Source organism: Mercenaria mercenaria, chromosome 16 (genome assembly GCF_021730395.1).
Source record: "Mercenaria mercenaria strain notata chromosome 16, MADL_Memer_1, whole genome shotgun sequence".
Taxonomy (NCBI): domain Eukaryota; kingdom Metazoa; phylum Mollusca; class Bivalvia; order Venerida; family Veneridae; genus Mercenaria; species Mercenaria mercenaria.
Genome location: NC_069376.1, coordinates 49,825,141 through 49,897,229, shown reverse-complemented (window position 1 = coordinate 49,897,229; position 72,089 = coordinate 49,825,141). Strand labels below are relative to the sequence as shown.

Genomic DNA, 72,089 nt, shown 5'->3' with positions numbered 1-72,089 from the left:
TGTTTATCCTGATGATATTTAGTGTGTATGCCTATGTGCTGTATGTCAAAACTTGATCATAATTTATCATTTTGAGCAATGGTACTCAGGTTAGCGATACAGGGCCATCATGGCCCTCTTGTTTAAATGATTCAAAATTGATACACAATGTACAAGTAGATCAGCTAAGCTGTATCATTTACTGTGAGTGTTATGCAGTGAGTGATATGGATTATATCTCACTGATAAAAAACACTATTTCATCAGTTAGTATAGAATAAATCAGGATATCAAGTTTGCACAAGTTGCTTTGTTCTTATGAAATTATATTAGCTAACCACCTGCAGATATGAATTTTTGCAGCATTGTTTCTTTCCCTGTGATGTAAAGATAACATGTAACACTGTATGGCATCAACAGGTCTGTTCTCCTGTTCCATACACTGTCCTAATAAATTCAATGCTGTTTCTCTGTGTGCAAGGTTAGGCTCTATTCCAGTGACCCAATCAAGTTTGTTTAGTGCTTGTTGTTGTTCCATTGGTCTCTGTAGGTTTCTATATATCTTGTATTGTAAAAAATAAAGGTATAGAAGACAGTCCACCACAGCACAGTCCATCCAGCCATCAAGTATACCTCTATGTAGCATGTCCTCTTGTGTTGATCTAAACATTTCATACTGAAGTTCATGTGGTACACAGTTTATTTCAGCAGGGAAAAACCTTACACAAAAGGCAGCTATGTACTTAACATCTGCTACATCATATTGACAGCAGAGTTGACCAAATCCTCTATTCATGTACAGCGGATTGAATCCGCGGCAGCCACATGCAGACTCAGTAACTTCAAAGTAATATTGTTCTTCTATATGAGAAAGAATTAAGGCAGCTATTTCCATATCTCCAGTACAATACATTATAGATGCTAGCTTTAGTTTGCTTGAAGCAAAATCTGAGATCAGTCCTGCTTCAATCCAGGCAAGTGCTTGAGGAGAAACTGTTCTGTTTATTTGAATGTTTTGTGAGGCTATCAGAGATCCAATAAAGGTACAATGTAGAGGAACTAGAAGTCTGCACGCTGTCTTTTCTAACATGTTACCATCTCTGTAATATCTTCTAAAACATAGCACTTGCTGTAATAGAATTTTAGATGTTATTTCTAAACTTTCATTTTTTGTACTACGAATAAGCTCATAGTGATTTCTTGAAATTTGTCTAGCTGTGGGTTGTAATAAAAAAATTGATATGTCCACAGTGTATTCATCTGGCTGTTGTATATGATGATGTACTTCATTTATCATATTAAGCTTAATCTGAAGTCTTTCACCAAGGTCATCAATCTGAATTCCAAAAAGAGAAATTCCATCACATGGTATCAAATTTGACATTCTTTCAAGTAACTGACGTTTGATTACAGTGGAAATTTTTCCTGCCATTAAATTATTTTCATGATCAAAGAAATGTGGACAGTTTCCTTCTAATATACATCTGTTCAATGTCTGTATACAGAAGCTTAAACAGTTTAATATATTACACTCTTTCCATATTTTTGAAGGTTTACTTGCTATACAGTAAAACAAAACAGTTTTACACATGAAACTTGAAATATAACTTTCATTGTCAAGATTTTCAACATTAATATATGTTTTAAGAATCATTTTCATTAAGATATAACATCTTATTTGAGTGATATTTAAATTGAACATCAGGCACCGTTCAGCTAATGAGGTAGAAATTCTCCATTCAAAGGCTGCATTTTCACCGGCTCTGCTGCCAACACCAACAACAAAACACTCTGAATATTTTGCATATCTTTTCATTTCTGCAGTTGGCCATATGTTTGTTTCTTGCTGGTGTAGCCAGGCTCTTAATGACTGGGGCAATATACAAGGATGTGCAAATACTAGGTCACCAGCAGGAAAACCTGGTCCTGCTTCTGATGCTATTGATGGTCCTTGTCTCCAATTTCCTTCATGCACACTATCATCAATTATTGCATTCGTGTACAATATCCGTCCACTTGTATCCTTGAGTAAGTATTTACCCATTTCATGTGTAACAGGAAGTGGAGCATCAGGGCTAAGTGCCTGTAGAAGACAATAGCCAGGTGGAGTTGTTTCATTCTGGATCATCAGGAAGTTCAGTTTACCTGGAGTCCATTCAGCCCAGTCCTGTATCACAATGGCTCTGTTTACACAGCAAAGTCTGTCAATATCTGATTGCAGTCCTATTGTTGTGGTGCCTTCTGATTGACTTCCTAAATGATATGTATTCCCTTGTCTATAACATGCATTGAGTGTCATTGTGTCCATGGTTTCTCTTAGTAAAATTGCCTTCCTCCTTTTCATCACCATATTTTCATTTACTTCAATGTCGTCCAGGACCTCAGAAAGTCTCATGGAAATATTGTGATAGTAATCTGGTGTATGAAACATCCTGAAATATAATTTTGAGCATGAACTATCACATGCTTCTTCATTTGTATCATTTTCTATTTCAATTTGATAGAAATTATTATGAAAATACGGAATAAAATAGAATCATGTAATAGCTTAAAATGACAACAGAATATTACACTTAGTACAATTACAAATTGCTTAAAACGAGCCCTCAAGACTGTTCCTTTTATATAGGGTCACAGAAAAATATTCATTGTCCAATTATAATAAATTTTTTAGAGTTATGGTAGGTCTCAAAATCATTTTAAAAGAGCAGTTTACCACATGATCTTTAACCCTTACCCTGCTAAATATCTAAAATGGACTGGTCCATCTTTCAATTTGGGCCATACCACTTATTATTCAAAGGGGTGTTCACTGAAAAATTACTGACTGAATAGCGAATAGTGCAGACCATGATAAGCCTGCACAGATGTGCAGGCTAATCTTGGTCTGCACTGGTCACAAAGGCAGAATAACTCCCCGCCAGCACTTAGTGGCTAAAGGTTAATACTCTTTCCCCATGTTTCTCAGACATTTTAAAATCATTTGGAAACAATGACCTGCACAACATAGTTTTCTTTATATGGAAAACACCTCATCTGAATTTGCTGGTCAAAGTAACTTGAACGACTCTACCAAAATTGTTATCTGTTTGAGTTGTGAAAGTCAGGAGATTAATCTACCATAGCCCTCTTATTAAATAAAAAAAAAAAACAAAAAAACAAAAAAAACAAAAAAAAAACAAGTTTGTACAGCGAAGAAAGGACTAATTGTTAAGAATAAATGTCTGAGCCACTAAATAAAAAATATATATGCTGATAAAATAAAAGAAGTTGAAATAACTAACCTGTTTCATTTACAGAAAACTGGAAGTTAAAAGTAGATTTTCCAAATAATTTAATTCCCCTTTTTGGTTTCAACTAATATTTAAAGGGAAATGACTGTCCTACATCATTGTGTATGATAGTCATTTGCATTAAGTCCCTTATAATTTATTATGGCCACTACGGGAGTTTCAAATATGTATGATTTTGCAATGCTTAGAGTTTTTAGCTGGACTTTATGAACTAATTAGATGCAGATAACATGACCCCTATTATTTTTTGAGGGTCACTCCATCAAAAGTCAAGGTCACAGGGGCCTGAACTTGGAAAACCATTTGCGATCAATAACTTGAGAACCTTGACCCAGAATGTTGAAACTTGATAGTTTGATTGGACATGCAGAGTAGATTACCCCTATTGGTTTTGGGGTCACTCCATTAAAGGTCAAGGTCACAGTGGCTAGAACATGACAATCCGTTTCTGGTCAATAACTTGAGAACCATTTGACCTAAAACCTTTATACTTTATAGGGTGATAGGACTTACAAAAGTAGATGAATCTACCCCTATTCTGTTGAGGGTCACTCCTCAAAGGTCAAGGTCACAGGGGCCATCTGATCAATAACTGGAGAATCGATTGACCTAGAACCTTCAAACTTCAAAGAGTGATAGGGCTTACAGAGTAAATGACTGCTATTAGTTTTGGGGATACTGAAACAAAGGTCAAGGTCACAAGGGCTTGAACATGGAAAACTGTTTCTGATCAGTAACTCGAGAACCACTTGACCCTGAATGTTAAAACTATATAGGCTGATTGAACAAGTAGAGTAGATGACCCCTAATGGTTTTTAGTCACATGATCAGAGGTCAAGGTCATAGGGACCTGAACATGGAACACCCTTTCCAATCAATAACTTGAGAACCTCTTGACTTAGAATGTTGAAACTTCAGAGGATGATTAGACATGCAGAGTAGATGACCCATATTGATTTTAGGATCACTTGATCAAAGGTCAAGGTCACAAGAGTCTGAACGTGGAAACGGTGTCTGATCAGTAACTTGAGAACCACTTGAGCCAGAATGTTGAAATTTCATAGGATGATTGGACATGCCAAGTAGCCTATCCCTATTGTAGCCAACCATCAGTGTCTCTTTGACTTTCGATCCTGTCCCCTATTGACCCCTTGCCTATTACAGCTATGCATAGGAGAGACATATGCTTTTCTATAAAAGCATCTTCTAGTTATTCTCTATAATTTTGTATATATATAGTATCCTCTATTCATTTATGGATATCACAAATTCATTGATAGATAGCCATAAAGAATTTATGGATATCAAAAATGCATTAACAAATATCACAAATTCATTTTGAACTCGTTATTTTGTATATCATGAAATGCATTTATAGATATCACAAAATGCTTTATTGATAACTATACCAGTCATTTGATGTCTTAAAATAAGTTCTATTTTATGATATCCATATATGGGTATCAAAAAGTGAATTCAAAATGTCATTAAAAGGAATTAAGGATGTCATTTATGAAATCGTTTTTTTATATCACAAAATTATCAAATGAAAAATTGTTATATCGTTCTGATTAGACAAACACCCAGAGTTAATGTTGGAGTGTTTTAATAAATTTTTCATTATTAAAGGTTTAAAAATAATTTTAGACAAATAACAATTTTTCATTTGATAAACTATATTTTTAATCAATCAAAAGGTACGAAAAGATCAAACAAGAAAAAGATGAAAATTTTGCTAAATATGTTCAAGAAAAATGGAAAAGATTTTTAGACGACGTACGTACTGTTTTGTATTTTGGGAAAAATCAGTTTTAGATTTAATTTATTTCGAAAAGATTTTAAATTCATTACATATCGATATAAAGTTCATAATGCAACAGAGCACAATTAAATTACCATTTCTAGATATAATGATAATTAAGAATGGAACTTCAATTATCACTGATATATGATTCAAAAGAACTAATTCCAAACAGTATCTAAATTTCAAATCATGCCATCCTAAACACACAAAAACAAACATTTCATTCAAATTCTTTGGCAAGGAGGATATGTACAATTGTTTCAGACAAAAATATACTTAAAGCATGTTTGAAAAAAAACAGTCCGTCGTTCTCATTGAAAGAAAATATCCATTACAAGTTATTGAAACAGAAATTATTAAAGCAATTCAAATTCCTAGAAGTACTTTATTAAGCGTACAAAATAATAAAAGTAAAAACATTATACCATATATTTCTACATATAATCCTAAAACCAGGGAGCTATTTGGGATACTAAAATTTAAAAGATGATGATACTTATAATGAAAAGAATCATAAACGACACAAAAATTATAAAATGAAAAAGACAACTTGCGAATTTAAAAAGTCTTTAATGAAAACAGAACTTCTCCATCAGTACAAAAATGCAATGACCCTAGATGTAGTTTATGTATTTGTATTATTGAAGAGTCATCTTTCAGGTTAAATAATAAAATATTTCATGTTAAAGGAAGTATGGACTGCACTGTTCAAAATGTACTATATGTACTGGTTTGTAATGGATGTAATGAATTTTATATTGGTCAAACAGGAGATAAACTCAGAAACAGAAGGACAGTACATGACCAACAAATAAGAGACCCATCAACAAGACACTTGCCTTTAAGTACTCATATCTGTGTTGGTGCACCGTAAAACCCAAATAAACAAGCAAATTCGATGAATTGGTATCCCCCGCCAAAAGGGTTTTTGGTGAGGAACGGCAAAAAAATATATCCGGCAAAAAGTTAAGGATGTTTCTAAGAAGCAAATAATTTCATTAGTCAAAATCAGTTTAACAGAAAACAAATGTTTAATTAAAGAGTACATAATAAATGTATGATACTTTGATCCCAGACTAAAGAATTTATTATGAATGGAATATTCTTACTGTAATAAGCTTAGCTTTTAAAATTAAATGCAGCTAATTGAAATGTGAGCTTGAAGTTTAGCTGGAATGAAATATTTGAGCGGTTTGGCACCAAATGTAGCTGTTTAACATGTACATCTGAACTTAAAAGAACAGATGTCCTTAATATATATATAGAACACAATCAAGTAAGATATCTTGAACATGGCTGGGGGCAAGGTTGGGTGAAGGGGTGGGGATGGGCAGAGGATGCGTGATCAGTGGTGGACATGACTGGGTGGAGGAGCGAGGTGGGGGAATGGTACAACTTGCATGTTGATAAATATTCATGGAAGGTTTGAAAAAAATCTAAAATAAGGAATGAAATTTTTTGTGGGGTGGGGGAGGGGGTTGGGAGGGGGAGGGGTGTGACCAAGGCAAGTGGGTGACAAGGTGTGGGTGGACAACTTCACATGTTTATAATAAATGTTCATGGAAAAGAATGAAAGAAATTTAATGAAATTCTACCAATTGGTAAGTTTGTTATGTACAAATATGTGGATTTTTATACAATTAAAGGGCAATAACTCTGAAGTTACAAAAGAAATCCGAACGAAATTGTGTGTGCACAACCACATTATGGTGCTCTAAATTCTGTTTAAGTTTTATAGTTCAAGGTCAAATATATCAAAAGTTATGATGCAGAAATTGCCATATTTATAGTACCCTAAGATATAGTTAACACTAGAAATTTCTAAGAGCCATAACTCTGGCGTTACTTGGGCAATCTGACTGAAACTTGACGGGCCCCATAACCTCATAGTGGTGGACATGTATATGATCGTTCAGATGCTTCAGTATTTAACCACTCGGGCTGACGCCCTCGTGGTTCAATTCCTACGCATCTGAACTCTGAACCGTGATAAATTAGACGATAAACCACTCGAAGGCCTTGATTATTTGTTAAATATAAGCTAACATAGAAGAAACTTAACTCTGTACCTATACAAACACACTTGACTGAAGCCTTATACACAGGTGAACGTTTTAGGGTCAAAGACCCTCTTGTTTCAAATGGGGACACTTGGCCCATTTAAGGGGCCGCTAGGGGCCTCCGTGGCCGAGTGGTTAAGGTTGCTGACTTCAAATCACTTGCCCCTCGTCGATGTGGGTTCGAGTCTAACTCGGGACGTTGAATTCTTCATGTGAGGACGCCATCCAGGAAGGTCGGTGGTTCTACCCAGGTGCCCGCTCGTGATGAAATAATGCTTGGAGGGGCACCTGGGATCTTCCTCCACTATCAAAGCTGAAAAGTCGCCATATGACCTATAATCAGTGTGACGGTTAAATCCAACAAAATAAAATAAATGAATAAATAGAGCTAAAAATTGAAATACTTTTAAACAACTTCTTATCATGATCCTCTTGATGAATCTTCATCAAACTTGGTCTGTAGCATCATTATTTGGTCCTCTCCAAACTTTGTTTACACAGGGGCACTTGGCCCCTTGTAGGGGCCGCTAGAGCTAAAAATATAAATTCTTTTAAAGGACTTCTTCTCATGAACCACTTGTTGGATCTTCATCAAACTTGGTATGTAACATCATTATATAGTGCTCTCCAAAATTTGTTCAAATGGGGGCACTTGGCCTTTTATAGGGGAAGCTAGAGCTAAAAACAGAAATACCTTTTAAACAATTTCTTATCATGAACCGCTTAATGGATCGTCATCAAACTTAGTCTGTAGCATCATTATAAGATTCTCTCCAAAGTTTGTTCAAATAGGGGCTAAAAATAGAAATATCTTTAAAAGTCTTACTCGTGAACCGCTATGTGGATCTGCATTAGACTTTATCTGTAGCATAATTATATGGTCCTCTCCCAGATTTGTTCAAATGAGGGCACATTGCCCCTTTTAGGGGCCGCTAGAGCTAAAAATAGAAAAAAACTAGCTAAACTGTAATTCATTATTTTTTATATTATTTTTTTTATTATTATTTTTAGCTCGACTATTCAAAGAAAAGTAGAGCTATTGGACTCGCCCGTGCGTCGGCGTGGTTTTGTTATGTTCCCGATTTGGTAAAGTTTTTGTATGTAAGCTGGTATCTCCGTAACCACAATGGATTGAACCTTCACACACTTATTCACTGTGATAAACTGACTTACATTGCACAGGTTCATAACTCTATTTTGCGTTTTTACAAAATCGTGCCCCTTTTTCGACTTAGAAATTTTTGATCAAGGTTTTGTATGTTAAGCTAGTATTTCAGTACCCACTTATGGGAATGGATTGAAACTTCACGCACTTGTTCACTGTCATCATCTGACATGCACTGTGCTGGTCCCATAACTCAACTTTCCAATTTTTTTTTCAAAATTATGCCCCTTTTTTGACTTAGCAGTTTTTTTGGTTAAATTCTTATATGTAAGCTGGTATCTCAGTACCCACTAATGGGAATGGATTGAAACTTCACACACTTGTCCACTGTCATGAGCTAATAAGCACTGTGCAGGTTCCATAACCCTGATTCCCAATTTTACAAAATAATGCCCCTTTTTCGACTTTTGTATTTATTCAATTGACAAGGCTGTTGAATAGTCGACCGTTGGTGTCCTCCGACAGATCTTTTTTTTATTCTTTTAAATTTAATACTTTGTCACAAGCAAGATCTAATTAGGTCAAGGTCTGCCTCAGGTGAGCGACTTAGGGGCATTTGGGCCTCTTGTTTGATACACTTGTGTAACATCATAAAATACAGGTTAAGTTCGCCTTTGACGTAGTTACGGCCCCTTTCGAACTTAAAATTTGCCAAACTTATGATTTCCAGACAATAACTCGAGAAAGGCTTGACAGATTTGAATAATATTTTGGTACACAGGTTTAACATCATAAAATACAGGTCAAGTTCGACTTTGGTACATAGTTATGACCCATTTCCAACTTAAAATTTGCCATACTTCTGACAATGCCGTATTGTGTATGTATTATTTGTCACACCGGTCACAGTTCTAGCTGAACTTGTTCAGAGCCCATGTCAGCTCAAACGCTTTGTTACATTACCTAGACTTTAACCTAATATTATCAAATGAGAGACCAGTCTAAGAATGCAAATATTTCATTGGCCAGTTTCAAAAATGTACTCTATTTCAACCAATCAGCTACCTGTATCCCAGTTCTGTTAAGTAACTTTGAACCTTCATCTACCTGCTAGACTGTGTTACAATAAAAACTCATTTCAACTTGTTTATATTGATACATGGGACTGTGAAATCAGTTAATTTCCTGGCACAAGATATCATTTTTCCTGCCAAACTGTTATTTCAAGCGGATAGGAATTTGTGGGTTTCAAATATTGAACATGAGATAAATAGGAATTTTACTTGTTCTTTGGGACACAATGTTATGGATTAACTGAACCACGCAATCTATGAAAATTAATAAGTACTTCCACGAATATTAATGATATCACTACGCCATGAATATTAATAACATCACGGAAAATACCGGTACCACAGCAGGAAAACGTAAACAAGATACAAGTAAAAAGTGACAATCAAACAGGTCTATAGTCATTGTTCTTCGTCAGAGGTATGATCTTGCTGTTTAAATGCTTATCCAATGTATCCACAAATGGAACAAAATGTTTTACTTGATAGCTGAGTAATAAATTTACTTATGAAGTTGTTTAAATGGGAAATGAGGTACATGTACTTAACATTTTGTGAGCGATCATACATATGATCAAGCTATTTGTTATTATTGAATGTTAGCGCAAGCAGCTTATAATTGATATGTACATTTAGTTCGGAGTCGACAAGCTCAGCTCAACCAGCTTGTAATTGATACGTACATTATTTTTTTTATTTGGGTTTTACGGCACACTAACACAGTATAGGTTATATGGCGCCAAACAGGATACGTACGTTAAGTTTGGATTTCACCGAGTTCCACACGCCTAGCTTTTAAATGATATGTACATATAGTTTGGTTTCTCTGAGTTTCACTTGACAAGCTCCGCCAGTCTGCTTACATTTGATATGTACAGGTCAGTTTGTTACCGTTAGCTCCACTTGACAATCTCGGCTCAACCTGCTTATTAAAAATCCAACGTATAATACGATGAAGCATCCGTCCGTGCGTCCAAGCAAACTGACGGACATTTGATAGGTACTGAGGATAACAGGTAATGGTAATACTGCTTATTGGGCACTTTCTGTCGCTTGTTGGGTACTTAGTAACAAAAGAAATGCCTAATTAATTTCTGTTCTTAGGAACGTTCCACGCCCGCTAAGTCAACATCGGGGACAATGGGGCACATATCTACGGATCGCGGGTTCGTGTGTTCGGAACCCGTGCGAGGCGCATGTTCTCCATGACGATTTGATTAACAACACGGTGTCAGAAGTCATTTCGACCTTTAACTTTGATTCATTTAAAGAAGATGAAAGTTACTTGCAGGTAAAATATAACTAGAAGTGACCACTGCAGACTGTTGACCACTATATACGTTTTCGAGAAAGGGCGTCGTTATCCTTTTTATGAATACAGTTTTGAAATAATTACTACATTGTCATTACAATATTTATCATTTTAAGAAAATTGATAATTTGACGGACCCTTGATATCGAACTTAAATTTCATCTTTCTTATTTCTGAACGAAACAATATGAATGTGTGAGCAGTCAATTTGTCATGGTTTCGATTAAGAATATAATGAGAAGTTTTCAAATTTTGTGCCAAGAGTAAAATCAATAAAAAATAAAAAAAAAACCGTTGCGGGAGGTAAGTTTATTTGGAAGCATAGGATTTTTTGTCTTGTTCATTCCCCTTCTTTTTAACGCAACGCTAACATAAAGGTAAATTTTATTTACCGTCGCTTTGTGAAACAATCAACATATGCTCTGTAAAGCTTTTGAGCGACCCTATTTTAAGAACAGTTTTAAAACTTAGTCTAATAAATTATACCTTACTCCAGCACTTTGCTGGTACTTGTTTAAAGCAGGCTGATGCATTCGTGATAAAGTGCATTGTAGGACCACATTCGTAACAGATCGCATTTGTAACAGGTGTTACAAATGCGATCGCATATGTAACAGGTGTTACAAATGAGATCGCATATGTAACAAAAATCAAGCACATATGTAACAATTGTTGTGACGAATGCGATCGATGCCGATTTTTGATGTGACTTCTGATCACATTTGTCACATGTCATTTTCAATCGGAAAAATGAACAATAAAAAGTGCATTTTTACATCTGAAACACATTTGTAACATGTTTTAGCTCCCTTGTACGAAGTGACAATGTAGGCTATTGTGATCATCCTTTGTACGTCGTCCGTCGTCCGACCGTCCGTCCGTTCACATTTTTCTTGCGAATATGACAGAGACAACATTTATCATTTGATTTTGACAAAACTTGCACAGAACTTAATATAGTTCTATATCTCGGTTCCTTTCGAAAACCAGCCAAATAACCATATTCGTCTAGGAGTTATGGCCTCTGGAATGGCAATAATTACTGACTTTAGCCTTGTGAACCCGATTAAGACCACATTTTTTGTTATTTTGACTCAACTTGCATACAACTTATATATCTATAAGATCTCGGTTCCCTTCAAAGACAACCGTATTGCACAATTTCCCTTCGAGTTACGGCCCCTGAATTGGTAAAAAATGCTGCTTGTCAACACAATAGAGACTACATTTATTATTTGATTTTTATTAAACTTGTAAAGGATCTCACTTCCTTTTACAACAGCCATATCGCGCCACTTATCTCAGAGTTATGGCTGAAATGGCAAAATTTGCTTATTTTAGTCTTGTGAACACGATAGAAGCCATATTTATTATTTTATTTTGACCAAACTTGTATAGAAGTTATATATCTATAACATTTCGGTTCCTTACGAAAACCAGCTATATAGCAACATTTGTGCTGGAGTTATGGCCCCTTAAATGACAAAATTTGCTGATTTTAGTATTGTGAACATGACAGAGATCACATTTATGATTTGATTTTGACCAAGCATGCATAGGAATTATATATCATTAAGATCTTGCTTTTTTCCTCGAAGAGTAGCCATATCACGATATTTGTCTTAAGAATTATGACCCCTAAAATGGCAAAAATCGCACATTTAATAACATGTATCGTGTAGTATTACTCATGTGAGCGATAGTGGGCCATGACGGCCCTCTTGTTGATTAGAGGGATATTTCCGGTTAGGTTAATATGTTATCTGGCAATTAAACTTGGCAAGAATACCGAACGGTTATCATGATTGGTCTATTCATAGTAGCATGGTACTTCATGTACATGTCACTTATAAATTTCCCATATCGGTTTTGGTTTGTAAGATTTCATTTTATTAAATGCATGAATACATGTATATGAATATGTATGATTAAAGGGGAAGATGCACACCACATGCAATCCCTGTTCAACTTTTATAATTGGCAATTTGCTGGTTGTATCGCTTCAACAACAAATAAAGTGCACTCGAAAATCAAGATCAAGGCAGTCTCAACTAACATAGAAAGTCTTGTTAAGTTGAACACTGGGTATATATACATCTATGTATACTTAAAAATAGTGACTAGCTTGACTATTCGAGGACTGCTCATGGCTATTGTTCTGATCCTGATGTCGTCGGTGTTCGCGGGTTCGCTGCAAGATAGGTTTTTCGTTTTCGTTTTGTTTATCTTTGTCAATTCGCATTGCTTTAAACATAAAAAAACTTAAACTGACGACAAATGAAATATGTCCAACTTAAAACCCTGACGTGAACTTTATTGGATTATATTTACTATTTGAGTTTTCTTGCCAGGCCTGGTGTCTGCATTCTTATGGAAACACTCTTATTTTGTATCTCTATAGGAGCGGCACGAGTAACTCCATCGGTGAGGCTGGTGCAGTGGATAGTTTTGCAAATTACGAAACCGGCGGAGCGGGTTGAATTCCTAGTCAGGGCCGGAATTTCCAGAGATATTGTGTCTCTAATCCACCCAGTTAATACTTTACGTGTATCGGTGCGTTTTACCAGACCCGTAAACGAACATATGAGTGTAAACTCGTATATGAGTATATGAGCCAGGGTATAATTTCAATTGAAATTAATGGGAAGAACTTACCATCGACTAGAGTGTCGAGGGACACACGTTCGAGACCGGGTGAAAACTATTCGTATCTGTTGCTATTTTCGCCACTCAGTGCTGTTTCAAGCTGGGACGTTGTCGGTTACTAACATAAAGATACAGTTGTACTGATTTTAATGTTACTGACATTTTTATCATCATTATCATCATAATAATGATAATCAGCATCATCTTGGACTGGTCCGTTCTAGGATCAATGGTAAGATTAACTGCCCGAAACTGTATTACCTAAATACTGTTGAAAACAGGCGCTCTGAATCCAACAAACAAAGATAATATTCATCGAAACCATTCTACAGGGTTCCAAAGTTTGAGACGTTTGCAGTAATAGGTGTAATATGATCACTACAGATTATCAATAAATGGTGGTTATTTGTACCAAAGTATTTGGAAATCTGACTAAAGCGGGTTATAATCCGGGCACAAACATATCTATTACAACAAAATAACAAAACAAATCTAACTTCAAAGCTGTGAACTTGATTTTGATATATAACTGTAGCAACAAGGATCACAACACACCCTAATCATTTGTACCAAATAATTTGAAAAACCGGACTATGAACTTATATATATAACTGCACGAACGCACAGACTCCGCTATTTCACGGCGGGATTATAATAAAAGAAGGCCTATTACATGTACCTCACGAACGGACTCAGCGGGTTGGGGGTAATTAGAAAATAAGGTGTATTTTCTTAAAATCTCATAGACATTAGTTCGCAGCACAAGGTCGGGCCCTCCTAGACTTAAGGCTAACGACTCCGTCCATGACAAGTTGTATATAGTTTGTCCCGTGACATAGCAGCTTCCTGTTTGTCAACCAGCTTGAAACAGCTCTGGATGACGAAAGATAGCTACAAATGTATGTCGCCACCGGGTTCGAATCAGTGACCTGAGAGCATGTGGGTCTACATTTCAGCTAGTCGAGGCAACAGTAGAAGTAGCTGAAGTTGTAATCATATTAAAGTGGTAGTGGCAGTGGATGCAGAAATGATTATAAAAATTGAGCCACGTTACGGGAAAATTGGCATTCAGACATTTTCGTGAATTTCCGGAAAGTCTATATTTAGGCTGACCTGTGCATTTATGCATCTGAATCAGGGTCAGAAAATTTCATATTCAGATAGAATAAGCCTTCTTTGAAATAATAGCGAACGGTGTGGGCCATGATCAGACTGCGCGGATGCGCAGGCTGATCTGGGCCCACACTGGTTGCAAAGCCTCGAAGATTCCCGAAGGCCCATTTTCTCATGATGCGGCTCAAATAATTTTATGACGTCATTGACCTCGACGACGACGACGCTAACTTGTGATGGTGCTTATGGCAGTCATTTAATGATGTTGCGATGACAACCAACTCATTGAACATTTGCAGTATAAAACTCAACATGATACATATGTGCTTCTCATGTCAACCCCCATGTTGGATAAACACATTCGTAACACATTTTACCTGTTACGAATGCGATCGCATACGTACGAAATCTGTTACAAATGCGATCTGTTACGAATGTGGTCCTACAGTGCATTGCCCATGGACACACTGCAATTGGGAGTATCCAGGAATCAAACCAGGGGCCTTCACCTTCGTAGGAAAGCGTCTTAGCCGTCCCGACAAATGCGTCAACGAAAATATTTCAAACCAGTCAAATTATTTAAAATTTATAACGACGAAACGTCCAGCCTGAAGGTGCGAGCAAAGTCAAACGTTTTGAACTCTAAACCTTCTGGTCAGATATTCAAATAAAACGATCAAACAGTTTAGTTATGAAAATAAGAGATTAGAGCGGCGTTTCAGTCGCTACGTTTTATTCCATGCCCAACCGGAACGTCATGACGTCAGTGACGTCGTCTCTTAGTAACCTCAGTCAGTGAATACTGTACTGTTACGTGCTAAACATTTTAGTTGTTGACGGTTGTATTTACTGTAATTTTAACAACAGGACAACAAATGGGCAATAATCAGTGTGTTCCACATGCTCAAGGTGAGCCTGTCAAGGACCTTTTACGTAGAAAATTTAGTTGTGTCAGCAGACAACGTAAGGTAGACGATTTGTTGAGGTTGGCGGTTCACGGCGACGAAAAACAATTCAAGAAAACTGCAGGTATGAACAATTTATCAAAGTTTAAGATAATCGTTGACAAACAAGTATTGAAGAGATATGTCTGATAAAGCACTCTCATTCAGATTTTTAATTTTTGTCACAGATGCAATTTTGTGACAAAGATTTCTCAAAAGTTGTTTTTTTAAAGACAAGTGTCTGATTTGAATGAATGTTTATCTAGACCTTAGAATTTTCATTATAAGGTTGACTTAAAATTTTCAAATTTGGGATAACTGAAGAAAACATACACTGTTTGCTACCAGAATGTTTATCTTCTGTAGTAAATTTAGCTTTATGAATCAGTTTTATCTTTTTGTTTAAAACATGTCAATGAATATTCCTAAAATTACAGATTTTGGAGAAAATTGGCAATTTTTGCCATATTTAGGTCATACAGAAATGTTTTAGTAGTGGGCACACTCAAGGGCCATGCTATCATAGGTTCAGCTTATTTCACATTTTTGTTGTCGTCGGCAGATGTACCCTTATTGAAATATTCAGATTTATTTATAAATTTTGTTTTAAACTGAAGGTTTCCCATACCCGTAATGTTAAATGTAATTTCATTTACATCAGATATTTTCTTAGACAATGAATAAATTTTAAAATATTGCATAAAGTTTGATAGAACAATACTTCTTGATGAAAGTAAAGTTGGAATTTCATCCGTTTAGGGACTTTAAGTTTTTAGGCCATTTTCGGCAGAAGTGAACCTAGCTTCGCCTTTCCTTTTGAAAGTTAGTATATAAATATACCTATTATTCACATGCAATGCACCTAAGTCACATTACTTTTAGAAATAGACTAAGATAGGTTTATTTTGAGTCGGCAAGACATGCACAAAAAATAATAGACTCATTCGCTAAACAAAAAAAAATATTTAAAGAAGCTATGATATAATAACTTTTTTGACAGAAATTGTTACATAGTTTTGAGATAAACATTGACATATATTTATGCAGTTAGATAAATAATTTATACATGTATGATGTACATACAAACAAAACAATAATTCAGCAAAAAATCTACTTTATTTACTAGAAAACCCTCGGCGTAGGTTTTTGCACTAATCAGTCTCCTATAGAATAGTAACAACTTTATTTAAAGATAATACACAATAATGATACACAAACTATTAACACAAACGCATAATTGTGATAAACACAACACATGCAAACAAAATAATATATCTATGTAATTAATATATCTATGTAATTAGATAAATAATCATATATAATGTACGTACAAACGAAACAATAACTCTGCGACACATTTTCTATTAATTTTCTAGAATGCTAATAATAACATTAGTTGTTTTTTTCAAGAGGATACCACGTAAGTAAATTAAGACCATTCTTAAGCATGTTTTCAATGTGGTCATGTGTAAGGAACAATAAACATCGGCATTAACATGAATAAAAATGCTTATTTAATTATTTTGAGAAAAGGATTGAAGATCAGTTTATGTGAGATACATTCTTGACAAACACTGTTTTAGATTTTGAACAAAAAAAAACAACTTAACAATGAAAAGTGCTCTACAAAGCACAGACGTACGTACGCACGAACGCACGCACGCACGCACACACGCACACACAAACGACAACTCAGAACAATTTTATCAGATATTTTCATCACGAATGTGAATGCAAACAATGGTTAGACAGTGTGATTGTATTTCGTACTCTAGCACATTGTTCCATATTCCTATGTTTGTCATACATTAATTGTATGTAACTTATACCCTGTTAATCATTATTTTCATACTTTTCTCATATATTAACTTTTTGAAACCTTGTTTTGTACCGTCATATTACAATGTTATATTCCATGTTCGGCAATGAACATATTGTATGTTTTTGCCTAAATAAACTATCTTGAATCTTGAATCTTGAAATCCTATGATATATTAGCATAAGCCATTCTTTAAACTTATTACCATATTGATTAAGTATAGCCAGAGCCAGAACTATTTACCAATATTGTATGATATATAGACATTCCTACTCCTTGTCCACATTTTCTTTTCATAATAATAGCAAGCTCCAATTTTCAAGTAAATTAAATATTAAATAACAAAAAGACGTGTTTAGTTTGTCGAAAACTATAAATTTGCAAGGTCATATAACACAATCGATAAAATAAGACGCTTAAAAAGAAAGAATGCAAGATGGTTTAGCGACGTCTTATATTTTGGATTTGCCTGTAGGTCAAATATTCTTTACGGAGAACCCATGGTCAGCATCTGAGAAATAAACAACCTCTTTCGTTCAGCAGACATGCTTTGGTTCTCTTTGTAGCACACTATGTTGCGCTTATGTCATAGAAATTATATATAACCTTTTATTATACCAGATTTATATGATTCCCTTTTCATGATCTAAACATGTTCAAAGGTGCTTTACATATAAAGTCACACACAAAATGCCCCAAACTCGTCCTCTACCTGTACAGACACAAGCGAGAGAAAGCCTTGGACCAGAGAGATAGAGAGAGAGAGAGAGAGAGAGAGAGAGAGAGAGATACTGGCATCACCTTTACGAACTTAGCCTAGATTCAATGAACAACCAAGTTCCTTAACGTGTCCAATGTGTAGCGCCGATACACACGAAGCATTTTTCCCTAGGAACAATCAGTCTTGGCCTCTTAGTTGGGTAGGGAACACTAAAGAGCATTTCACAAATTCCAATGACCTGGGTCGGGATTCGAACCCTGAACCTCTGGATTTACAGTCAAACATGTTACCACTCGACCGTCGGGTCATTATAAAGATAGAAATCTGCTCATTTCATCAGTTTTATGAATATTTTATATCGTATCTGATTAAATCATTATTCTTTTAATGATGATTCAAATATGTTGAACTGATAGCCATATAATTTGTAAAGATAATGAATTTATCTTTCGATAACCTTAATTAGAACGAAAGATTGCAACATAAAATAACTAATTCAGCATTATTTGATCAGTTTATTTATTTAGACATACATTAAACATGGGGGAAATGGCTGATTTTCAAATGTGCACATATAATATCCAAACATAACATATTGTTGCTGCAACTTAATAAGTGTTGTTACTTTGTCTGGTTACTTTTGGATCATGGTGTCCATTCAACAGTTGCTTTCATTTTACCACTATAGGTTACATTCTACCAATTCAATTTCTTCTTTATTTCATATTTACAATAAAATATTCAGACCTCATTTTCAGCATTTTAGAGCATTTCAATGATATGAAAACCATATATGGTCATTTAGTATGACATGTCTTCTTATCAAAAATAGAAAAATATTGACATGTTATGTTGTATATAAGAAACATAATCTGTTCTGAGAAACATCACCCTCTAAAAATGCCCTCATGAAAACAGCCGTTTAGCAATTACGCGTAGGTAGACATTTTTAGCAAAGAACAAAACTTATTCCAGGAAATTCACAATGAAAATGGTCTAGATCTTTTCTCAATACAATAAGCAATTAAACTAAGCCAAAAATATAACTGTCACCTCCTCATGTCACTCATTATACCAGATTTCATCCATAGCATGGAACTACATTTTGGACTACTTCACAAGTAACACTGAGTAGTCACTTCCGGTTTGGTGTAATCCGTCCTTATAAGCATCAACTATTAACATGGGTCGTTTGGAGTGTTGCGTTTTTCTTTAGCTCTCATGAATGAATTCAAACCGGGTCTGCTGTTTGTTGCATTCTAGGCTTTCAAATGGTCATCATATTGATTTTATTAGTTTAAACATGTTCCCAGCTATATCAGCATCATTGTTGGATAGGAAGGAAAGATAATATGCTTCTGGCATAATCAAAACAGGACATTGCTTTCGTTTCTTAAAGTATAACACATGCATAGGTTATCAAACTGTGAAAAAATAACTGCAATACAGTAAATAAAGCAAAATCTATAATGGTTCATTTGGGACAGGTTGAAAATTTAATTCATTCCCGTCGCCTATTAGTTGGCCCCGCATATCGCATAAAGGAAAGTGTAGATTTATATAACATCAGTATAAAGAACTTATATAAATAAGAAACTTGTAAGATTTCTCCCTGAAATTCAGAATGTAACATCCAAAAGAAAAATAGATATTGATTTTCAAATTCTTATAAAAACAGACTTGGTAACAAAGTTGAATTATGTTTCACAGTCTTTTATAATTCATTCCAGGCGCTGAGAGACTAACAGAGCGGGAACTTGATGAATTCTACGAAGGAACAGACGCTCTCACCAACGAGTTCGATGATGACGTTATAGAGATTGAAATGTACAACTACGGACATGAGACACCCTCGGAATACAGTGAGCTCGACAGTGATGAGTATGAAACCGACTACTCTGAACACAGTTACCGATTTACTCCAGTTACTCCAAAATTTACAGATCCAGTAATGCAAATGATGTATGAAGAGTATTGTCAGAGGAAATGGGATAAGGTTAAAACTTCTAAAACAATTTCTTTATTTAGTAATTTCTGTCACAAGCCGTAACAAGTATTGTTTCATTCATTTCTTAAACACAGCAAGTGCTATTTTCTACTTTCAAGGATAAACTCTCAGTTTTATTCCATTGTAAAAGTCTGAATAGCTAGAACACACAAGTAATGAATATCATTTTTCGGCGACGCCGTCTAAATTCGTTTTCGTTACCTATGCCACGTGACTTCAGTTTGCAAATCAAATTACTTGATAACGCATTATAGATAAATTTATCAAAATGGAAGATTTATGCAACACTATGCCTGATTGGACGAGAGTGTCAATTTCTTTCACTCTGTTGATTGTGCTACGCTGAGTGAAATGTAGACAAAGCGTTTATCCTAAACGACGCTGTTCACAGTTTTAAAGCTAACTTTGGCTCAGTATATTTAGCAAGAATATTGATATATCTCAAAATGATAAGTAAGTTTAATAAATATGATAAAAACCTGTTCAAATACCAACATATATCAAATTAAAGAAAGAGCTGAATACGGTCTGCGTATCACATGAATAAGGGTGTGATAAGAGTCTTTTATGTAGAGTAGTGCTTTTTAAAAGATTTTCCTTGTTACAATTGTCGTCTGTATATGAAAAGGTTTCTTGCTTTTGTGACTTATTCAGATTGCATATTAAAATGAGTACTTGTTTGCTTTGATATATTTGTTATAAATTATTTAACTGATTTATTATATATGAATATTTTTCTTTAGTATGGTATGCAAATATTGAACTCAGTTGAAATCTGTTTTATTATATATATGCTATATAATGATGAATCTCATTACACTGAAATGAAGGTACGCTGCATACAGTTTATCTATGTGATATGACTACGGTCAAACTTTGCTTATGAAAAAGAAATATTGAAATAATTGCAATTGTATGTTTTGCTTGACCTTCACTTTTTATAGGTGTGACGTCATTGTCCAAAGATTCATGAATAGCGAATATGCTATTTGTTAAAACGGGATCAGTTGGCCTATTTTAGAAATAAATAAAAATAATAAATAAATAAATCCTTTGATTTTTTCTCATGTATTCTAATCAAACTTGATTTGTAGCATCTTTATTAGGCCCGCAGCCAACTTTGTTCAGCTGGGGCATTTGACCCCATTTAGGGGCTGCTAGAGCTAAAACTAGAAATGCCTTTATACAGCGTCTCATGAACTGCTTGGTGGATCTTTGTCATGTGGAGCATCATTATAAGGTCCTCTTCCAAATTTATTTATATAGGAACTTGGGCCCTATTAGGGACCACTATAGCTAAAAGTAGATATGCTTTTCTTCGCATTAACCACTAAAATGTAATGGGTTTTTATCAAACTCGATGTGTAACAATATCGTAAGGTCTCCTGCTATTTTGTTACAAATGGGGATAGGGACCAATTTAGCTAAAAATATAAACACGTTTAATGACCTCTTCTCATAAACCGCTTCATGAATCTTCATCAAACTACTGCTGTAATTATTCGTTTAAGGACAAAATTGCAACCCTACGACGAACTCTTTGCGAAAAATTAAAACAGAAACATTTAAATTGTTAAGTGCGGTGTATAGTTTTGCAATTTGAAAGATGAATGTTAGATGAAAAATTCATAAACTTCTTTACTTATTACAATTCGCCGACCATCATTTTTAAAGATATTTCTTGTTAAGTATGTATTTATTACTAAGGTAATAGGTATATTAATTTTTTTTATCTCCGTGGAGACTTTCCTACATGAATGAAAATCAAATCCTATTTAAAACAAGTGAATAGCGACATAATAGCAAAAAAAATAAAGTCCTAAATGATTGAACAGCAAAATAAATTGTGGCTGTAGCTTGAAACCAACAAATGTACGTCGATAAAGAAGGTGACAAAAATATTTTAAGAAATAAGTGAAAGAAAACACTTTTTTTGTACTTTATGTTGCAGCTTTAGCCTATAGTTCTGGACTGCAATGCTAGACAGAAAAATTATCTTTAAAGTGATTTAATCTTTTCTATTCATAAATTAACTTTTTTACCGTTCTTTAAGTTCGAATAAAATTATATACTTGTATTTAGTCCGTTATCTGCATTTCAAATTTCTCAATTCAGGAGCTTGACCTCATATCATTGTCGGATCTACCAGAACTCGAAGAATATAAAACCATACCAGTACAGAAAAAATATACTACGGATCAGGTGCGTTGTGTTTAAGCAACATAAGTTCTTGAAAATTAGAATCTTGTTGTATTAAAATCTCTCCTATTCCAGTTCACATTAGAACGCATACTCTATCCTGATGATATGGCACTGTTTGAAAGACAGCAATGCACCACCTTTAGTAAGCTATTTTGAGATGAAGTTATTTCTTGTGTATAGAAGTAATATATTAACCTTTACCCTGCTAAATCACTAAAATGGACAGTTCCATCATTCACTTTGGGCATTTTTAAAAGTGGCATTTTTAAACCAGATTTACTGACTGAACAGCAGACAGTGCAGACCATGATCAGCCTTGGTCTGCACTGGTCGTAAAGGCGGAATCAAGTGCCGGCAGCAGGCTAAAGGTTATAGGAATATAATGCATGCTTGCAGTCTGGTTGACTGTCTAAATGCCAATCATTTGCAAATGTAAATTGTTTTTGTAATTGTAATTGTTATTTCTATTGACAAGAATGAACAAAAATGTTACTAATGCAGACATAATTCCAATCAACCATTAATATTTTGACAAAGAGAAATTTGCTGTGGAAAACATGTACTGTCCCATTAGTTGTGACATCAAAGAAACAGTAGTACGGACATGAGGGGTATTGCAGATATCATTACATCTCATTACAGCCTTAATCAACTGATGATGTTGTTAATCTGCTTGGTTGTGTTTTATGCAACAAAAAGATCTTCTTACTGATTTATCTTCTTATTTTAATTTCAACATAAAATATTTAAGTTTAGAGATATATTAGATGTAAGCCAATCAAACCAATTAATAAATGATTATTAAAAGTCAAGTACAGCAATCTAAACTGCAGCTATAATACATATGGTGCCATTAAGGTATTGGACCCGTAATAGAGTTCCTCCTTTTTGAAGAGTATTCAATTCCTACCATAAACCTACTTTGACTGCAATTTTCAGGGGGCGTAAGTTCAAGCCCTACTGGGACCAAATTTTTTTTCAATATTTTCCTTTTTTTCTAGTAAGTTTTTACTTCTTTCAAGAATTATTATGGATGTATTGTACGAAAGTGGAAAACTTTTATTTTATAAGCGATTTCTTGCTGTTCAAAGTGTATATTACCTCTTAATCAGTAGGGGCAGAATTAGACATCTTTAAAATACTGAGTTACATGCGGTAAAAGTTCTCTATTTTGCCTTCATTCTTTAAATTACATATTCTGGAAGAAAGGCAGGTAGGTTTTACTTCTGTCCCAAGGTTATTTTTTAATGAAGTGAGCAAAAATTAAAACAGACTCACAGGATTCGATCTTAGTTTTTCAATGTTGGAGTTAGAATTCTGTCCCATTAAATCTGTTTACTTGAGGCACCCTAGAAAAAATGATATTTACAGTTTTATTCTGTGTTTTATAATTGTTAAACAATAGTCTGACGTTTCTTTTATCAAAATTAATGCTGTAATGAATTCTCTGCAGACGTTTTAGATAGTGGCCATCACATTGAAATTTGCCTCTATTTGAGCTTGAGGAAATACCATACATTATACAAAATTTACAAAATACGGCACGTTAAAAGTTGTTTAAAATTTGCAACACAGTGCGAAACATGGTCAACTTTAAGAATATACCAAGCAAATGCCAGTTTTTAAACATTACTATTAGGGATCCAATACCTTAAGACAAAATATGTGCATTTTATGTAAATAAAAGAAAAAGTAATTAAGTTCCGGTATGTATCAATTAAAGACCAGAAATAAAGACCAAATATTTTAGAACAAGTTAAATGTAATTTTTTATACCCCATAACCTTGAAATAATCGGACGATACTCTTTCGTGTTTTAGGTGAAAGAAAATAGGCTGTAGTTTTAAAATTGACCAAACTTTCTACTTTAAATCGTATACAAAACAAGTTTTCATGACATTGCTTGTGCTTTTACTAAACTTAAGCAAAGGGTAAGGACCGTGTTCTTTGTTTATTTTGCATGGGGATATTGGTATTAAGTAAACGGGATTTTGACATCATATGATACCATAGTTTAACTCTAAAAATTGATGATAAAAGGTGTACTCGACACGATGAAAAAGTTTGCTTTGGTCTCTCTCTGTTACCTTGTCAAATGACTGTTTTGTTCTTTCCAAACACAGATTATAGACAGAAGTAATAACAAAGAAGAGGAACCCGGAACGGAAGATCATGACGTTCACGTTCAACCTGCTAACACAATGAACAAGAAAATGAACATTAAATCTTCAGACAAAGGTTCTGGTGAATATCCCAGTGCATGCAATAAATCACGTGATCAAGTCGTAAATGGTAGTGGCATCGTCCGTGTAAATGAAACACAAATGTTTCAAGAATTGAAAAGAAGAAGTGGACTGCCTGAGCGAATAACAGAAGGTCTGAGGCAAAAAAGTAGAGATAATGACAGAGCTAATAACATAAAATCAAAATTGTCAAATTCAGAACCTGGCAAAAGAAATAGTGAATTTTCTATGAAAAAACAACCCTGCGTAGAAGCTGCCTCTGACATTCGAAATAAGGTGCATATTAAAGAGAAAGGAAGCAAGCAAGGACTTTTAGAGAGAATTGCAGAGACATTTCGACGAATGACCAGTTCGGCGAAGCCCTCAAATATTATAAATGTGAAACCGGCAAGCCCTGAAACAACATTTGTTAACTGTGTGGCAGAGAGAAAAAATAATACTGTACAGTAACAACGTATCTGCGGAACAACACAGCAGAATAAGGTATATCAACCAGTATCCATGCTCACAAAATTCAAATTTATACTTCCTTGCCATTGGTCTATTTCAAAATGATGGTAAAGGTTACCGGTCCAAGGTCTTAGATCATAAATACGGACTTGGGGACCATTTTCAGCATGTAATCTTAACATTGGTCAATTTCAAATATTTGCTGAGAAACAACTCCCCTGATGCTTCCATTGTGACTTTGTGACTGTCAAATCAGCTTGATAATTTTTGGACAACAAAACTTTTTTTTTCGAAAATGGACGTTTGTGAAATATATAAAATTAACTTGAATAAATTTTATTATCTAAAAGTTTGCAACGTGCAGGATTGATGGCCTCATATGTTTATTTAACTTTTTCCACAGATTAAATAAAATATCCGGGTTGCATTGGTAGGATATATCTGCCACGTTTTGGGGTGCTTGTTAAATTTTAACGTTGTTCCTATTAAGAAAATCTTTGTATTCGTTTTTATTTTACAAATAAATGATCACCGGGTTATTTTAACACTATTTCAACTCGGGTCTAAGCGCTTTATTATTTATATTCACTTTGGCCTCTTTCGGTCTCAGCCTTTAGATTAATACAGATAACCATTTGAGAATATTTACGATGAAAAATTTATACTAAATGCATCAGTAAGTTATACCAAAGACCGCTTTAACAAAAGACATTTCAGTAAAAAGAAAATTGCGACTATGTCATTGTACGAATAGAATTCAGAAATGTTTTAGACTAACGCGCTTCCACTGGAACTATCAAAGTTAAAAGCACTTTTTTTCATGGACTTATAAGGTGTTTCAAAAGCCATGTACAAAGAAACTTTCAACACAGTTAGTTTTGTTGTAGCTTAGTTACAAGCGTTTTAACAAACCACACTCTTATAGACCTGAGGATTCTTATCGTCGAGGTAGGAAGGAAACCTCCGTGCCCCTCCGTGCATTATTCCATCATGAGCGGGCACCTGGGTGGAACCATCGGCCTTCCGTAAGCCAGCTTAAGCCAGCTTGATGTCTTTCTCACACGAAGAATTCAGCACCCCGAGTGGGGCTCGAACCCACATTGGTTAGGGGCAAGTGGTTTGAAGTCAGAGGTCTTAACCACTCGGCCATGAAGGCCCCTCTCAAACTGTAGTCATGACCTACACTTATATGTCAATGTACAGAATTGGTATATAGCCCGATTATAGGGGATCGAAACAGACTGAAAACCCTTGAATATAGTCATAAAAGTCAAGTTCCATGTAAGGTGAACACGAAGAGTACAGTAAATTCCGTACGGTATAATGTTGAATTTGAATGGTGTGAAATTGATTAAAAACATAATGCAACGCGCGATAGTCCGATACTTCGACTGGCATTTTTTATCGAGACGTACGTTTTGTCGTGCACAGAAGTACAAACTAGTGTGCGTTATACTGTAGAGTCACGTCTCAGCGTCGTATCGCACCATCTCGAATAACAGTAGACAAGACGACACTACAATGATCCTAACAAGTTACAATACAATGTTGATAAATTCTAGGATATCGACATTTAGTTAACGTCATCTAACACCCGTGGCAGTACTCCACAAAGGGACCGACAGAGCGAAAATGCTTGTGACTTAGCAGACCTAGGATACTGGGTGACTATGGGCTCAAATTAAGGGTTATAGGGTAACTTGGTCATGGATTCCTCTTTCTTTATACGAGCAAGTACCGATCAGAACTTCATGAAGCAGTAATTAAACATCGTAATATTAAGTTGTAAGAATTTTCTCTGCAACAATAGAAAAAGAACTACGCTGACGTTAAAAATAACTCAAACTATACAACTCGACAAAACTAAGTCTCATAGCTCTCCGTCAGAATTACTTTAATGTTTCCGGAGCTCTGCACACATCGGTTGAAACTCTTAAGATTAGGAAAAATACGTCAGACGGCTTCCTCTGATGAACATATCCATACATCTTCACCAAATTTAGTCTGTATCATAACGGTATACAATTCTCTCACGATTACTTAAACTTCTCTATATATTTTGATTTTAGAACAAAAAGTTTTAAAGCAGAAAAAATGCGTTAACATTAGTTCTTTACACGAAATATACACATTGAGAAAGCCATTATTTTAAGTTCGCAGTTCGTAGTCTGCGTCGCAGTATTACGATGAAACTTTGTATATAGCCCCCTATGTAGCTTTCCTGGAGTCTGGTCACTACAGCCAAGGTCAAAGTCGCTGTTACTGAAACTATTCTTCATTTCACTAATATAAGTTAAAACTACGGTATTACGGCCAAATTTGGAATTTAGGAAACTTGGAGGTCATTTTGGTTGCTTGGGTCAAGGTCACGATCATTGTTACTAAAGATAAATTTCTTTTCCTAGAACAAATTCTGTTAGGATCTACATAAGTAAACCAAATCTAGTAAAAAAGGTAGCTTTCATAGAAACCAATGACTTTTTGGTTGCATTTTGGGTAACGTGTTACTAAATACAGAAAAATGTTTACCACGGATACATTAGTCAGAAATAAGAAATAGAGACCAAATTTTGTACAATAAGTAGGTTTCATGGAGACCTAAATTCAATTAAACTTTGGGTTGCTTTGGCCAAAGTTTACGACAGTGTTACTTAACACAGAAAAAAATATTTTTGACTAATAACTGAAGTTAGAAATGATATTCCAGCTCTGTTCTGCGTTGAGGTCTGTTCTACGGCATATGACTAGGGCCCGTACTGTAAATGCAGAATATACGTTCATGCTAAATTTCCTTACAATTTATGCTAATACGACAATGACAAAGTAAAAAGAAAATTTATTATTTTAAAATCATACAACATCAAGATACCGAATGTGGAAGGCTTTAGGTAACCCGACGTGTATTCAATGTCTTATTTGTTATTCAATATGCTTGCCAGACCTATGGGGTTTTTGTTCCTATTGTGGTATGCTTAAAATCTAAATTTGTTTACTGATATTGCTTTGTTTGTTTTTGAACAGTACGCCATTATCATAAAGATTACAGAATAATCCGCATCATATTCATTTCTAGATTTATATCTTAAACATATTTACAGATTAATCCGTTTAAGATTAAAACTTTTGAAGTGTCTAAATAGTATTATTTTTCGACACGCAGACATGTTTTGTGATTTTAAGATATCAGTTTAGGGTATTTTAAGGTTGTTTTTTTTTCATTCACCAAGGTAATTTGCTCAAAGCCTGTGCACAGTTACGGGCGCTAAAAAGTCGTAAAAGGATAGATAATTCATGACTAATGTTACTGAAACATATTTAATTTAATTCACTGAACACTCAGTTGACATGTTACATATGTTGTGATGTACACAAATTTTAATTGAAGATGAATCGGCGTATGGATAGTACCTTTGACCTCTGGTCACAGGAGGTCGAATCCTGATGAGAATGGAATTTGACCGTGGTTTCCACATTTCTTTATTCAGGCGCAAGTACTGATAGATCAAATGAATTGCAAGAGCTTTTTCTACAAGCGATGCAAAATAAATAAATAAATATAATATTGAGTAATTCAGTTGGCGTATTCAGACATTTACCACAATACTAAAATTTTCAAAAGATATGAAAGCGTTTTTTAATTTATAAAATCGTAGCTAGAGTTATTTATTTGATATTGAACGCGTTTGATGTAAAATATAAACACATTATTATTATAAATAAATCTGCCAAACTTAACTTTTCATCCTGCCTTTGATGAGTATTTGAAAACGATTAAGGTGGGCCAGAAAAAGAATAAGATTTGTGAAAATTAATGATGAACCTTCGGAGATATCTTCAAATACTCTGTATTAATAAATATTTGAAACATAGTTCCATTGAACGTTTAGGTTAAAGAACAAATGATTATAATCTAAGACAAATAAATTGTTTTGTTATATGAGGTTAGGGATCGTATATCGGATAGATACAGTATCATTGCGGTTAAATCTATACCAATATCTCTAAAATATTTTGAATTCTGATTAGTAATCAAAGAATTGTTTATTATGCCCAGACTGAAATTTGGTAATTTGGTACAGGAACATGAAAATTGTCAGTCACAACAAAGTTTAAAGTTTAATACATACATTAAATATATACTATTTGTTTGTTTTTTATACATCTAAATATTGTGAGAGTGAACGGATCTTGTGGTTGTGATCGGATCTTGTGGACGTGAACAGATCTTGTGGATGTGAACGGATCTTGTGGACGTGAACAGATCTTGTGGACGTGAACGGATCTTGTGGACGTGAACGGATCTTGTGGCTGTGAACGGATCTTGTGGACGTGAACAGATCTTGTGGATGTGAACGGATCTTGTGGACGTGAACGGATCTTGTGGATGTTAACGGATCTTGTGGACGTGGACGTGAACGGATCTTGTGGATGTGAACGGATCTTGTGGACGTGAACAGATCGATATTGTTAAAGTGAATGAATCTTGTGGAAAAGAAGCTGCAAATATTGTATTAAAGTACATACACACATTTCTGATCTCGTTTAAGACATTTTCTTGCTGTTTTGTGTTACGGTATTATTTGATAATTCCTTTAAGATTAAAATTTTTTATCTTCGTTAATGATCATATAAACAATAACATTTGGACTACACTGCTTCTTAAAGTGTGGTTATAAACTTGTCGGAAACTTACACAGATTGCAGACAGATAGAATATTAAAAAGTTGTTTGTTTGGTAATCGGTCATGCTAATATACGAGCTTATTAAGTAATATTTACATGAAGCTTTATATAAATCGTTGGTCCGCTGTTTGTACTATTAACCGGTCTAAAGTTCAACATTAAATTTTGCTGGACTAAAGTCAAAACTTGAAAAGAAAAGTAATGAAAATTTATCTCTGATTTGATGTGTTACCAATATATTGCTTATTGCCAAAAGTTTGTGAAAGGTGTTTTTTTTTCTTTTATTTCTGTTATAGCACGTGCAAAAAAAAAAGAGATCCAAATCATATTTCATTGGCAATAGGTATATTATCTTAATGATCAATTTGAAATTGCTCTATAGATCTAATCGATTTGGCAGTTCAAATGTCTTATCATGTTTTATTGTCAAAATGTACACCAGCAATTAATCTATAATTATTCCATACAATCTAAGCAGATTCATCTAATAGTTATAACAGCGTCAATAAATATAAATTAAATATCTTTAAATCAATATATCGAGAACTAATGAGGTATCAATTGCAAAATCAACCGCTCTTTTAATAGCATTGTTAACAGTGTTTTACGTAAAAAAGTTTAATATAAGTATAATATACAATGTAAAGAGTACATTGGTAGAAGTTTTTATGGTTAATCGCTAACTTTTTACTGGATACTCGTTAATTTTGTTATTTATTTCATACTGAATTTACAAAAAGTAATGATCTGAGAATAATTTAGTGTAGTAAATGATCAAAACGTTAATAGTTGACTGGAATTAACCATTCAAATAAATTCAGCTTAGCTGAACAGAGACCGTTAAAAAAAGCTGCTAACTGACATTTATTTTCTGTTTACTGATGAACACAGCTTAACAAAATATAAATCGGAATAAAACGTTAATTAGACGCAGCTTACCCATGCCGGAACAAAATGTTAAATAAGATTACCGGAACGTCAACTGTTTCAAAATTTAAAAACGCAGCTTAGGGGAATAAACCGATTGAAAACGTAACGTATGGGAAATATTCGATCGAAAACGCAGCTTACGTTGAAAACGCAGTTTACTGGAAAAAACGACTGAAAACACAGCTTACTGGAATAAACCGATTAAAAACGCAGCTTACCGGAATAAACCAATTGAAACGCAGCTTACCGGAATAAACCGGTTGAACACGTAGCTTACCGGAATAAACCGACCGAAACGCAGCTTACTGGAATAAATCGATTGAAATGTAGCTTACCGGAATAAACCGATTGCAAACGTAGCTTACCGGAATAAACCGACTGAAACGCAGCTTTCCAGAATGAACCGGAATAAACCGATTGAAAACGTAGCTTACCGGAACAAACCGGCTGAAAACACGGCTTACTGGAATAAACCGTTAATGAACACAGCTTACCGGATTGAATTGTTTAACAAACACAATCATAACTTACCTGAATATCGCTGTTGATATATACAGCCGATTATTAAAGACGAGTTATTCGAATAAAAGGTTCATAAACACAGCTTTCCGGAATGAACAGTTTGATAAACACAAACACAACTAACTAGAGGAAACGGAATAATGATAATAATAATAATAGTAATAATAATAATGATAGTAGATAAAGTGTTTCAAAAGGTTCACAATTTAAGAGCTTATATTGTAAGAGTACTTGATATTGTAAGAGTAGTTGGAATATGAGATATTAAAATGAATAGTTTAATAACCAAAATGCGCGATATTTAATGAACAACATGCCACTACAAGGGCGAAAAACGTCGACGATTTTGCAATAATTGAACAATTAATGAAAACTAGTGCTATTTTTTACAGGGAGCATTTTTGAACATTTGGTAGAGTAAACAACTTGCAAAGAAGGATGTCAGTTGACGAGCATGCGCACACTTCTATAGATGATATAGAGGAACATTATGAAGAGAAAGATGATTCTAGACCATTCTTTCAAAGGCAATACTGTACGTACCTTTACTATTATTTGCTATGAAACGATTCTTTGTATCCAATCTGACTTAAATCACCTCCCACAATGCTACACTTTAGTCAGGTTGCTTAATACACATCGCTGCTGCATTGTTTCTATTACTGACCCTCACCAATGTGAGTTCAAAAATTCTCTTAAGGTGAGGAATTCGTCAAGTAAGGAAGCCATCCAGCTGGCTAAAGGAAGGTTGGTAGTTCTACCAAGGTGCCTGTTCATGCCAAAAATAATGCTCGGATCGGCACCTTGAATAAATAAATATCTTTTTTTTCCAGGTGAAGTTGGTATCTACATCACGATTTATGATGCTATACCTGTGGAACAGAAGAGTATTGGCCTGGAACACTTTTTCCGCATGAAAACTACAGAAATACTGTACGATGAATTTGCTAAAATGGATACAGTGAACATACGTGCGGAATTTGTAGACAGAAATATATTGACTGACATGTATATAGAACGATTCGAGCCAGGTAAGTTAACTTCATCTATAAGATAAACTTAATTAAAATAGGTCGTCAGTGTATTTTTATTAACTTTAAATATTCTCGCTCAAACTGATAGGACACTATATAAGACACTGAAACAAAAACACTATTTGCAGGAATTGTTATGGCTGTTGGTTTCGACACAGTCAAAGATCTCGATGAACTTTGGTCTTTGTACAAGGATGACAAACTCAGCTCTTTGATTCATGACATCTTAATTACTACCGGGGATTTGAAAGCAGCGTCCATTACGGAAGTAACATTACAAACAAAACTCTGGGAAGACGAGTATGATATCTGCAAACAAGAGCTAGCATCAGAAGCAAAAAAGAGACCGGATATTCAATACAGACGTAAGATCTTACTTTTAGAAAATAAAATAATCAGTTTGTAACACTTTATAGTAATCAATGTTTCTTCGCAATACGTTACCTACCCACTAGACGGATAATAAGGAAATCTGAAAAATACAGATTTATAGGGGCAAAAGTCTATTCTGAAAATTTCTTAGAGATCTAATTGTAACTAGATTTTAAATCTAACTGAAATTGTAATTAAAAATATATTATAGTCTAGGAGCTAGACTACGTTATATGGAAAGCACCGTTGGCTACAGAACGGGTCAGTCCGCAGAGCATCTAAATGTTAGTTATTGTTTTTAAATAATGTGCAAATTTAAAAATTAATTGCTATGCAACGAAAATCAGAACGATTGTTATTATAGTCAGTATTTTCTTTTCAGTATTGTTTCAAAGATTCTGATACAAGTTTATAAATATAAAATGTACATATGCTCGTTGGCGATCAATTGACGGTGACTGTGAAGCCAACCGACAGCTTTCGTGGCACAATACGAGTAGAGTTTTTTAAATGTGAAGAAACGTTTTATACTGTACTTTGAAGTATATTTGCGAGAGCTGATTTTCGCCATTTTCTGCGAAATTTCGTGAATAATAAAATCAAAATCTTCAGTAGTATAAATAATGAGAAGCTCGAATTCTTAATAACGCAAACAATTCTGTTGTCTGGCAAATCACAAGGTAAAACTGACGAAAATATATGAAGCGTATGGTAGGTGACTGTTAAAATTAACCTACAACACAAAATAATCGATACTTATTTAAAATACGTTTTCAGCAAATGACATGAAGATGGTTCACCGACTGAAAGACTATCAAAAGATTGTCGCTGAAGAAATACTGCGTATGCGTGATTTGGATAACGAGATCGAGTTAAATAGAAACGAATTTATGAACTGCATTCGCAATTTGCTTTCGGAAGATGTGGACAGGATTTCTTCTCTGAAAGAGTACGAAATCTTGGCTAAGTCGTCAAAGGCGCAGCACATGTTCCACAAAAAATTACTGGATTTATATTCCAGTGTCGTTGAGAAATGGCGCCAGTATTACAACGCTTTTGGAAAAGAAATTGTCATACCGTTAAAGCAGTTGCACCGAGCCTGTGAAAACGAGAAACAAAGAGACATTAAAGCAAAAATTATAACAAGCATAGAGGAAATGCAAACAATGCTACAGGAAGATTTTGATCTTCAAAAGATCTCTCATCCAGAAACTGAGAAAAAGATGGCACGGAGGGAGTATCCTGTGTTTCGGGGTCTCTTAAGTCTGATACCAATGGGAGCCGAAAGGCTGTCTGATATAGACATTCTCATGGACGATTACATGCGAGAATTTAATCTTGAATCAAAAGCTTAAACTAAGAAAGGACAAATTTCTATTTTATGTTCGAACAAGTAAGAGTCAAATGCAGCCTGGTAATTATTCTGTTGACTATCACTATTGACTGTATATGTAAGCCAATCTATTTTCTGTACATGTAAACCAGACTTTTGTCCGTACATGTTAGCTAGACTTTTGTCAGCATATGTAAGCCAGACTGTTGTCAGTATATTTAAGCTAGACTATTGATTGTATATGTCAGCCAAACTATTGTCTGTATGTGTAAGCAAAACTGGTGTCCGTATATATAAACCATATTACGTACTAAATGTACGCCAGACACTATGTAACGTAGATTGGATATTTGAAGTTTCATATAGTATTTCAGTTGCCGTACCCCACGATACATTTACATGATGATACTTTTTCAAACAGCTATTTCATGCAGTCTATATCATTTGTAAATACATGAAAAACAATGTAAAAAGAATATCATTATTTAATATCATATAATTTCGCCTTTATATTATAATTATACAATATGGAAGGGGCGATGTTTCTAAATACGTAAAAACACAAATACCCCAGGGGACGTTTATACATAAGCTGGACTATCTGCCCTGATTCCAGGAAGACTTCTTCTTGCAACTGTTTTTATGGTTCATGTAAAATTTTCGGAATTTTCAGTTACAACAAACTGTTTTCAAGTAAGTCTAATATAAAAATGTGCTGTTAGTGATTGAAAAGACATTTTAAAAATGTATGTGTATTTAAACATACTCATCGTTTGGATTTCGTTCTAAACTAATCATGGTTATCGGAAGGATAATAATTTAAGTACAATTTCGAAGGAAGAACGCAACCAAGACTAGTTTTGAGCAAGTATGCAACATCCCTCACGACCCAGCATCGGCTCCAGCGCAACACAAAAACTACATAGTCCAGGTACGGGATGTAACTTTACTGACGCAGACGGCTGTTAAGAACGTTAATAAAATCTATATGCAAAGTGATAGCCTGTTATACATTCTAGTACAACATTACGAACAATCTTGTTCTTTCATCACTGTTATATATGTATAACAAAATGTTATATAAGCGTATTGTCGGTCGAGTATTGCTTTTCCACGGCTTTTCCCTCCACCAACAGGGTCACAAAAACGTGAAAGCCCTGAAATTAAAACAAAAGAAACAGACGAAATGCAGTCCTAGAGTTACATTTACATACAAGCATGCAATATATTCCGATCTATCAGATTATCCTTTTGGAGTGTAGTACACAACTAAGGAACCTTACAGCATATTGATTAGAGGTAATGAGATTTACAATAACGCCATAACGCTCATTTACTTTTAATACTACGTGATCCGCAAGTATTTTCCTTCGATTATCTTTGAATTACAAGGCAATACTATTAATAGTATTTTATTTTCAGCAGTTGCTCCTTTTCTGGATATGTATGCAGTTATTAGCTAGTACATAAAGAACAAACACATTAAAGAATTTCCCTTTTTAATGACTAGTAAACAAAAACATGTATGAAAATTAAATTTCAGTCAGAAAAAGATTTTTAAAGTTACAAAAGTTCATTTTACCACCTCTAAATACTTACGAAATGATATATGACTAATATGGATCTTGAAAAATGAAGAAGTTCGCGAAATGCAACAAGCAAAATAATAGCAGACTCGATTTAATTGAATCTTTTCATGACAGTTACTGAAATGTGTTACACCCCTCACGTCACGTAGCACCGGTTTAAGCGGCATTCTGTTATAGTACCATGATCCAAAAAAGAAACAAGAAAATAAAACAACACAGAGTCCAAGTCATTTGTTACAGAATAGCCCTTCCCCCTAGGAGTAGGAAATGTGATGCTAAACCCTGTGAAATTCAGATGATGATTTGTAAAAATAAATGCGAAACTTGAAGTTACAAGCACAGGTATATAGGATTTCGGAAGAAGAAACCATTTTGGATTATTTAACGACATAGATACTGAAGAAGAAGTTTTTTAAACTTTGAATGGAAACTTATATAATGATACACAGTGTCTGTAGTGACCCTGTTATACAAACACACGACTGTACAAAGCAACAAGTTCTTATGCAAAGAATGTCCGGGAGATAGGTAGTCCAACTCGTGGCGTCACTTTCAATTTATTTCAGTCTGATATTGTGGACGGACCGTCAGGAGAGGTAACCAGAGTTACAGATTGGGACTAGGAGATAGGTTGTGAGATCAATTATTGCTACGTGTATATTTACAATAGAAACAAATATCGTCTGAGTTTCAATAGGTAAAGTATTAAAAATATTAACATACATTTTTACCTTTTGCTGAAACATCGAAATTTCTTCGTCAAATACCTATTACAAACATAGTATTTAACATCTTATCATACCAGTGTAATATAAAAATATTCAACGGTTTTATGCCACTCCCATGAGAACAGGTGATCAATGCTTTTATAGTTTCATTCTTTACGGACTGTTTTCTTCGTTAGTAGCTCGCAAACTCCCTAATGACAAATTTTGTTTTTGGGACTGCTTCTTTTAAATGTCGCGAATTATACTGGACCTGTGTCATTATTTATTACAAATAAAAAAGATCAATAATAAAGTTATCATTCTCACCATCAGAGAACATGCCACTGCAACAAATGTAACGAGCCATTCAAACCCAATAAGATCATACAGAAACCCTCCGAGGCTGGGCCCAATAAAACTTCTGTAAAATACGTTGTTTGAAGTAGAAAATTGTACATGAATTCATTTCGAAAAGATATTTCTATCTTGGATTTTATTGTCTCTTACAAGCTTCTTGATGTAAACTGGAATTATAGACATACTGATAAGTGTTGAACCTACCCCGAAGAGTACATGGAGGTAAATAGACCAGATACCATTCCATGGGTTGAGTTATTTTGTGGGTAATTGATTTCTCTGAAAGAAAACAAATAGATTAGTTAAATAAGTTAGATAAACCTGCATATTGTTTATTGCAAAAAAGTTTGAAAAAATACAATAAGAAAAATAAAACAACAAAAACAACAACAAAAACACTAACCAACAAACAAAAATCGTTAAAAAGATGTAACTTTTAATTGTTTTTAATAAGATAATGCCTACTGTAGGAAAGATAACGGAACGAAAATACAATGTTTACCTGAGGACACTGAGATAGATGCTATATGTGGGCACAACACACATACCATAAGCTGTTCCAATTATTGCCAGAGATACGGCAGTATACCACACAAAACTAAAAACAATAACATTTCTAGTTGCTCAGTTTGAAAGCAACAATAAGGCACTAATTAATTAGTATATTTCATGGTCCTCCGCAGCCGGCTGGATAAGCTCGCTGACTACGAACAATTGGTCCCTAACCACTACGGTTTCGAAACCTCGGTTGGGGTGTAGATTTTTTCCAGGTTATACAACATGACTTACAGGCGGCTGGCGGCTCACCGCACTACCAAAAGCTTTAGAACACAATTATACCGGGATGGCATAAAACCCAGCAACACAAACAAACATAATATAATCACAAACAACAATAACAGATAGAAACGTCTAAAATAATTAAATCATTTTATTTATTTTATCTTTTATTTTAATATCGTGATATTAAGTTCAGCTAACTTCCTCCTGTCTTAAATCTATTTTATTCCTTGACGAATGCAATAAATATTTCTTCTACATGAAAATTATTATGTATTTTATAGATAGATACTGCCTGGCATCAGTCAACTTTAAAACTGTACTAACAAATGAAAGTAATGTCCGAATTTAGAAAATGTATTAAATAAGACAACTACTGATGGGATATGAGTTCAAATACCCGTACATAAAATATTATGGCCATTATATTTAATAAACAGATTAGTTGTTTACATCATCAGAGAACCGCCTCGGTAGCCTAGTAGTAGAGCGTCCGCTTCGAAAGCGGGAGGTCGTGGGTTCGATCCCCGGCCGCGTCATACCAAAGACGTAAAAAATGGTACTAGCAGCTTCCTCGCTTGGCGCTCAGCATTAAGAGGGTAGTGCTAGGACTGGTCAGCCCGGTATCAGTATAATGTGACTGGGTGGGGCATCATGTCACGTGTTTACTGCGTGATATTCCAGTGAGGCAGCACTATAAAGTTGGGCATTGTGCTCACTGCTATATGACTGAAAAATTGTTGAAAAAGACGTTAAACCCGAAACCACACACACACACACACACACACACACACATCATCATCATCATCATCATCAGAGACATTATACGTATATACTCACTCATATTTCACGGAAAACGGAAGAAGCGGAGACGGTCCTAACCAAAGTAAACCAATGGCAATTAGTATTAAACCAATGACAATCATGATTCTATTTTCTGGCTGGAATTAAAATAAAAATAAAACATGTATATTTTAATTATGGTGTATGCCCCATCGATTTCGTCGACAACTTAAACCCACTACAACGTTCTCATAATTGATCAATATCAAGTGCCATAATTAAGGTCTACAGCTGTGAAAGGAAGAAGAATTGAACCGCGCCATGGGAAAACCAACATAGTGGCTTTGCGACCAGCATGGATCCAGACCAGCCTGCGCATCCGCGCAGTCTGGTCGGGATCCATGCTGTTCGCTTTCAAAGCCTAATGGAATTAGAGAAACTAATAGCGAACAGCATGGATCCTGACCAGACTGCGCGGATGCGGTCTGGATCCATGCTGGTCGCAAACCCACTATGCTGGTTTTCTCATGGCACGTCTCAATTGTTTTCATAGAAAATGCACAAAACTATCACCTAATTTACAATATATTTGCATTAATATCTTGCTCTATGCCAGATACTTTAATATATTCTAAGATGGGATCAAGTTACCATTTCAATATGCGGCTTTAATTTGTTGAACAGTTTAAGCATCTCTATTTGGCCAGCAAAATGCATTTTAGACAATTTTAGAATTGTTCAAAAGCATTTGTATAGTGTGAATTTATATAGCCTCTATGCTAGATGGAAGTGCCGAGTTGTTGATTGTTATGCGGATCTTGTTCGAAGTTAATACCATATATATATATTACAGAGTGTAATGTATAAAAACAACATATTGTGTGACGGTAAGACCATTGTCTTATTTATCTATCTAGATCCGAATGTTAGACTGAACTACTCATCTATCGTATTTAACATTAGAATGACAAAATTTTCTTTCCGATCGTATAACATTTATCTATTGGTTTTCAAATAACTAGTAGTTCTTACTAGTTTGTCGGCTAGTCGCCCCCAGAGTGGAGATGTTGTGGAATAAAATGCTGCCATTACAAGGAACATAATTCCGACTATTTTGGGCTGAATACCATGCTGAAAAAAAAAACAACATTTTTACCAGAGTGATTGAGAGATGTTCTGAAAGTGTTGAAAGAGAACAAAATATATCATGAAAGGAAACAAGAAGGTATTTAATACAGGTTCAGTAAGGTGAATACAAAATGTAATCGTTCAGAGTTAGCAAGAAATTATCAATGTTACATTGTACTATATCAGCAGGCAAAAGCAGTCTGTCAGACTTTAAAAATGACAATCATAGACAATTTTTATTTCCTTATATTTTTCTTTTGTTAAATATCTGTATATATTTCATCTACATTGTGTGGAATTCGTGAACTGAATAATGACATTCTCCTGGACACCTTTAGAGGGAATCGCAGGTGAAAGGTTTAGAATGGCTTTCATATTGTCACAATTCTCACGCAGTTATTAGCATATCGACTAACGCTTTTCAGGTTAGGCTTTCATTTATTTTCAGTTTGACTCTAAAGGACTAATGGTTACTACTCAGTTTAATTAAGAAATAATATATCCCATAGAGTAAATTTGTCGCTGTTGATAAGCAAAAAATGGTTAGGTTTAGTGTAGATTTTCCATCAAAATAAAACAAAAAAATCAAACCTTTCTGAGATGAGGCTCCAGTGTTGCGTCAAGGACAGTCCATGCTACAGCTATAAGGACAATTACTATAGAGTTTACAATTGACTTTGGATGTAAAAGTAACTTCAACATTGAGAGTTCCATGTCTGCATTTGTAGATTTCTCTGAAATATTTACACTGTTAAAGAAACAAAAGTTGCCCTATAAAGGGACATGCCTATAGACCTGCAACATAGTACATGTTTTTAACAGCCTCTTTGAAAAGTCTAAACAACAGTATTACATGAGTAACATACAAAGTTTACTGAAGTTTCATATTTGTATTGCATGACTGACGCTTTTGTTTTTTATCCAATAAACGTTTTGAAAAATAAACATTATCTAGAATTCAGTGAATCACTTTAGAACAGTATTTTTTCTATTACCAACATTTTGACATTGAGCTACAGGCACACTAAAAGATAGCAGTTACAGTTGCATAACTCACTTGCTTTTTGCTGAGGAACAAAAATCCAGAAGAAAGGCAGAGCTAGTATGGCGATAGAACCTAATGCAGCAAAGGGTAAAATATATCCACCAGTCTGAAATAAATAAAGGGCAAATGATTATTTTGAGTAAATGACATTAAATATTGACATATATCGGCATATACGTAGAATCACAGCTTTTATTTTGTTATGGTTTTCAAACTATCAAAGAGTTTAATCATTGTCAATATTAATGAATCAAATTATTGTTTTACAGGACGTAGAAATTCAAAATAAGAAACAAACATGTCAAAAGAAAAACAAAGGCTATAATAATCAAAATGAGTAGTAATATAGTCATTTGTATTTGCAATTTTGTTTTTTAACAAGTACTAATAATGAAATAGTAAAAGGGCTTACAGTGTATAGGACTCCACCCAGTGCAGGACCAGCAACTAACCCAATACCAGTGAAAACCTCCCCTATTCCCTACAAGTAGTACAAGGCATTAGTGCTATAATATTCAGACCAAGGACAATTATTGGTTATGATAATTTTTCATCTATTTCTAAAAAAAAAACGTCTTTTAAAGAGCATTTTAATATATCAGGATGGAAATTAGGTGGATGCTACGATTTTGACGTTGAATGATGTACACCAGCCAAAAAACAAAACATATGTAGAAATGGAGTTTTATATATTTGACTTAAATTTGTACCAGGAAAATATATAATTCCACATATACTAAAACGAAATGGCGCTACGCAATAGTAGTAGTTATATAGAAAAGCTTTTTCCTCAAACTTAATCAGGATGCAAAAAGATATTATCTTATACACACGTTTCATATGTTTTTCGAAGTTGGAAAGTATTATACTTACAAAAAGAGTTGCTACATTGTTAGGAAAGTATTGTACCAGCAATACTAGTCCGGTATTGCTTAAAATGGTACAGGCAACTGCCAACAGAATTCGCACCAGAAAACACAGCAGTACAAACAAAGATGTAGTATCTATTAAGGTCAGCATACTGAAATGAACACAAGGTCTTTAAATTTCACATTAATTCTGAACCTATCAGCACAGTATTATTTATGAACACAAGTAAAACTGCAAAAATATGGTGGAGTATTTTTGTCTGTGATATCTAGATTATTTAGCCCGATGATCCGTTTTCCTTGTGGCAAATGAAGTGCTCTGTAATAATCCTGAAACTTATCCTATCATTACATTTCCTTTATGTTCTAGCTCTAACTAATCTTAAATGCGTTTGATAGTTATATCTAAAAATAACTTTTTTTTCGTGACAGATAAATGTAGAAGTAGTTTTTATTCCTGCATTCAACATCGTAGTACATCGAAAGCAATACGTCTGTTCGTTCACCTGTCTGTCTGTCTTAAAAGACGGATCATGGAATAACATTAGAAGTACAAGGGATTGAAGTGAAACTGGGTGAAGTTTTCAGATAGGCACATTCATTTAATAAGTCCGCCCATTTGTCTTTTGTTCACCTGTCTAACTGTCTGTCTGTCACAAAATATGGATCCTGCAATATTTTGAAAGCAAAAGAGAATTTGTCATGAAACATGGCTTACGGATCGCAATTCTACCTGTTAAGTCATATCTATGAAGAACAAACCGTCACTTACCCAAAAGTTATGGTGCAGCCACCACAGACAAGCAATCCAAAAGCTAACAAGGATCTACAACTAAACCCTTTAGACAACTGTAATTATAAATAATAGTAAAAATTAAAGAGGATGAATAAATATATTGAAACCTCTGAAAGATTGCAGCTGACTGATGGAATCTACAGTTTGGACCGCATTTTCTGCGCTTCTCTTTAAATATATGAAATAATACCATTCGTACTATACACCATTCTTAAGAACCCCAATGGACAATTGCACCTACTTAAATTTCAAAATATTTTTATGTGTTGATTTTATCATGAAAACAAATGTATAGAGGAAATTTTCCATAAACAATTTCGACCATTATGAACCATATTGTTATTAACGCGGTTTTGAGTCCATTTGACGCTGAATTTAAATAACACCTTAGTAAGCAAAAAACACTATACACATATAAAATTTATGACAAGATTGAAAATACATCAAAAATAAACTGAAACTCTTTTGAGCATTTCCTTTTGAAATTTACATTTTTTTTCACAAAAGATGCGGTATTTCAAACTTCTAAAGAGTTCTTAAAACAGTTATGGAAATATGTAGAATATTGTATCACTCAGAAAAGGTCAGCTAAATTTACTTAATATTTGCATTTTTGAAACCAAATTATTTGATCCAATTTGTTATCACATCTTTGTTTGTTTTTTAGTCATATAGTCACAGTAACAATCGCCCTTGGAAGCGGTGTTTCTAGCCAATAGAACGGCCTCTATATTGCAGTGTGTTATACCAGTGACGTACAAATAATTCGCACAATATACCGCAGCCACTGTATTCATATCACAATGAAGCTAAATTAAATCGTAAATGTTGTTCGTTACAAAAGAACATCATAAATTATTTCATGTTTTTTGTTTTGTTAATCTTGGGTGGAGTGACGCTGACATAATTTAAGTCAAATGGTGACTTTTCCAGCTTTTAATTGTCAAAGCAGATACCAGAAGCACCTTTGTGTATTGTTTCGTGCAGGGGCGGTCACCTGAGCAGTACTACCTGCTTACAGTTAGCTAGCTGAATGGCATCATCACATGAAAAATTCTAGAAGGAAGTGAGATATCAAACCTACATCGGTGGTTGTTGTGTGCAAGTGATTTGAAATCAGATATTTTGTTTTAATTAGGACCGTAGTAAATACTACAAACATACTGTTGAAATGTTCAATTCTGCATAACATGAAATAACGCTACTAAGAGGATGTCAATCCGGTGTATTTCAATCTTGTTATATGTATTAAACGGCGATTTTCACAGTAAGTTTCTGTTTGGAGTGTGTGTTTTATTAAGGTATGCAAACAAACAGTGTGTGTTTCTAAACCGTTTTCTTTTTAATAATATACCATATAACGAGTAAGTTTTTAATATTTATGAAAGATTAAGCATCACACCGATACTATTTAAGTCCTATGTCGTCTTTTCCAGTTTTTTTGGTTGAAGAAGACATCAGGTGCCACTGCGAGCTTTGTATCAGGCATGGTTGCGCACCGACCTTCCGTAAGCTAGCTGGAGTGCTTCCTCAGATGAAAAATTCTACACCACGTGCGAGGATTCGAAACCACCTCGGTGAGGGACACTTGACCACTTGGCCACTCGGCCACGGAGGCCTCTTAAGGGAATATTTAGTTTTCACGAGTTTGATATTTGAATACATTGCTTTTGATTTATATTTATGATGCCTACAATTATTTGTACAAACATTTTTAAAATCATTTTTGTGATCTTTTGATTCTTACTTAGTCGGCTGGGAAGAAATCGTTATAGAATTTAGCCTAGCGAATAGACAGCCTGGTTCTTTAACGTGCTCAGTGTAAAGCACTGATACACGCAAAGATTGCCTGGGTTCCTGACCAGTACACCTCTAGTTGGGTGGGAAACACTGAAAACCGTTTCTGAAAGAAAAGCGTTTCTGAAAATTCCCGAGTAGCTGCCTGGGATCGAACCCCCGACCTCATGATTGGAAGACCAGTGTGCAAACCACTGAGGTATCCGTCCACCCACATCATGCTATGTTAAAAAATGATAGCATCATCATGATATTTCTGCGTCAAATATTTACCAATCGTCCATAGAATGGAGAAACAATAAACTGCACAAGCGCAAACACGCCAAACACCCATCCTGATACCGTTGCATTTACACCTTTCCTGTTTGCCTGAAATAGGAAAGGTAATTTCTTATAGGAAAGAAATTTTATGATAAAAATACAATGGTTGTAATCAACAGAAATTGATATATTCAGGATTTTCAAATAAGAAAACTGGATATATTTATCATTCTAACATTTTTAACATTTTCTTTTATATCAACAAAGAAGGATTTTACCTTGTATTGTCTTGTCGGTTTAAACACGTTTCACAAAATGACCTACTTTTAGAATCAAGGGAACTAATGCGTCCATTTACGCCTAAATTGAGTCAAGATTAGTATTCCCTTCTTGGTTTAATTCGAACGTGTTAGAATGGAAGCAGCTTTTAGATTTGCGTGCTTTGTTCGGCCTTCGTGATTAGAATACTACGCATCTTAACCCAAAACCGTGTTTTATTTGCCAACATATCATGCAAAACCAAATTCTATTTCTCATTTCTAACACTTTAACATTTTCTTTTATATCAACAAAGAAGGATTTTACCGTGTATTGTCTTGTCGGTTTAAACACGTTTCGCAAAATGACCTACTTTTAGAACAAAGGGAACTAATGCGTATATATAAACACATGTATTACTGATGAATACACCAAACTTTCCTATCGTCAGTAAGTATTGAGCTGACACTCATCAATCTTCGTCAATATTTTCGGCCGTTTTCGTTATCTTACGCGATACTTGCATTCTTAAAATATCTACATGGATTAAAATAACCAATTTAGTTAAATAATGGCAAGTTTGCGTAGTGGTAAGCTCTCCGATTTCTACGCATGTTACCATGGTGCAAATTCAGTTCAGACCATTTTCTTTTAATTCAATGTAATGTAGTTATATATTTATGATATGTACTGACGCTAGGTTCTTAAACGAACACTTATCCTGTCGTTGGCATTTTATAGAACAGTTTACTGCCATGCACGTTGAAGAATATTGAATAGTATAGATGGATTTACACATCGCGAGGTCCTGATCAACGGAAGTAAATTTTCGCGCACGCGCACTTTACGTAGGGCAGAAACATCCGGTAAAACATCCTGGCAACCAATAGCATCGTAAAAAGGTCTAGTTCTTTCAAGAAATGAACGATAAATCATGACAATTGTGATAATGTTCTCGTCTGTTTAATTCACAGATGAAATGAAAAAAAGGTACTGTCAGACAAAAGATTCAAACTCACAGCCTCGAGATTTATAGATGAACGCTTTGCTTGCACAGTCATATCTGCACATGAAACATGTTGTTAATTAAAAAATGTGTATTATTGTTTTAACAATAGTTATATCGTTATCTAGGTTCGGACAAAGAAACTTAATTTTAGGAAATACATGGAATATTCATGAGTGTCAGGTCAAAACTTACAGATACAGTTCGGCTTAATAATGGAACGGTCCATAGTTAGGTATGTTTACAAATCAGTACGAATCAATACAGTCTGTGTGGGATAATGATTATTATGTTAAAATGTAGCAACACAAAACAGTACCCTTTTAATAGTCTTAGTCTTAGTACAGGAAAGTATAAGCATGACATTCTTTGTATTTTGTGGTTGTGGTTCGCATTTGTTACTTATTTGATCCTTCAAATTTCATTTTTTAACATAGCATAATGTGAATCAACATTTTCTCGTAAGTCTGTTGCGTGTATTTTTTTTTCCAAATAAGTATGGAATATTTTATGTAATATATATAATTGTATACATTTGCAATTATGATTGTATCTAATCCTTGGTGAGGAAAACTTGTACTGTGGTCTCTGATTCCGAGAATCTACTGAAACAGCAGGCGAAACTTACAGCTAATAAAGCATTATGAAAGATATTTTAATTAAGATGAAATTTACCTGTACATGACAATATTAACGGAAAATATAATTACAAAATACCGTTAAAATTATGAAAAAAAAAATTAACTGAAAAAAAAGAGCCGTCGGAGTAATGAACCCTAGTCGCTTATGTGACAGACCACCTGCAACCACTACACCATTCTATGTAGTTACAGCTAATAGCGGTTCTAATAAATAAGGCAAGCAAATCGTGCATACTAAAATAGACTATACAGAATGGTACCTCTTTTGGAAAGATTGGCGCCGGAATCGATAAATTTAGCCAGGTAGTTAAATAAGTGAAATAAATAGTCATCAATACTGCAATCTGTTCACACGTCATTTCCCGCCATCTGAACCCGTTTGTTGTATCCGCTCCCATCGTAACTATCCTTGCACGAACTTCACGTGGCTTTAAATGTCCCATTGGTTCTGTTCTTATCACAATCTGCTGTCAGCTCAATAGCTTCTTCTGGAAATAATTTTTAAACTTCCAGTTTGGGTTACGTACTGCTTTTCTCTTCTTTCTGTTCGTTCAGGTGCTCTAGTTTAGATGGATGTTGCACATTTACTTCCTATTAAACAAAACAGATTGTTAACATGAAGTTGACACTATACGATATTAATGATAAACGCCAAGAAGCTCTTCCATGACAAATATATATATATTCGTATAGTTACGTCATTCCTTTTAAAGTACACAAGCTGTAATATCTGTACTTAATCGGAAATTGCAACATTCTACAATTGAAATAAGCAAGTGAAATGAACAAACTCTAATTCAGTACACCTACGTTTGTACTGTGTTATTTTTTAGTTTCATTTTATTAAATTATTGGTAAGACGTGTTTATATCCAAATATATCCAAATACGTTTTTTATTTCAAACATACGTAAATCGATCATACTGCAGCCATTTATGAGAAAGAAGAGTTTTAATTTGAATATAAAATGACACATGACGCATATGAAGAATATCGGCTGGTCATAAAGTCTCCATATCATATATCTAGTGCGTGACTGCTTGTAAGTTTAAATGAACGCACGATTTAATAACCAAATCGCTTAAATGAAAGAAAAAAATACTTACATTTGAACAAAATAAACAAGTAGTATTTTGAAATACACTTTATGACCCTAAATCATCGCCATTTTAGATACATCAAATGCATAATACACTGCAATGAAAACTACAAAACCGCAACGCATCTAATGTTACACGTAAAACGATAACCTATTTTATTATTCATGACGCGAAAGACCCGCTAAGTATTTAAATATTTATAGTCAAGATTTATTTCTTTCCAAAGATTTCATTCTCAATCACATGACATGTTTGAAGTGCAGTGCCCAAGAACTATAACTTTCTTGCTTACTTTCTGAATTATCTCGCTTTCTTAATCCCAAAATGCGGAATATTCTAGAGATGGAAATACCTGACTAGTAACTCTTGTTTCATGTCGTCATAGAAGATACGTGCATTTTTCAGGATGACGCCTATGGAAAACATGCATTGGGGTGTGACGTTAAAATGTTAACTATGCGAACAACTGCCGTTAACGGGCGATTTCATGTTTTCAGAAACTTAGAAATCTAAAATTCAGCGACATTTAAACAATATATTTGGGAGAGAAAACAAACCGACCTTTTAGGAAATGAGACGCGATTTCAGAAATGTGCACATGTTTATGAAATGCAGCATTGTGTTGACCTTCTACCTCGACACATTTTAAACACATTAGTGCATTTCATAACAAAATGGAAATTCCTAATCTGCGATTCACTTAGAAAAATGGTTAATACACACTTCATCGTATGCCTGAAACTTTCTTAACAATGCGAGCCTGTCTGCACATCATGGAAACAATACAAAAATGATACCTTCCTGATACCACAGTAATGCTTTATTTTGAATGCAGAGAAAAGCCCAATCTGCAGACTGCAAATTGTACGTATGATATAGTCCCAAAGCGCGAAGCGAAAACTTTGACAAAGAAGTAACGTATAAATGTTGTATATAGACCTCCACAATTTTTATATAACTATTTTGTCTAAACATGTTTTTAGCCTACAGCAGAAAAAACAAGTGTCAAATTGATTTATTCTTTGTGTTTAGCTATTAACTATTGGTAAACAGTTGGCAGTATAATATTGTATGCTATGTAAAGATTCATTACGTTTTAGGTGAGGTAAGTATCTTATAAAGTATATACAGGAAAAATAAAGAAATTATAAAAAATTAAATAGAACGTGTATATCTAATATTCAATACTCAGTTCAGGATAAAAAAAACCAACATTGGTTCGATTCGTAAAGTGATATAATAAACATTTTTTTTTTTGTTTCTTTGCAATTCTTTAAAGTTTCAGCGGATGCTTTTATACCAAAAAAGAGTTTATCTGTCGCCGTTTTCTATGACTATTTTAGCCATGCGTCACGCTGGATTATTTGTATTCCGCGTCAATTACGTTAACAGTCGCAATAATCAGTCGCCAACAAACTAAGGTAACTAAACCTAATAAAATGATATATATATATATATAAACTCCCTCCAGCGTGTAAATAAACAACAATATTATATCTAAACGGGAAAACTGAAAATTGTTGATTTCATGTTTCAAGTCAACAGCTTTGGAACTAATTGAGCACATTTGAAAACTTTTTGGTTTGTGTACGAAGTAAATGGAAAAGCTAGCGGACATGATCAAATTAATTACGAGCATATTAAAAACGACGGGAATGTTATATATCCGTAATAACAAAGTTATACCAAAGCATGTCTGACTTTATGCACGTGCCCGACAACCTTTAAAAAGGTGTTATTACTACACTATACAAAGGGTCAAATAAAAGTAAAAGAGACCCCGACAGTTATCGCGCTATATCCCTGTGTTCGATAATACTCAAGTTATATAAAAAATGTATATTACATATTATCAACCAGGAAAATACCGTGAAAGTGAATGCCATGCAAAGTGGTTTCCAAAAACAATTTAATTGTACCATGACATCGCTGTTATTACTATTTTGGGAACGAAAATAACGCAAAACTGTTTACATGTTTTCTGGACGCAAAACAGGGTTTCGACAGAGTTTCACACCCAATATTAATGTTAAAGCTCTTCAAAACGGGAATTAAAAAACACATATTTACAATAATTGTCGAAATGTTTAGAAATGTACAAAACTGTGTTAGAACACAAGGATATACTTCAGACTGGTTCCAGATCCTACAGGGAACCAGACAGGGCCAGTGCATCAGTACATTTTTGTACCTAATTTTTATTGATAGTTTAATAGACACAGTTGAAAATTCGAGGCATTGTTCTCGTATAAACAACATAAGCTATGGTTGTCCCACTTCCGCCGACGACATGGTCCTGACGTCACTTAGCAAAGCTGGATTAGACGGTCTTATGGCTATGTGTTATGAAAATTCGACAAAGGAACAATACTTATACAATGCTAAGAAAAAGTTTATAACGAAGTACCTAAGCTTTACCAGAAAACCTCAAGAAAATGGAAACTGGGTTCAGACAGTGTGTTAGAATCAGACAGTTACGTGCACTTAGGTGTTAAGTGTAACAAGAACATGTGTTTAAATGAAAATATTTAGGATGCATGTACGAAACTGTGCAAAACGTACTTTAGTTTCGCAGATTGTGGAGTACATAACGGTGGCATACATCCAATATCAGCCAAACATCTTTATAAGACTATTGCACTGCCAAGAGCTTCTTTTCGGATGTGAACTTTGGTCTGCTATAACGCAAACACAAATGCACTCTCTAGAAATTGTTCCCAGACATTGTATAAAGTCTATGCAATCATTACCACGACACACCAGAACAGATGTTGCCTTAAGCCTCATTGGTTTATATTCAATTGAACATGAGATTGATAAACGGAAACTGCTCTTTTTTGGCCAGTTATGTAATTTAGACAGAGACAATCGAGTGAAGAGTATGTTTGATTTCCGTCTTAATTGTTTTATGGATTGCCCGAGTAAAATGCTAGGTTTTATACCAGATGTCTTCAGAATCTTTGGAAAGTATAACATGATGACTTACTTGCATGACTGATACTACAGGGAAAGGTTTCTATCGAATAATGTCTGGAAAAGAACCGTTAAATCAACTTTAAGTTACCATGCACATTTTGAGTACATTAGCAGGTTGATAAATGATGCTACTTTATCCGATTTCTTAAACATTCATACCGAAATAGTACAGTGTAATGCTTGGCGGTTCAGTCAGTTATATCGTGATTATTTACCATACTGTCGGACTGTTGTGTTTGTTAAATTTTTACAAGAGAACGTATTCTAATATGTCCAAAATGTCGATGCTCTACGAGGTCAGTGATACATCATATTGTGTTATTTTGTCCTTTAAATGACACGTATAGACATAAATTATGGAGACAAATACATGCTATCCTAGGAGGTGAAAAGTTTGTAACTTTCTGTGAACTGGATTACAAAGAACAACTTCTAGAAATGCTGTCAGGATTTCCGTCTCAAAGTATAAAAGATGAAACGAGGGTGGCGCTTTTTAAAATTGTATCAAAGTTCACCCATTATGTGTCGCATTCACTACTTAATATTCTTTTATAAGATAGAATGCAATTATGTATACCGCAGTGAACATATGAAATATTTGTAATAGACAATTTATGTTTAATATACACGCTTTGTTGTTGTGACTCTTTTATAGGATACACAAAGTGATATATATTTACCCATGCATATTCGATATTGTAGGTATTATTAGTTACACTGCTTGTTGGTGACAGGATACGGGATATACGCTGTCGAGGAAATCCATATCAGGTGAGAGCAAAGCTCGAGCCTGATATGGATTTGAGAGACAGCGTATATCCCGTATCCTGTCACCAACACGCTGTGTAACGATTTTATCACAATACACTCCAACTATACTATAGAATTTTATAAGTCATATTTGAAAAATAAAAAGTAATACATATTAGCACGTATCGGTACATGATAACAATAAATAAACTGGCCTAAATGTGGTCTTTCCATCCCATGTGATAACATGCCAGTAATCGATGGACACAACAATACCGGTCCGATGTTGTTCGCAAAATATTTTTGAAGATCGAGCTGAAAGAATGTCGACCTAGATAAGTGATACACACTTTTTTGCAAAACTATTTTAGTCTACTTGTCTGAATTATACGGAATGTTAACTGTACGGCAAAATCTGTGTCTCATTCATTCCTGAGAACATTTTCTAAAGCCATAAATATTCAATTTGACCATTTTACATTTATAAAAACGGACATCTATACCTATCACAGAGTATATACTAGTAACGCATATTCGTCTGAATTATGAAGACGTCAGCGCTGCACATTTTCGTCGGGCAAAATATAAGGAACCCTTTACACTGTTTTTGTATACAGCCAATGTCGCCACATATGAAACCGATATGATAATCATGTGATTTTCATATGAGACCTTTCATATGCTAATCATAAAAAAGAGCCGCATATGATAAGCATATGATATCAGTTTATGATTCTCATATGAAAATTATATCAGTTTCATATGAAATGATTAGCATATGAATTTCATATGCAAATCGAAAGGCCTAGCATATGATATGGGCATGATACCGATATCAAATTCATATGTTACCTCCTTTCATATGCTATTCATATGCTTCTCTTTTTATATGCTTTTCATATGTTAGCTCCTTTCATATGCAACTCATATGATTCTACTTTTATATGCTTTTCATATGTTATCTCTTTCATATGCTACTCATGTAGTACTTTTTTATGCTGGTCATATGCAAGCCTTTTTCGTAAAAACATTTTATGGTCCATCTCTGTTGTTGGTTGAAAAGTGGCATCTCTTTCTCGAAAAAGACTGCTAGAGCAGGCTGGAACAAAATCATCTTTAAAAAGAAAAACAAATACAAAGGAATATTGATATTTCCGTCTTTATTTTGATTTTTCTTTACAAACGAAACCATTGTGAATTGTTTACATTCAATAATGAGTATGTTTAACAATTACATTTAGGTACAATTTATGTATTATAAATTATAATTACATTAAGTAACAAAGTTTTACACAGAAAGCATGTGACTTAAAGTTTTACAGAAATATGGAACAATTCAAGAGAAGAAACTCAGAGTAACACAATAAAGGAAGTACAAAATAAACAAGTATCTACAGAATAAGTTATTATAACATAACAGCATAACATGTGTCCTCAATACTAATGTAAAACGAAATTTTGTAACAGAGTTACCAACGTCCCCCAACAAGGGACGTTTTTCACAAAACATACTACATCTTCTTCTATTTTATAGGCAACATACTAAAAATGTATATAAATCATTACTATGTATCATATAATTCATAAAACATTATGTACATGTTTGAAAAATGTCTGGTGAATGCTTTCAAATGTTTTTATTTTTTATTTTAAGATTTAATGTGATTCTATTCTTAAACTGGCATGGAAAAATAAATACAAATATAATAAAATAGTTTATCATATTAAAGGGAGGTAATTAATAAACAAGAGGGCCATGATGGCCCTATATCGCGCTCACCTAAGTTAAGTTGCTTCCTCGAACAAATTTCTTTGCTAAAGCATCAAAAACCAAAAAAGTAGGTCAGTAAGTTATATTCATGTTCACTGAAAGTCAGTTTTAAGATAAGTGTGCAAAATGATACATGTCATCCAAATTTTAAGTCTGTATCTTTAACAAGAGGGTCATGATGACCCTGGATCGCTCACCTGAGTAATATGAGCTACATGTTTCAAATGTCAAACTGATGATTTTTAGAATTTTTTTGGAAGATTTTCCGATGTACAATCAAGTAACCCCTGGGGCGGGGCCAACTTTACCCCGGGAGTCATGATTTAAACAAAGTTTGTAGAAGTCTACTAGGCAATGTTACATATCAAGTATCTAAGCCTTCTGGTTTATTTTTAGCAAATTTATGAAGATTTCCCTATGTACAATCAAGTAACCCCTGGGGCTGGGTCAATTTGACCCTAAGGGGTCAAGATTTGAACAACTTTTGTAGAAGTCCACTAGGCAATACTACATGTCAAATATCTAAGCTCTAGCCCTTCTGGTTTATTTTTAGAAATTTTGAAGATTTTTCTATGTACAATCAAGTAACCCCATGGGGGCATGTTCTAATCTCTGGCCTGGCCTGGCCCGGCCTGGCCCGAAGTGAGTACATAATACATGTATGGGTGTTAAGTAAGAGACTGTGTGATTACATGAATGTACGTATGTTAAGTAAGTGACCGAGTAAGTGCCGTGCCATGAGAAATCCAACATAGTGGCTTTGCAACTAGCATGGATCCAGACCAGCATGCGCATCCCCGCAGTCTGGTCAGGTTCCACGCTGTTTGCTTTCAAAGCCTATTGGAATTAGAGTAACTGTTAGCGAACAACATGGATCCTGACCAGACTGCGGGGATGCGCAGGCTGGTCTGGATCCATGCTGGTCGCAAACCCACTATGTTGATTTTCTCATGACACGGCTCATATATATACTCTGTTTACCTCTCATTTTTAAATACAATTCACACTTACAATTTATAGGAACATAAAATCATATGCAAAACCATTCTATTAGAAAATTATAGGAGACTGAAACAGCTACAATATATACCACACACTATTAACTTATTATTACTATATATTAAGATATATATTTAAAAAAATGTATGTAAAAACATGTAACATGTTGATGGTGGCAACAGTCTAATTGCCATTGTTTTCAAAACACGGGTAATAATTTTCGAGTGATAGATCAGGGTAATGTTTCAAAAACGGGGAAAATGAAACTACTTAGGATATATTTCCGACTCCCGTCTCAATGGATCACCTGCATTCTTAGCTCAATAGGGAAAACACGAGTTTCAGGGTCATAAGTTCAATCCTCAGGCGCGACATATGTTCTACGTGATGAAAAAAACAACAACAAAAAACATTGTGTCTCATTCATCCTGCACCTCTAATTCATGTGGGGAAGTTGACAGTTTAATACTTACGGAGAACAGATTTGTACTGATACATAATCTAAAAATACTGGTTAGGTTAACTGTCCATCGTTACAAATCTGAAATACGGTCAATATTGCCATCTTCCGGTGAATATCACATCATATCCAATGGCTCAAGAGTCAATAATTGTATAATATATGACATAAAACAGTTGTTGTTCTTTTATTGACTATACGTATTCTAGATTTATTTGTAACAAAAGTACCCTTGAACATACATTTTTGTATTGTTTTAGAGCACATAGAGTTAGTATGCATTTTCTCTACCGTCCATGAACAGGCTCAATCAAACCAAGGCCTGCAACATTTTCGTTTTTGTTGTGTTGAGGGACCTGTGGAGTTTCCACTTGTAATAAGCAAAGCTTGTTGTTTATCTTTATTTAGTTCCGGCTATATAGTGGAAGTTGATTCCTGTTAGGAAATATCTGTTTACCACAGCTTTAAAAAATATAAATTAATATATCTTCCATAAAATTTCTATAAATCATCAAAATGAATTAATGATCAAAAGATCAACTTACGAAAAAATCATTTTGCCTACACTATCATGTTTATAGATATTTATAAGTGAAAAATATAAAACATCTCAATATTTATCTTCTTTCTGCATGTGACCTAGGTTAATTGAGTATACATTTTCCATTACCATTGATGAATAATGATTATTGATTACAGTCTTACAGATCTGATACAAATATTGTACATATTTAGATATAATTTCATATTACAATTATAACACTAAAATTTGTATATCTCAAACTCTATTAGGCTTGCTACTGATTTGATATTTTGCACAATAATCTTAATAAGTCCTAACCCCGCTTAGACTTTTCATTGCATTTTTTAAAAAAGAAAACTTTTTTTTTTCACTTCTGAAAATGAAACATAAGCGTGCGTTAGTGCGTAGGCCCAGCTATGTGCCTTTTTGTAACCGTTATTTCTAAAAGAGAGAGAATAAATGACATTAATCTTACAAAAAAGTGCTGTTTAGTTTCTTATTCCTGGTATCATACCGCAATTAAGACCCAGACCCTGTTGTCTGTTCACAGGTTCTTTGAAATAATGTAAATTTTTAATTCAGAAAGTACTAGACTATCGATGATAAAGTTCTTGCATCTTTCACCTGTTTCTTACAAAATTTAATGCGTGAATAAAAATGAACAGTATAAAAAAATAGCATTTACATTTGTAATGTCATTTTCATTATTGATTGGTCTAAGTGTTGATCGGTGTTTTAGATTTTGCTTTAACACACTCATTAAAACTGCAGTCCAGAACAAAAGCTGTTTTGATGAAAATGAAAAAAAGAAAAACAACCAAACTTGCTTAGAAGGAAATGGCAGTGTACAAGAAGTAATTTGGGTAAATAGATTGTCCCTTTGGGACATGGGTGATTAAAGGTTTATATCACATCAGTTAGGTGTGATCTCTAATGGGCAGTTAACCATAGTTCTAAATGGCCATTTATCAAATGAGATCGCTAAATGTTTATACAGGGATCCTGGAAAACCTGGGATGGGCTCATGGGATGGGCTCGTGGGATGGGATGGGATGGGTTCAAGGACATGGGCTGAACTTATTTGCCCCTAAAATTTTCTCAGATTCTCGAAGGTTTCTTAAGGTGAACAGTTCTCTATAAAATAAATGATACTCCTGGGAATTCATGCCATACTGTCAATAAGATCTGGTCGAGAGTAACAAAATGGGTTAATGTCTTATTTTATAGGCTAATAACAGTAACTACATTTTCTTATTATTGTTGTCATTATTATTGTTAATTCTCTTGATCCAGTAAGTATTATACTTAATAAAACAGTAATAATTTTAAAGTAATATTATGAAAAATAAAAACACGTAGAACAGTAACAATTTTAAAAAATATATACTTCTTGCATGTGTATTTATAAGTGATACCTTTATGAAATAAAAGTAGACTTATACAGCGGAAGAAATATAGTTGGATATCAAAACAAAACAATTCGGTATGATGAAGAATTATGAAGATAAAGGTTAGAATTACATGTATACATATATATATGTCACAGGGAGAAAAATGATGAATGCAGCAGTTGACCTCTAACCCAAGTCAGAGAATGAACCTACAACATTAATTTGTTTGATGAAAATTAATTTTGAGAGAAAATATGAAATGGAACTTATGATAAATCAATTCTGGAAAAAAGGTACTGAAAATAAAAGGAAAACAATAATTGACAAATTTCAATATAAAAAGATGACAGAAATGAATTTAATATATTAGACATATTATAACATATGAAAAGGGGGATTCTCAAATATATAATAGATTTTGATGTTTACATTAATACAAAGTGGACAATAAATGACCATATTTTGTTCCAACTATTTGCTTTTTAGGTCTACTTATCATAAAAAAAGATGTTTACCAAGTGGACAATAAATGATTATACAACATGTATTTTGTTCAAAATAATTGTTGATTTTTTGCTTTACTTACGATAAAATATAATGTTTACATTTACACCAAGTGGACGATAAATGATTATATTTTGTTCAAAATAATTGCTTTTTAATGCTTTATTTATGATACAAAATACAGTCCATTAATTTTTTATCACTTATATTGGAACTGTAGAAGTATTCTAACAAGTTAGAGGGCTAAGTGTTGGTATTTTCTTTCTTTGTTTCCCTTCTTGGCCACCAATACAGTGTGAGTCTCACTCTGGGAATTGTAATTACAGGTTGTGTCTCTGTTATCCTTAGCTGACCTCTTAATTGCCCAGTTGAACTTTGAATTCATGTTCCTCACTATATATTTCTCTGACCTTGGGCCCACGATCCCATGACCTTCAGCCCATCCCATCCCATCCCATGAGCCCATCCCACGAGCCCATCCCAGGTTTTCCAGGCTGCCGTTTATACAAGAATTCTTAACGGATTCCTGGCAATTTCATACTAGGATGACATTACAACTTTCAATTTTACAAGACCTGGATTGAATCAGATTTTCAAATTTTATTGCTGCAACATCAGTTTAACTTCTATATTAATTCATACTGTAAAAACACTAATATGTATATCATGTATTTAAAAATGCAATTTTGATTTAATAATATTTTGTTTATAGGTTATGCAGTAATTCGGTCAAAAATGTGCTTTCGTGGTGTATTGAAAGAAGTAGATTCTATTTTTTTTCTATTTTTCGTGCATTTGCGCGTAAATCGGGGGCTAAATAGGGATATCTATTTCACTCGTGGAATGAATTGTACATAAAATAGGACACTTTTCATGCTAATATTTGCATGTTTTCGAGTTGTTTACTTGAAAAAGAAAGTAGGGTGTTTATTCTGCAGACCGCTTTCTGAAATGAGGGTACCTGACTTCAGTTTACTTGCATTTCACTGCATTCTATTCAACACCCCTTTTTCTTTTCGTTTTCATGAAGCAAATGTATGGATATCTTGTGGAAAATAGGTCTACGACGGAGTGAAAATCTAGAAACTGTAACAATATTGTGCTGAAGTAGCTGAATTTTATATGAAACAAAGAACAATTTCTTTTATTGGTATATAGCCTATATTGATAATTGGATTAGGCCAGGATTATTGTAACCAACATCAGTAAACAGTCCGCTCCGCACAGAATCGAGTACAGTTACGTACAATTACGAAAAATATGTAAAAAAATAACAGTTCATTCAGGGAATTGAACAAAACTATACATACATACATATGTAGCTACACACATACATGCATACATACATACGAGATACATACATACATACATACAAACAAACACACACAACAAAGAACACCATGACTAAAATTGTGCCAGCTTGTTATTCTGTTATAACCAGTTATCACAGTGTGTATTGAGTTTATTATCAGTGTAATACCAGATCTGGTAATATCATACAATAATCTGGCATTAAACTGACAACTAACTAAAAACACACTAATACCCAAAACACTTTTCTAACATGGCTCGATTTGATTTCCAGTTAAACAAAGACGGAAATCAAGCTCGGTATATTCTGTGATAAACAACGGTTGACGCGCGGACTGGTAAGAGAGCATTATGACGTCAATTATGACGTGATATTGCCACATGACGTCTGTTATATTACTCCTAAGGTAAATGAAGTCCAGCATTACATTTATTAAATTACGACAATGAGCATGTCGGAATGAAAACAATCAATGCCTTCTTGTGATTTATCATCTAATTTACCACGGTTCATCGTTCAGATGCTTCAGTATGTAACCACTCATGCTAACGCCCTCGTTCAATCTCTACGCATCTGAACTTTGAACTAAACGATAAACCACTCGAATGCCTTGACTATTAAATTAAAGGACATCGGACATTATGCTAGGGATTTTGCCCTAAGTTCAATGCTATTTATTGACTTCAGTAGCTGATAGTTTTATATAACAGCTTCAAATACTGATAAATAAGTTATATTCCTATCAAACTGTCACAAAAAATAGTTTTATTTTATATTCGTTTTCTTGAAATTTGAACAGTTTGTAACTAAGGGTCATATTTTTGAAAACTTTAAAATGTGTAATTTTAGTTAAAATAAGCATTGGTATTTAAGGTATGTCTACTATGAAATATTTTAACACAATAGATAAACTGATACCATGCAGATTATCAGTTTTATTGACATTTTTGAAAATAAACGAAACGGAAAAAATAAAAGTGGAACAAAACATTTGGTCCCTGACTGTACTTCAGTTATTTCCACCCGAGTGCCTATGATAACACTGATGCATTGATCATATCCTATTGTTTGTTTTCTATACATCTATTGCTATACAGTATTTATACACATGTACAATACTGACTGGGCATTATGTGTAGGATTATTATTGAATACATGCAGTGGTGTAGCTTGCCATACATTGGTGTAGTTGGCCTTTTTCAGTTGAAACAGAGGGGTGCAGGAGACTGCCTATTCCACTGCGGGTTCAGGGATGCCTTACTTTTAGCATTTTATATCAGTGAAACTTCACTAGCTAGTATCAACATTTATATAGATATTCTTGTGGTGTCTGTGTTAGTTCTTTGAGGTCCTTACTAGTATTTCGGTTGGCTTCGAAATAAGTTTCAGACGTGTCAGCGAATTGATGTTAATTCCGGGGGTGTCAGTGTTAGTTATGGGCGAGTCAGTATTAGTCCTATGGGTGTCAGTGTAAGTTCTCGAAGCAATTAGCTTAGTTAATGAGATGGTGTCTGGTGTAGTTCTGTTAGGATGCTGGATCGAATAAAAGCAAATGTTGCTCTTAAAATGCATTCTAGGTTCGCTTCAACTGTGTCCTACAAAAGGTAAAAAAAATTGCACCTAAGTGGCACTATTCCCATAGAAGTTCGTCTGTTTTTCTTTGTCATGTTAACGTTGAAGACACATGTGTAATATGTCGAAGCCACTTGCTTGGTTCTTGACTTATGACAGATGCAGTTGTCTCAATCCTGATGACACTCAATCGACGGACTTAGACTGTCAAGAGGTAACAGATCTGATTGAAAAATTCATAAGATATACTTACAAGGATCTGTCTGCTTTCTAGCTTCACTTTCTATGTCCCCTATTTATTTAGTTTAGTGTTTTCTGTGCTTGAAATATTTACAAAAATGAATAAAGCTGTATATATGTAAGGTTTAGGAAACACATGCAATAAGTGTCAAATATATATGTAAAAATTTATTTGCTGACACCCTGTACGTAGTTTTTTAGCTCGACTATTCATAGAATAGTAGAGCTGTTGGACTCGCCCATGCGTCGGCGTCGGCGTCCGCGTCGGCGTCTGCGGCGGCGTCCGCGTCCTGATTTGGTTAAGTTTTTGTATGTAAGCTGGTATCTCAGCAACCACTTGTAGGAATGGATTGAAACTTCACACTCTTATTCACTGTGATAAACTGACTTACATTGCACAGGTTTCATAACTCTGTTTTGCTTTTTTACAAAATTATGCCCCTTTTTTGACTTAGAAATTTTTGGTTAAGGTTTTGTATGTAAGCTGGTATCTCAGTAACCACTTGCGGGAATGGATTGAAACTTCACACACTTATTCACTGTGATAAACTGACTTACACTGCACAGGTTTCATAACTCTGTTTTGCTTTTTTACAAAATTATGCCCCTTTTTTTACTTAGAAATTTTTTGTTAAGGTTTTGTATGTAAGCTGGTATCTCAGTAACCACTTGTGGGAATGGATTGAAACTTCAAACTCTTATTAACTGTGATAAACTGACTTACACTGCACAGGTTCCTTAACTCTATTTTGCTTTTTTACAAAATTATGCCCCTTTTTCGACTTAGAATTTTTTGGTTAAGGTTTTATATGTAAGCTGGTATCTCAGTACTTACTAATGGGAATGGATTGAAACTTCACACACTTGTTCACTGTCATGATCTGACATGCACAAAGCAGGTCCCATAACTTTATTTTGCTTTTTTACAAAATTATGCCCCTTTTTCAACTTAGGAGTTTTGGGTTTAATTCTTATATGTAACCTGGTATCTCAGTACCCACTAATGGGAATGGATTGAAACTTCATACACTTGTCCACTGTCATGAGCTGGTAAGCACTATGCAGGTTCCATAACCCTATTTTACTTTTTACTAAATTATGCCCATTTTTCGACTTTCGACTCGTATTCATTCAAGCGACAAGGCTGTTGAATAGTCGAGCGCTGCTGTCCTCCGACAGCTCTTGTTTCAATTTTAAACACTTTCCCACCTGTGACCTAGTGTCATTTTTGCAGCATACGTATATAACAATTATTTACAAAGGCATGTGAACTATTTTGTTGCGTCACTGGTGGGAAAGATGTTTAAAACGTAAAAATGATTTATGTTCATATTTTAATAGAAAAGAGAATGAGAAGTGTCTACAAAGTCTTCTTTTTTATTCATAAAATTGTAAAATGAAGTCGCATTTATCAAGAAATGGTCTTCAACTATCATAACTATGCAATTTCAGAAGTCTATCCCTATGTCACTTTTTCCTTAATCGGTTAGGCAATCTGAATAGGAAAATGTCCGAGGTCCTTTTGTTAATTCTAACATTAGTCGATTTGATTATTGGACCCCTAATAGTAATGTTTAAAAAATGGCAATTGTTTGGTATATTCTTAAAGTTGCCCATGTTTCGCATTGTGTTGCAAATTTTAAACAACTTCTACTGTGTCAGTTTTGGAAATTTTGTATAATTTATGGTATTTCCTCAAGCTCAAATAGAGACAATTTTCAATGTGATGGCCACTATCGAAAACGTTTGCAGATAATTCATTACAGCGTTAATTTTGCTAAAAGAAACATCAAACTATTGTTAAACAATTATAAAACACAAAATAAAACTGTAAATATCATTTTTTTCTAGGGTGCCTCAAGTAAACAGATTTAATGACACAGAATTCTAACTCCACCATTGAAAAATTAAGGTCGAATCCTGTGGGTCTGTTTTGAATTTTGCTCCCTTTATTCAAAACTAACCCTGGGGCAGAAGTAAAACCTACCTGCATTTCTTCCACAATATGTATTCTAAAGAATGAAGGCAAAACAGAGAACATTTACCGCATGCAACTCGGTAATTTTAATGATGTCTAACTCTACCCTGGAGGCCTCCTGATTCAGAGGTAAATTCACTCTGAACAGCAAGAAATCGCTTATAAAATGAAAATTTTCCACTTTTGTACAATACAACAATAATAAGTCTTGAAAGAAGTAATACCTTACTAGAAAAAAGGAAAACGTGGAGAAAAAAAATTGGTCTCTGAGTGGGGCTTGAACCTACACCCACCTGAAAATTGCAGTCAAAGTTGGTTTATGGTAGTGAATACTCTTCAAAAAGGAGGTACTCTATTACGGGTCCAATACGAAATTGATAGTTTATTACCATGGTAGTTCATGGTTTACCATGGTAGTTCATGGTAATGGGGTAGTGGTTAGCCCTGATTGACCATGTGCGGTAATTGGCACCGCAGTAATAGAACATGGTATCAGACCATGGTCACAAACCGTGGTCGACCATGGTAATCGAAGGTTTGTGTGCCATGGTAGTTCATGGTCATGGGACCATGGCTGTGGTAATTGGCACCACGGTTATAGAACATGGTATCAGACCATGGTCGACCATGGTTATGGACCACAGACAACCATTGTTGACCAAGGTCCACGACCATGGTTGACCATGGTGATTATTGACTATCAAAAGTTGTATAAATATGAATTTGAAAGGGTTATGAAAATACATGACAATTGCAGTCTATTCTATATCTATTTTTGCAAGTCAGTCATTTATATGTCATGAAAGAGCTGACAACAAATTATAATCAGATTATGAAAGTTTACCTTTGAATCTATCTATAAATGCAGGAAAAAACTATTCTATAGTTAGGAAAACCTTTGGAGCCAAAATGCAGTGAGGTGTCTTTGGTGCATTGTAAAACTTGCCAAGTGTGAAAATCACTAACATGACCATGGTAGTCAATGGTCAACCATGGTTGAAAAAAAATGAAGAAAAATATGACCATGGTAGACCATGGTCAAACTACTGATCGACTTTTCTGACCATGGTCAACCATGGCCAATCTTATCTCACCATGGTTGACCATGGATGACCGTGGTCCTGACATGCTTAACCATGGTATTTGATAGTTGCCCACGTTAGTACATGGTCAACCATCAAGAACGTGGTGACCATGGTCAGCCATGGTCAACATTTCGTCTGGAAAGCTCTGTGATAAACCACGGTTGGCACGCGGACCGGTAAGAGCAAAAGCATTATGAAGTCAATTATGACGTCATATTGATGCATGACGTCCGGTTCATTACTCCTCGGGTAAATGAAGTCTAGCATAATGTTTATTAAAATATTTCACTGAGCATGTCAGAATGAAAACAGTCAAGGCCTCGTTGTGATTCATCATCTAATTAACCACTGGTCGTCGTTCAGATGCTTCGGTATCTAACCACTCGGGCTAACGCCCTCATGGTTCAATTCCTACACATCTGAACTCTGAGCCGTAATAAATTACATGATAAATCACTCAAAGGCCTCGATTATTTGTTAATTAAATCACGAATGAAGGAAATATTTTGAATTTAAGTACACTTTAATTATTAAAACTGAAACTGAATAATTTGATTAAACGCCTATTTTTATACACTGATATATTCAATGGCGTTGTACATAATAATAATAATTATAATTATAACAATATTAATAATGACAATAATAACAATAACAGCCTTATTGTAACAAACAGTCATGACCGCACCCCTTCCCTTGAGGTCATTTTACCCCTATTGCGAATATCATCACATGCTACGCCCAGACGAGCTGCAAAGAGAGGATCACAGCCCCAGGTTAATGGTGCCATCATATACTTAAGAAATTCTACACTACCCATAGAGCCTTACCAACGTGCGTTTAATTGAACAAACCTTGGAAATTTATAATGTTGAAATGTAAAACCTTTTACAAAATCTAAGGACTTTAATCACCTCGCATAATAAACAGTTATCAAAAATTTAAAACAATGCCGCGGAATCTCTGAAATACAGGGTCTTAAGATTTTTTTTTAATGTGTCAAGTGATTTATATTTGCGTAGTTCTAAGGGCAGTTCATTCCAAAGTTTTGGCCCAAAAAGTACAGAAACTTCTATCATTGAATTTTTTTGCACTTGTATGGAAAACATAATGACATTCAGAATTTTCAGACGACCTCAAACCTTTTCTGCTAGGAATATACGCAAACGTTGTCTACTAGAATATTTTAACAATTTAAGACACATATGACAATAGACAGACTGCAAAACTGGCATTTAACTGAAGAAGTATGGTAATACACTGACAACACGGAACAGCTGATAATAAACGACCAATACAGTAAATTTTGTCATTGTATTTTCCAGAGTGATGTCAGATATATCTGGCAATAATTGAACAATTCTGGTACTAACTTAAATGTCATAGGTTAATACACTGACAATACAATGGAAGTAACCAAGGTATTGTCAGTTTGTTACCCTGTTTTTCTGCCTCCACTCCCCCAATGAGTGATGGGGGCATATAGATTTGGTCTTATCTGTGCGTTTGTCCGTCCGTCTGAAGTTCGTGACGCGCCTAGCTCGAAAAATATTTGATATAAATTAATGAAAGATTGCATGAGTCTTTATCATGATATGAATTTGCTCATCTCCTACTTTACGTCTGGCTCCGACCCTTTTTCCCAGAGTTATGGCCCTAAAATAGTAAAACATGAAAATTTTCCACCTTGTGACGCGCCTAGCATGAGTCTTAATCATGATATGAACTTGCGATCTTCTATTTTTCATTTGGGTCCGCCCCCTATTTTCACAGTACTGGCCCTGAAATAGTCAAAAATGCACATTTTCACCTTGTGACAGCTCAAAAAGTATTTGATATAGATTCATGAACCTTGCAGGAGTTTAATCATGATATGAACTTGCGCACCTCTTATTTTTCAGTTGGGTAGGCCCAAATTTTTTAGTGTTTGGCCCCTGAAATAGTCAAAAATGTACATTTTCACCTTGTGATGCACTAGCTCAAAAAGTATTTAATATAAATGGTTGAAAACTTGCATAAGTCTTTATCTTGATATTGATTTGCACACCTCTAATTTTTTGGCTGGCTCCATCCCCTTTTTAAAGTTATGGCCCTGAAATAGTAAAAAAATGCATTTTTTCACCTAATTATGTGCCTAGCTCAAAAAGTATTATATGTAAATTCAGGAAACCTTGCTGGAGTTTTTAACGTGATGTGACCTTGTACACTTGGCATTCTTCTTGAGAATCTTAGCTCTTATTACAGAGTTATGGCCCTTGAAATAGCCAAAATAGTGGATTTTTTGTTTGTGATGCTCATAGCTCAAAAAATATAGGGCCTAGAATAATGAATCCTTTTCATAAAATTTTTGTTGAGGCTATACCCCATTAAGACTGCGAACACTTGAATTATTGCCCCTTGTTTGTGACAAATGTACAAGTGGGGGACACACCCTGTGTCCTACAGACACATTCTAGTCTAAGAAAAAAATGACAAAAAGTCATTTTGAGAAACAATTTGATTTTTGGTCATGTGTTAATTTGCATTTAGCCTATTCTGAAGAGTTATAACGTTCTTGGTGTGTTTTAGGGGGAAAACTTTGGTACTAAAAATATGTGGGATTTATTCGGATAGAGAAAACACTACCGTTTTTATGCCTTTGCTCGCTCACTGTGCGTAAACAGTTTGAAACTTGGCTTTGAAATAAGACTTTTCTGAAAGAGTATTCACTTGCCCAAAAGACGGCCAACCATTTGTAAAAAATAAGTCTTTTGAAAAAAAAAATACAGACCTGGAAGCAATGCACATGTCAAAATGTTCATATCTACCTTTCTCATTGCTCATTGTCACAGGGGGAAAATTTCAAAATGACTTTTTGGCATTTCTTTCCTTAGAAAAAAACATAACAATTGGTAAATATGTAAGTGTATATGGCTCATGGACCCATACTGTATGTACACGCAAGGATTGCCTGGGTTCCTGACCAGTACACCTCTAGTTGAGTGGGAAACACTGAAAAGCGTTTCTGAAAATTCCCGAGTAGCTGCCGGGGATCGAACCCCAACCGCAGGATTGGAAGGCCAGTTTGCAAACCACTGAGCTATCCGTCCACCCTATCCGTCTACCCTATCCAATTCACAATGAGCATGGGTGAATTTTAGTTAATACATTATTTTAGGTTGATTGTGAAGGAAGTTCTACAACTTATATTAATCACTCTCAACACCTCATTCCTGATGGAATCCATCGCCACAAGGGTATGAGAGAAGAGGCCATTTCCCTTTTAATGCTGAGCGCCTGAGGAAGGGAGCTACTGGTACCATTTTCACGTCTGTGGTATTACGCAGCCAGGGATCGAACCTAGAACCTCCCGCACTCTAAGTGGACGCTCTACCACTTAAGGCTATCGAGGCGAATTTTGATATGATCTGATTTGGATTTTACTGCACACCAACACATCGCGTCATAGAGGACTGACTGAAAATTTTTGCTTCACATCTATTTACACCAAAATAAAATCAAAAGATATGGAATCACAGAGTTAAAGCAAAATCAAGTGTTCTGAACCTATTAGTCGCCTCTCATGATTAAAGTAATTCTTTTCATACACAGATCGTCCAATAATGACATTGGGCCGCAGGGGTGTAGGTGAAGGTTTCAGAGCTTAGTAACAAAAAATGTCTGTGTTTTATACCTAAATTTGTACATTTAAAGTTTTATCTGATGGCTATCTGTCACACTTTTTTGCATTTATTTCATACACTTCAGTTTAAATCATCTCAGTTTTTTACAATTATATTATTTTGAACCCTGCAGTTCTGTTCAGTTAGTGTTTTTCTAAAATATTCCTTATAACAAATTGCAAGATGAATTTTCAGATTTGATAAATTTTCTTTTTTTGATACTTTCTATAAAGAAGATGGATAGATAATTATTGCATGTATTCTGCTTTTTGAAAAATATAGAATAGCCAGAATATAAAAACATTTCTGTATATTACAGTACCACAAATGTTTGCATATCACTAATACTGTATCTGTCATGTTAAAACAGACCGTAAAGACACGTTGAAAGAAGGTTTTTGCAGTTTCTTTCTATGAAATAACAAAAGATATAAGAAATGACTGCTAAACATGACATTTAAATGTAAATGTAGCTCTACAAACACTCTTAGTTTATATATTTAGCCAAGTTAAATTCGTTTGAACTATTTCAGTGAGTAAAGTCAACTATTTCATAAGTAAAGGATATCTTTAAAACTAGCTCTAAAATATGGTAGAAACCCCTTTATACGTAACACAAATGTTATATTAAATCAAGTTAGTCATATAATCTTCAATCTTGCACTACCAGTAGGTAGAGAGCTGAGCTATGATTCAAGGGGATGCATTTTTGGTTTGACTTCATTTTTACACTGTTGATTGATTTTGGGAAGTTGTCAGTTACTTGTGGGGAGCAAAAAATTTTAAAAAGCAGTCATACACATTCCAGGAACACTGGTGACTCTGATAAAATGATAATCATAAGACAACAAAAGCTTAGTCATCAAACACACAAAGCAAATTGTACACTAAAATTCTGTTATGAAAAAGGTGAATTTATACTTTTCTACACAAATGTACAATATTTATTTAAATGAATGTTTTTTTACTTCTTTTGAATGTTTTCTTTAAATTTTCGTTTTTTTAAGTGGACTAGAACTGATGACCATTTTACAAAACCCTACATATGAAAGAAAGATATCCTGCAATCTAATCCATGAGTCCTCCATCTTGAAATGAAATTAGCAAATAATTGTAATGTACAACCCATAGGACTATTGGCTTAGTAATAAATCAGAATGTCAAACCAATTCTAGTTAAATGGACTTTGCTGGCTGTTCTATAATTATTTTTATAGTTTTAGGGCATCATTTTATTTATATCTTTATAGATCAATCAACCTTACCACAATCTTCTGTATCTCATACATCTACCTAGTACCTATACAATCAAAAAATAACTTTAAGAAAATATTTTAGGTCAAGTCATCATGTGTTATATATAAGTATGCGTTAAAACATTACTACTGAATTTACATTGTATATCATTTTTAATGTGAAAGTTTTTACAAACAAAACTATTTGTGTTATTTTTCTATCTACCTATTTTTTCAATCTTTTGTGTGTGTGTGTGTGTGTGTTGCTTTTAATATGTTTCAGTAAAATCCAGAACAGTTATTACTATTCTATTTCTAGAACAATTTGATAAAAAAAACTGGTAATAATGCATTGTTTTTCCTTTGCAGTGAAGTAAAACAAATATAATTATGTAATATGTTACATATATTATGATTTATAAATTTTCATTATATTAATATTTTTGTTGATATAAATTTTGATTTTGCTTATCTAACTATTTTTCCTGATAATGTTGCTGATATTCAAGTACATGACTATATATATATATAGTATATATATACATTCTTAAATAATACATTAATTTACATACAACAACATGTAACAACAAAGACAGTCATAATGTCAAAGTATCAGAGTGGTGTGTAGAGCAGCTGAGAAAACAGACAGAAACATTTTACTTTGATGGGGACATGGGGACCTGGGGACCTCAAATACAGAAACACAGGAACTGTTACTAAAAATAAAATTAAATATAAAGTTCACTCATGTTTAGCCTAAATTGAAGATCTGGGGACTGGGGACCTGGGGACCTCAATCCAGGAGATACAAAGATACTGGCAGTATTCATGTAAAATATGTATGTATAATACACCATATAATTTAAACAATATTACAATGTTAAACATTGAAATAATTCATAGTGAAAGGAATATATAAATATATTATTTAAGTCCAGATAATTTAAATATCTACATAGTGGTTGGGATGGGGATGAAACATATATAGGGTAAGCTTAAATTTGGTGTAGTCTTACACGAAGTTCTAGCCCATAAATTTCAATTTCGTGAAAGTGATTTTTATAGCAACTTTAAAATCTGACTTTTGGAATAAGTTTGGATATTTCAGACATTGTATAAATACATTTTGAACTCCCACTCTGTAAAATTATACACCTGGGAATAAGCCTGTAGCTAACAAAACTATTATGTCTAATCTAAAGGTGATGCCTGATTAATTGTTATGACTATTATCAGGGGATCTCCACCTCAATTGACCCTTGACTGGTGGTTTGGTTTTCCCCAAATTGAATAACCTAACTAATTTTATTATTTTGTCTATTGAGGATTATTTAGTACTGTCCGAAATTATTGAACTAGCACTCAAGAATATATTTTGTATGCTTCTGTAAAAAAAATTGTGCCCAAACATAAATAAAAATATAAATATTGAAAATCAAATAAAATATAAACATTTCTTTACTGCCAGGTCGTACATGCAGATAAAGTTGTGCTGATAAACGTTCAGCTACCAATCTCGGGACTGTAAGTTCGAAACACCTGTTTGATCATTTTCATTATCATTTTTTTTTAAATTTCCTCTGTAAACTTAGAATGCAGGAAAATTACTAGCCTGGCTCCCTGGCTGCATGGTTATTATTTATATTAATACTGGAAACATTCTATAAGAAACTTTTAAGCCTCTAAAATAGCACAGTTTTATCTGATGGCTGAACCATACCTATGTTCGGAGCCAGGGGGCAATAAAAAATGTCAATGTAGAAACAACCCTCTGGAGTTACTTCCCTCTTAATGAAGAAAACTGATATATGTAAATAAGAACAAACATAGGGACGGGAGCCAGTCTAGAAAATTACCACTTATCGTGATTTATTGTTCATTTATTGAAAGAAATACACAAGTATTTGACATTATTCTACATACAAGTTATTACCATAAAATGTTGTAAGAATAAAACCAGTATCAATAAAATGACATTATATTGATTTAATGAAAACAATCTGAATTGAAATCGAACCCACGGTAACACGTGTGAAAGTCGGAGAACTTATCACTACGCCACTGTGCCATTGGTAAACTTTGCATGTTATTTTGGTCAATTTCGGTTACAAAAATGATGTAAAATAAAGAGTGGCACCTGTCAATACTAACGGACAACAACTTTCAATTTCTAAAATAATGCTACCTCCGTTCTAGAACCTAGATTGAACATCAGCTTAACTAAACCAAACACATTAAAAGTTCAACTGAACAGTTAAAAGGTCAGCTAAGGATAGTAGGGACACAACCTGTAATTACAATTCCCATAGAGATGTGTTCTCAGTGCATGTAAATATTCAGTTATATTGCAGCAGGTAAACTTATCAATGAAATTAGCCATTAGTTTTAAAACCAAGTGTTAAAGTTGACTTTAAATAATTTAATTACAGAAAAAATGGGTAGTTATCATTTAGTTACACCATTTTCTTCAGTGCAAATCTGTATTTCAAATAAGATGAATGACGACTAATTAATGATTCTCCAGAGGACTGGTTGACATGCAGCAAGTAAACAATGCAGGTTAATACTGCCTGCTATTGTAATTGTATATTTAGATTTTATGCCATTCATTTGTCTATGTATAATAAAATCTGGCCTGGCCCGGCCCAGTACAAAATAGAGCTCATCGGGCCAGGCCAGGCCAGGCCAGAGATTAGAACATGCCCCCCATGGGACGGGGTCATGATTTGAACAAATTTTGTAGGAGTCTACTAGGCAATGCTACATGTCAAATATCTAAGATCTAGGCCTTCTGGTTTATTTTTAGAAAAAAATTGAAGATTTTCCTCTGTACAATCAAGTAACCCCTGGGGTGGGGTCAATTTTGACCCCGGGGTCATGATTTGAACAACTTTAGTAGAGGTCCACTAAGCAATGCTACATGTCAAATATGTAAGCTCTAGGCCTTCTGGTTTTTGAGAAGAAGATTTTGAAGGTTTTTACTATGTACAATCATGTAACCCCATGGGGCGGGGTCAATTTGATCCCAAAGGTCATGATTTGAACAAATTTGTAGAAATCTACTAGGCAATGCTACATGTCAATTATCTAAGATCTAGACCTTCTGCTTTATTTTTAGAACATTTTCTATGTAAAATCAAGTGAACCTGGGGCGGGGTCAATTTTGACCCCGGGGATCATGATTTGATAGATTTTGTAGAGGTCCACTAGGCAATGCTACACGTGAAATATCTAAGCTCTAGGCCTTCTGGTTTATTTTTAGAAATATTTTGAAAATTTTCCTATGTAAAATCAAGTGACCCTGGGGCGGGGTCAATTTTAACCCCAGGGTCATGATTTGAACAACTTTAGTAGAGGTCCACAAGCAATGCTACATGTCAAATATGTAAGCTCTAGGCCTTCTGGTTTTGAGAAGTAGATTTTTTTAAGATTTTCCTATGTAAAATCAAGTGACCCCTGGGGCGGGGTCAATTTGACCCCGGGGTCATAATTTGAACAAATTGGTAGAGGTCCCCTAGGCAATGCTTCACACCAAATATCTAAGCTCTAGGGCTTCTAGTTTTTGGAGAAGATTTTTTAAGTTTTACTTTCGGTTGCCATGGCAACCAGAGTTCTACATGGAATTCAATTCTTTGAACAATTTTTAAAGAAGACCATCCAAGGAACATCCTGTGAAGTTTCATCAAAATTGGCCTGTTGGTTTAGGAGGAGATGTTTAAAGGAAAGTGTGGATGGTGAGCGATCACAATAGCTCACCCAAGTGCTCAGGTGAGCTAAACAAGAGTAGGTCAGTAGGTCAAGGTTACAGTCAGGTGTTATCAGTTGGGGTCATCTGGTAAATATAATCAAACAGTCTAGGAAATATGATCTGATAATTTTTGAAGTATTTTTTTCCTACATAACTCATATATCAATAGACCCCTGGAGTGGGGCCTCTTTCCACCCATGGGGCATATTTCAAACAATCTTGTTAGTGATGAACTAGGTAATGATACAAACAAAATATCAAAGGCATAGGCCTTGAACTTTCAGACAAGAAGATTTAAAAAACAAAACATTCCCACAAGTGGTTACTGAAATACCAGCTTACATACAAAACCTTAACCAAATCCGGACGCAGACGCGGACGCCGACGCATGGGTGAGTCCAATAGCTCTACTATTCTTTGAATAGTCGAGCTAAAAAAAATCCTATATATGTCTATGTAAAACTAGGGAATGCCGTGGCAGGGCCTTTTTTCACCCCAGGGGAATAATTTGAACAATCTTGGTAGATGACCACAAGGCAATTCTTCATACTAAATATCTAAAGCCTAAGTTTTTTTCCTATACAAGTCTATACAAAACCATGTGACCCCCTGGGCGGGGCCATATTTCATCCTAGGGGAATTATTTAAACAATCTTTTTAAAGGCCAACTATAAGATGCTACATACCAACTATCAAAGGTCTAAGCCCTTTTGCTTTTGATGAGAAGATTTTCAAAGTTTTTCCCTATATAAATCTATAGAAATAATGTGACCCCCACCCCCACCCCAAGGCGGGGCCATATTATATCCTAGGGTAATAATTTGAACAATCTTGGTAGAGGGCCACTAGAATAAGATGATGCTACATACTAAATATCAAAGCCCTAGGTCTTATAGTTTTGAACAAGATGATTTTCAAAGTTTTCCCTATATAAGTCTATATAAACCATGTGACCCCCGGGGCGGGGCCATATTTGACCTTAGGGGGGGGGGGTAATTTGAACAATCTTGGAAGAGGCCACTAGATGATGCTACATACCAAATATCAAAGCCCCAGGCCTTGTGGTTTAGACAAGAAGAGTTTTAAAGTTTTTCCTTTCGGTTGCCATGGCAACTAGAGTTCTA

General features: G+C 34.4%; 2 protein-coding genes across 12 annotated transcripts; one reads left to right on the top strand and one right to left on the bottom strand.

The window, feature by feature from the left end:
- The first annotated feature begins 15,172 nt into the window (after positions 1–15,172).
- On the top strand, positions 15,173–34,105 carry LOC123540253 (uncharacterized). 5 transcript variants are annotated; one of them, XM_045325115.2, is made up of 5 exons: positions 15,173–15,411; positions 19,597–19,862; positions 21,990–22,076; positions 24,200–24,802; positions 31,297–31,429. In XM_045325115.2, the coding sequence occupies exons 1-4, from the start codon at positions 15,258–15,260 to the stop codon at positions 24,767–24,769; spliced, it is 1,077 nt and encodes a 358-aa protein (XP_045181050.2). In that variant the 5' UTR covers positions 15,173–15,257; the 3' UTR covers positions 24,770–24,802; positions 31,297–31,429. The 5 variants fall into 5 exon arrangements, with proteins under 5 accessions (XP_045181050.2, XP_045181046.2, XP_045181045.2 ...); XM_045325111.2 differs by lacking the exons at positions 15,173–15,411; positions 19,597–19,862; positions 21,990–22,076 and adding exons at positions 31,738–31,935; positions 32,067–32,303; positions 33,088–34,105 and having other exon boundaries at positions 24,673–24,802; positions 31,297–31,439; XM_045325110.2 differs by lacking the exons at positions 15,173–15,411; positions 19,597–19,862; positions 21,990–22,076; positions 24,200–24,802 and adding exons at positions 27,877–29,285; positions 31,738–31,935; positions 32,067–32,303; positions 33,088–34,105 and having other exon boundaries at positions 31,297–31,439.
- A 7-nt stretch (positions 34,106–34,112) lies between these two features.
- Positions 34,113–46,863, bottom strand: LOC123540251 (MFS-type transporter SLC18B1-like). 7 transcript variants are annotated; one of them, XM_053527032.1, is made up of 14 exons: positions 46,767–46,863; positions 45,921–46,251; positions 43,768–43,863; positions 41,674–41,750; positions 40,906–41,053; positions 40,445–40,513; positions 40,045–40,138; positions 39,579–39,721; positions 38,892–38,990; positions 37,917–38,017; positions 36,799–36,894; positions 36,501–36,575; positions 36,267–36,360; positions 34,113–34,800 (listed from the first exon to the last, which is right to left on the bottom strand). In XM_053527032.1, exons 2-14 carry the CDS (start codon positions 46,101–46,103, stop codon positions 34,720–34,722), a joined length of 1,356 nt encoding a protein of 451 aa, XP_053383007.1. In that variant the 5' UTR covers positions 46,104–46,251; positions 46,767–46,863; the 3' UTR covers positions 34,113–34,719. The 7 variants fall into 7 exon arrangements, with proteins under 7 accessions (XP_053383007.1, XP_053383006.1, XP_053383008.1 ...); XM_053527031.1 differs by lacking the exon at positions 46,767–46,863 and adding an exon at positions 46,570–46,725; XM_053527033.1 differs by lacking the exon at positions 46,767–46,863 and adding an exon at positions 46,471–46,580.
- Positions 46,864–72,089: the final 25,226 nt, after the last annotated feature.

Bases quoted from the DNA above. Each gene is read 5' to 3' on its own strand.
- LOC123540253 (XM_045325111.2), top strand. From the start codon at position 31,343: ATGTCAGTTGACGAGCATGCGCACACTTCTATAGATGATATAGAGGAA. The intron at 31,440-31,737 runs GTACGTACCTTT...TTTTTTTTCCAG, and splicing joins ATTCTTTCAAAGGCAATACT to GTGAAGTTGGTATCTACATC. The intron at 31,936-32,066 runs GTAAGTTAACTT...CACTATTTGCAG, and splicing joins TATAGAACGATTCGAGCCAG to GAATTGTTATGGCTGTTGGT.
- LOC123540251 (XM_053527032.1), bottom strand. From the start codon at position 46,103: ATGGGACATTTAAAGCCACGTGAAGTTCGTGCAAGGATAGTTACGATG. The intron at 41,751-43,767 runs GTAAATATTTGA...TTATAATTACAG, and splicing joins CTCCATTCTATGGACGATTG to TTGTCTAAAGGGTTTAGTTG. The intron at 39,722-40,044 runs GTGAGTTATGCA...TAAATATTTCAG, and splicing joins TGTTCCTCAGCAAAAAGCAA to AGAAATCTACAAATGCAGAC.